The sequence below is a fragment of the Homarus americanus genome, unplaced genomic scaffold (assembly GCF_018991925.1).
Source record: "Homarus americanus isolate GMGI-L3 unplaced genomic scaffold, GMGI_Hamer_2.0 scaffold5773, whole genome shotgun sequence".
Taxonomy (NCBI): Eukaryota; Metazoa; Arthropoda; class Malacostraca; order Decapoda; family Nephropidae; genus Homarus; species Homarus americanus.
Window position 1 is genome coordinate 187,381 of NW_024717927.1, and position 67,620 is coordinate 255,000.

Sequence of the window (67,620 nt, forward strand, 5' to 3'; positions counted from 1 at the left end):
ACACATCTGGCGTCAAGAGCTACAGTACACACATCTGGCGTCAAGAGCTACAGTACACACACGGTCTGTAACATTCAAGTAGTAAAAAGAAACTTAACCAACCAACTGTACTAATGTATTTTAACTCCGTATTCTATTACCTCCAATCACCTGTTGTGGTTGTTAGTTACGGTTAATAACAACGAATATAACAAAATCCCAGGTATGAATTTTGTTCAGTGGTTAGCTAAGGACCTCGCTGTGGTACCCCCACAAAGTTGCCAGTCGGGGAACTCGACGACACAGCAGCAACGACACAGTGACAGCCATGCACACGGCTCATGGGGACGACTGCTACTACTACTATTGTTGCTACTTACTATTGTTTTAATACTATTACTGTTCCTACTAATACTACCACAACACTACTATTGATGCTACTACTACTACCGAACACACACACACACACACTTGTAAATAAACTGTTTATACTCCTCGTCGGTAAAACAATTCAGGAAAAAAATCCCAAATCTGCTGATCCATGATGAACGGATCATAACCAAACACTGCTACGATCTGTTAATGTCACCTCTACACACACCTCTCTCTCTCTCTCTCTCTCTCGCACCGTATCCTAACATAATCTATCCGAGACTAAAATAAACTTAATTTTATCTAAGAGTAAATTAGAATTCTTCAAAGCAACTTACGCTAGTGTGATTCTCCCCACATGGAGAGTTAGGGGCAAAATTAACCTCACCAAGAACCAGCAGTTAAGAGCTGTAATCCCCACCCCTACCCCTTCCTCCCTACCATCAATCTCCGCCCCCTTCCTCCCTCACCGTCATCAATCCGCCCCCCACCATCAATCACTATCAACGATCCCACAATCAATTTCGTACACACGCTGGTCACCCCCGTGGCTCACTGTGGCGCCTCACTCACCACACCGGCCTCTCCTGCACGTGTAAAAACTTCACTCCAGGAGCAACGGAGATAAACGGGTCCTCGCCTCCCCCACACAACGTACCCGACGTCACCACCACCAGGCTCCGGCAGGTTTAACGAGGACTCTTTCATCAAGGTCACTACAGGTGTAACAATAACAAGACCCTGTCAGCTGGATCCTACGCACAACCACCAAACCTGCTATACCTGTCAGCTGGCTACTACACACCTGTCAACCACCACACCTTGCATACCTGTCAGCTGGCTCCTACATACCTGTCAACCACCACACCTGTATCGTGATAGTACTCAGACCATCAATAACAGCAGGTGTACCCTAACAACAATACGACCGGTACTCTTATCGTGGGTTATAAGCGACTGTTAACTAACCATGACCTACACTTATACACGCACCCACCCACACACACACACACACACGTACACGTACACACACACACACGTACACGTACACACACACACACGTACACAAACTATAGCGTGTGAGTCCAGAACAAAGAGGCAGCACCTTCCCAGAGTTTCTATGTGTTATATAAGACGATAAATGCTAATCAGTGTCACTTCCGCAGCACACACTGGTGAAGAATATATCGTCTTAAAATAATACCAACATAAAAGAAGGTAGATACTCTCATAAGGTAAGCGCAGCCAAAACATTATACTCTGGTAGCCTCACAACAAGTACTGCAGGACAACTTCAGTGCTTGGAGCAGCAAGTTTGGGCGGCCTGTCTTATCACGCGAAGGTCAGTAGAGGACACCCAACCATCGTCACAGTACACTTATCCTCCCTTAACTACTTGTAACTTACTAACACCCGTAAACTGTAGTCAACTAAGGAAAGCATGAACTATGTAGCTTCCCTGTTGGGCGCTGTAATGCTGCTACACTTTATCTTACACGGGATACTGTATAAGGGGGGTGCCCAATAAACTAGCCCCGCGCTGGTGCAGGGGACTCGCTTAATGACAGTAAATATCATTACACCAAGCGTAGGTTAAGTGAGAGGCTTTCACATCTAGTAAATATATGGAAAAACCTCATTCTCACATCGACAACGATGTTGGACCAAGCACAGACTGATACCTTATCTTGTGTATTCTGTGATGGGAAGAGTATCAGTGGTAAACAAGATAGACTCCCCCCAGGAAGCTACGGAGAGAACAATGCAGCAATACAAGCAACTCTTATATTCTCTAGGGTCCTAAACCTTCCCACGGGTGCTAACCTCCCAAACAGTAGTAAATACAGTACTACGACTTTACTTTGTTGTCTCCATAAACCTCTTCAACATTTAACAATATTAATAGTATATTATTATAATAATATCCAAGCTCATGAAGATAGGATAGATAGAACAGGGATACGTTGCTTGGTGGAGCTGGGTGGGTCGCTATAAATACCGACCACCATCGCCCAGGGAGACGTTCCCAGCCCGGGCCACAGAGTGCGCCAACTTGCTGTTTGTTCACGCTGCCTGCACCACCGCTCACCAATATCCACAAAAAATACGACCACAACGATGCATTTAGTTTTACCCAATTCTTAACAGTAATTCAAAGAGTAGGCTCAAGTATAGTTATGAGTAAGTGTGTTAGTTTTTGAGTAAACCTGATGCCAGGTTTAAGTCACAATGACTAGCGCAGTGCAGAGCTGTTTGAATGGACGAAGCGGGAGTCAAACCTGTTAACTTCTGGTCATCCTGTAGAGTTGCAGAGCGAATACTTGGGGATCACATGAACATTGACCCTCACAGCTTATTTCAGCAAATGACCTAACGCTACCTGGCGTGGGTTAGGTTAGGTCGTCATTTTGGTTAATCGTCTGGTGAAAAAAAAATGGAGATAATCTTCAGCCATTTGACGAGTAACTTATGAAAGAGTCACCATCTCAGAATTGGTCACTGTGTGTGTTAAACTGCGCTTAAAATTCTTCCCTCGTTCGATAAGGACCTGCGTGAAAGGCGAGAGAGAGCATTACAACATACAGGCCCACAAAACTGACACGTTGTCCTTAGTGATGAACAGTGTATAAAAGTGATAACAGAGGACGCCAACCCAGGGTTAGGTTAGTTCAGGTGTGGAACTAAACCCACCTAACCACAGCTTATATTAGTAACATTACCTTCCTATATCTAACCCAACCCAACGATAACCTGAGCTGCTTAACCTAAACTAAACTAACCAAACCTAACCCACCCCAAAAGTAGCCATAGGACGTAAAACTTCAGACGGTGGTATGTTGTCCTGCATTGAAGAAGAGCCTAGTCCGAATTTGTTCATATGGACTGGCTACCACAGACCCACAAACACACAATTATACAGACACGTGCAATACACACTCTCAAAGGCTTGTACTCACTCACAAACACATATTAAATCTCAAACACATACTCACTCTGTCTTTAACACATACTCTCAAACATAACACAGTTTAAAATAAATACATGCACACTAAAACACAGCTACATACACACACCCAAACGCAAACAAATGCACACTCAAACACAGCCACATGCACACACTCAAACAACCACTTGCACGAAAATACACAGACACATTAGGGCCGGGGCTGGTGTCTACATCTCCCGTCCTGATGCCCCTGAGCCTATCAAACTGTCTCTCAGAGTTTCTGACGGGGCATCCTCCACTCAGGCTGAACTAATAGCCCTCCTTGCTGCCCTTCTCGCTGAGGAAGCGGATGGTTTCTGCCCCTTGCTTGTCTGCTGCGATTCCAGGTCTGCTCTCGACGGGATCGCATTTGGATCAGGGGAAAATAAGGACCTCATCCTCCGAATACGAGGGTTAACATCCACACTTCAGGATGCAGGCCGCCCTGTGACATTCCTATGGATACCCAGTCATGTCGGTATCTTGGGGAATGAGGCAGCAGATGGCCTTGCCAAGACTGGCTGCAACAAGGCCACACCTGACTTCGTTGTTCCTCGAACACTTTTACAGATTAGGACCCAAATTCGCCTACGGGAAAGGGTCGTGGAAAGGGGACGTGATTGCTGCCCGTATCATCATTGGGTATGACTTTGCTTGGGAGATTGGTATCCCCGCATCCCCTGAGCGACGCTCTTGTGCATTATGCAGAAGACCCGACAGCAGCACCCTTATCCACTACCTCCTAAGATGTCCCCACACAATTTCAGTGACAACACTAGGATCCCGCTTCCTCTATCAAGGAATAAACAATTGAAATTGAAATTGGCACATGCACACATACAACACATGCTTCCCGACACATATACATATTCAAAACATCACAAGCATGCATTCTCGCACACTTACACATGCAATCGTAAAAACGAACATAGAAATGTATATACAATATATACACACAAATACAAATTAAAAAGCATCCCCACCAAGAGTTTGAGAACTATATAGGCCTAACCTTTAGTTGCAACTGGTCACTAAAAACTGTCAAACTTTTCCCAATTCTGCAGCACGCGGAGACAACGATACTCTATCTGCCTTTTCCAAACTTAGTGCTCTTTTCCTCTCTCCTCTGGACACCGACTTTTCATTCTACGCATTGAAAAAAAAATTGTGAAGACATAATGAAAAATATACTACCATTAATTATACAATATCACTCTAATTTTGCTGTGTGTGTGTGTCCTGCTTTAGTAATACTGTACATTAGCCAAATGGGTAAAATTTTACTTTCGGACAAAACGGGAATCTTAGGAATTTTATCTTTGCAATCAATAGTTTATATTATTGTAAGACACTTTTCTTCTTTAACGTTTCCCTCGCAAACGACCAAACTAACCTCCTAATTGGGTGGTCCGACTCCCCCCAGCATATATAAGTTATTTGCTTGGGAAACGGTATAGAAGAAAAATGTCTTACAATTACCTAATACCGCCACCTGGGCCCACTGTTTATCATTGCTTGTATTCCTTCACTGCCAATACACATGAAATAAAATGAAGTTGTATGACGATTTTATCAACTAAATATTGTTGGTGGTACAGCGGTAACGGGCATAACTAGCACTAATATGTCAAGGGTTCGAGCCTCGGCCAGGACACAAGTGAGAAGGGTGTTATCTAGTGTGACCCTCCCAAACACCACACACTTCCTGGTCCCTGTACTTACACTGGATAGACCGACCAAACGGCTAGTAAGCACTGATCAGGACTTTGTTTTTGTTACGTTTATTTATTCAGATTTTACTGATTTGTAATTTTTCTATTAACCTAATAATAAACGTCACGTCGCAAAGCACACCACCAATTCCTTTGTAATGTTTAATTATTTTCACTGTATCATATGAACAGTCGTACTTCGATGATTCACTCAAATGTTTTGATTGACATTATTCCATGATTACATTCGTCTTTTAAGTAAGAATAATTTTTAAAGTTATACATTTATCTTACCTTCTGTTCCCTTCAGGTCCTTCCAAGCGAACTCGAAGAGATCAGTACTCTCCAATAATTCCTTTAGATTCATTCCCGCATATAATGGGTTTTCAATCACTTTGTTATTTCCACTCATGGTAGTTCAAAATACCGAAGGCACGCAAAATACACTTACTCAAGAAGACTCAGAATCAGACTAGTCTGTTTGCAAACTGGGGACCACTATCGGTGAGGAAAACGTACACGTAAAGGCGTTCAGTAGTCTTCTAAAACAAATCTCGAGCTGTCTACACCTTCCTCGATTGCTCAACACGCAGACTGCGATAGTCACTTGTTCACCCCGCAGGATCTTCATTCCTCTATAATTGTGTTCACAGTTAGCCTATTTTCTTATATATTATTTACCAGTTGTTTACGTATTTTTAATCATTACTACAGCTATTAATCATTAAATTTAATAACTTTTATAAGTTGGTTGACCACATAATATTGCAAACACTCCCTGAGGAAAGAATTGCAATAAGGAAGACAAGTATACCCAATGTGGCATCACTCCCCTGCTTACATAAGCAACATTAGGAAGTTATATAATATATATGAGTAAATTTAAGGCATATTTCATGTACATTATGATAACATATCATAAATATTATTATAGTTATACTGAAGAGAGTATTATAAGCAGAGATCTTGAATAACAGAATGTTTTCAATGAACCCTAAACTCGTACGTCTGGCATGAGGTATGGCAGAGAAGGCGAGTCATGTAACACAGTGCTCTAGCCGTACCCAACTGGGCTGCAAAATTACTTTACGGATTTGTGCTTTTACACAAATATCTTAGAAATTTACTAGATTAAAATTTCTTTGGCTAATGGAAATAAGATGAGAAAAATTACCATAAAAAGAATGTGTTCCACAGGATACCGAATGTGAAACATACAGTATGTATACATTGTAGCCTACACATTATGCAGTAAAAAAAAAAACAAAAAAAAAACACCTTGAATACCCAGCTCACACACATTATACAATACGAATAAAATTTGGTTTAATAGTTGAACAGCAATAACATTATAACGTCAAAATAACAAAATGTATGCCTCCTTTTCTTTAATTAATCCTGTCTAGGTTATTTTGTTTACCTTTATTGCTTTAGCTAATTACTCCTAAAACCCTTTATTATCAGTATGATCTGACCAGTTTATCATTCTCCTGCCTTATTTCTCTCTTCTGTTCATCCCTCGCTTATTTGTTCACCCTTCATCTCTTCTGATCATCCTTTGTTCTGTCTTCTTTTTTATCCTTGTTCATATACTTTTACCTTTATCCTCTTCACCACTGATCGGCTCGTTTGCAGCTTGGGCGATCGGTCACGTCTCTGTCACACACTGTTGGCAAGTACTGGGCATGCACCGGCTCCTGAATGTACCTGAACCTGCTCCAGTGTTGGTCAAGTCTGGTCTTGATAGAGCTCACACTCGGTGCCGCCACAACACTCTCTGGCAGATTGTTCCAAGAATTCACAACTCTTACTCTGAAAAAGTTATCCTTCACAGTTTCCTGGACTTATGGCTTCTTCAACCTTGAGCTGTGACCCCTTGTGGGGCGAGCGTCCGCCAGCTCCAAGTAAGGGCACTCGGCTGAGTTGTGCCCCCTGAGATGCTTATACACCTCAATTAGGTCCCCCCCCCCCCTTGCCCGTCTGTAGTATAAGCTAGGCAATGGTAGGCGCTCTAATCTCTCAGGGTAAGTGAGGTACCGAAGTGCTGGCACCTTCTTGTGTTTGTTATTTTACTTCTATTGATCATCCTTCTTCTCTTCTTTCCATTACAATCCATATATTATTTTCATCTGTTCATCCTGTGTCTTCATTTTAGTTCAATCCTCTACACCTGTTGATCCTTCTGCTCTTCTTTCATCATTTCTCTTTTTCGTAGGAGACAACTGACCAACTTTCCAGTAACCCTGAATGAGATTTTGCTTGAACTAAATACTTTACAGTGCACTATGGAGTTTCCCTCCTCTAGGCAAAGAAACGTTGAATATGGAACAATGTACAGTACGTACCATCTTCGGCTGCGCAGGACAACACAAAGTATACTATATGGGTTTTCTGGCATTGTAAAAATGTAATGTTCTTCACTACTGTTGGCCATATAGACAGATATTATTGTCTTTGGTGTTTTAAAGAAAATATTATTATTGTATACATGGGTGTGATAATGAATACAACCGCTGAATAATTTCACAAGTAAAATTTATTGTAATAACCACAAATATTTCATATATAAAATTTTTATTTTCAATGCACTTCCCTAATCAATCTATGTGGAAGTTCTGTGTTCTAGGAATGATTTTGAACATAAATATGTTTATAAATTCCATAAAGGAAAATCTAGATATATTTTTGTACTGTACAGTACCTGATAATTAGCTGCTCAGATTGTGGAGGCTGGAATACTGTACAGTACTGTTCTTACTCCTGAGTCTTGTTCGTGAGTAATAAAAGATAAGTGTTTCAGTTTACCATCAGTTACTGTGATGATCATTCAGGCAACACAACTTTCAAAGCACATCTGTCTGCTGAACTTCATCAAAGGACTACAAATACATGAATTATTTTGGGGAAAAATAAGTTTCACAAGTCGGGTGCAGAAGTGGGCTGCTATTAAAGACTTATAATATGTGTACAGTACTTGAACACACCAGAACTATTATGTGAAGTGTGTGTGTGTGTGTGTGTGTGTGTGTGTGTTCTTAGTTAATTTAAAACTTGGGAAGCTAATCAAATACACTTAATGATTCAAATCTCCCAACACAGTACAGTATTACCCTGATTTACGCGGTACCCTGCCAGACCCAGAATGCTCACTTTACGCGGTGCATGTACTCTTTTACGTGTATATTTGTTTAAATTATGAGGAAAATTTGATGTGAATATTTTGTGGCAGCTGTGGTTGTAGTTGAGTTACCAATTCATTAATATAATTTTCTTCATTTGGAAACTTCTCATGACCTTAAATAACAATGAATCATTTATTATTATAAAAATTTTACCTTTGGTTTCTTTAGTAATTATCCTGACAGTGATATAGCAAAAAACAAATCCACCAATCACAATCACCTTTACATACAGCCTTCCTTTACCAAGTATTGCCAGGTAAAATTGCGAGCACGAGACCCAGGGTGGGGTCGGTGCATCTTTGGCTGACTGTACCTGAACCTGCTCCAATGTTGGTCAAGTCTTGTATTCAAAGAGCTCACACTCGGTGACGTCACAACACTTTCTGGTAGATTGTTCCAAGAGTTCACAACTCTCACTGAACTGTACTGCGCTGAACTGAACTGTAGTGTAGTGTACTGTATTGCACTGTACTGTACTATACAGCACTGTACTGTACTGTACTGTACTATACTGCACTGAACTGTACTGTACTGTACTGTACTGTACAGTACTGTACTGTACTACACTGTACTGGATACTGTACTACACTGCACTGCACTGTACTGTACTGGCCACTAAAAAATGAGAAGCTGACACTGATGGTATTATTTAGTCATTTAATTGTACAAACTATGCAAGTAATAATCTCCTGCCACCAAGAATAAATACTGAAAGTTTTCATTGAGCAACAAGTTATTAAAGAATGAAGGACTGAAATATGAAATCCTATTTTAGGACTCTGGAGAAGAGACAAAGTGACTGGCAATATTCCTCCACCTTGGCTGGGTCTGTCTTCTCTACAGAGAAATTGGCATTATAGAAATAGGGACATTCTTCTGCCACATCCAATATAAATTACTATAAAGCAGCTACTCATCATATCTAACCATGGTTTATGGCACAAGCTCCAGCCACAATCTAATGGTTGCTTCAAAAGCCAGTGGCCCCGTGGCACATCTAACATGACATCAGACAACCACTCGGATCATGAGTTAAAAACAAACACTTGCATGGCAAAGCCAACACATGATAAACAAAGTGAAGAAATAATTATTCTTGGAAAAACCACAAGAAACACGATAAAGAACAGTAGGTCAGAGGCAAGGAAAGTCTGAAGCTTTAAAATGAGAAATTAATTTTTAAAAAATTTGGAGAGAACCAGTTTCAGGTTTAATACTTGTGTACAGTATTTCCCTCGGTTAACGAACTCAATCCGTTCCAGAAGGTCGTTCGTTAACCGAAACGTTCGTTAACCGAAACCATTGTTTCAATGGGTTTTTGGGTAATTGGTTCCAGCTCACCGAAAATTTCCTAACTTCAACAAAAATGGCGGAAAAATTTACTTACTTTGAGGTGTGTATGTAGAAGGCTCCTGGATGATGGTGATGATGTGCATTTGAAGTGGGAGGTGCAGGAGGAGAAGGGAGAAGAGAAGGAAGTGGAGGTGGAGGAGAAGCATTTTACTGCTTCTTGGAAGGTGAGTCACCTTCCATGAAAATGTCAGGAACCTCTGGACTGACAGATTCTCCACCATGAACATCCTCTCTCTTTCTTGAAGTGGAAGGCTGAGGGCTAGCATCTTGTTCCCTCTGCCTTTTACTGAAGAAAGTGTCAATTGTGGTCTGTGGGGCATCTGTCCTCCTCACCATTAACTTATGTTTAAAGAAGGAGACCACTGAGTCCTCAACATGACACAAAGTTAGTTCAGTTTTTTCCACTTCTGGGTGCTTTGAAGCCAGTTCCCTGAACTTCTCCCAGTGGTAAATCACATCTTTCAACTGTTTAGCTGACATATGGTCATCACTTTCAATTTCCTCCTCACCACTGTCAGCCTCTACCCGTAACATCTCATCCAGTTCCTTCAAGTCATTAGGAGTAAGTTCCTCCTCATGAGACATCACAAGCTCTTCCACATCCTTCTCCTCCACTTCAAGACCCAATGACTGACCAATGGACACAATCTCCTGGTCCAACTCTGTGTCATCCTCAAATCCCTCAAAATCATGGACTACTGATGGCCACAGTGCTTTCCATGAAGAATTGAGGGTTCTATTGGAGACTTCTTGCCATGATGACACAATCAATTTTACAGCCTCCAGGACGTTGAATTGTGTCTTCCAGAACTGTTTCAGTGTTAGTTCAGGATCAATGGAAGTTGCCTGATGACACCTCCTAAACATTTTCTTCATGTACAACTTCTTGAAGTTGCTGATCACATTCTGGTCCATTGGCTGTATGAGTGATGTAGTGTTTGGAGGCAAAAACAACACTTTCACAAAGTCAAATTTATACTCCAAATTTCTGGCAAGGTCAGGGTCATGACCAGGAGCATTATCCATGAGGAGAAGAGCCTTTAAAGGAAGTTTATTGGTGGTTAGGTAGCTCTTGACAGAGGGGCAAAACACATCAACAGCCCATTCATTAAAGAACTGTCTTGTCACCCATGCCTTACGGTTGGACTTCCAATAAACTCCAAGCATTGTTCTTACCACTTTCTGTTGCTTGAACACCCTGGGGTTTTCAGAGTGGTAGACAAGCATAGGCTTCAGTCGGAAATCCCCTGAAGCATTGGCACCAAGCAATAGAGTGAGACGGTCTTTCATGGGTTTATGCCCAGGTAAAGAGGCTTCATCCTTGGTGATGAATGTTCTTTTGGGCATCTTTTTCCAGAACAGCCCAGTTTCGTCAACATTGAACACTTGCTGTGGAAGATAATTTTCTTCTTCCATCAGTTTTTTAAATTCAATTAAAAACTTTGCTGCCCCTTCTTTATCAGCACTAGCAGCTTCACCATGCCTAACAACACTTAAAATGTCACTTCTTTTCTTAAATTTTTCGAACCAGCCTTTGCTAGCCCGAAAATCTTCAAATTCTGTTCCTGAAGAACTAGGTTGATCTGTCTTTAAATGTTCATAAATCTCCCTGGCTCTTTCACAAATGAAATCACCAGAAACTGAATCACCTTTCATCTGTTTTTCCCTAATCCAGATGATAAGTAACCTCTCAGTTTCTACGATTAGGGATCTACTTTTAAACACTCTTGTAGATTTGTCTCTCACGTTCACTTCCTTAAATTTGTCTTTTTGTGCAAGAATTGTCGACACAGTTGATGCCGACATGCCATATTCTTTGCATAGCGCATTTGATTTAATACCTTGTTCGTGTTTTTTTATTATTTCCTGCTTCATTTGGATTGAAATCACTTTTCTTGATCTCTTAGGCCCCATGCTGGATTCAAACAATGGCAACACGTATTTTTCAAAGTTAAACTAGCTGTAAATAAAGAATATTTTCTTTAAAATAACACTGCACTGCACTATATATTGTCAATATGTAAAATAATTTTCAAAATGACCAATAATTTGCTTGGAAACACAGAAAAAAAGCGTTTAGTTGAAGAGAGTCTCAAGCAAGATGTTACCTCCAGTGAAAACAGAGAGAGACTGACGCCTGTTTGCTGTGTTAAGAGGCTGGATGCCGCGCATTAAACTAGTCACTTTACCTTCAATTTTGTTCAATAATTGTTAAAATGACTAAAAAATTGAATATTAAACTTTTAAAATAATTGAATAGTATAAACTTCTTGATATTTACAAAAATAGTAAGGAATTTAAGCCCTAGAACCGATTAATGTATTGGCGGACTGATACTAAAGCTGGTTGCCCGGTCAGTGCAAGCGAAAACATGTTGAGGTCGGTTCGTAAGAAGTTCGTTAAGCGAAATTTTTTTCGTTAAACGAATTGAAGATCCTTATGGAAGGCAGTTCGTTAATCGAAATTACGTTAACCGAGGTGTTCGTTAAACGAGGGGTCACTGTATTGTACAGTTCTCTGGCTTTTAAAATAACCATCTGGGAAGTAGCTTATCTGACAAGGCAGCATCCATACCTCTAGAATACAGATATTGTACAGTAACTGCCTGGAGAGGCTAGGCTATGCTAGGGGTGTTGTAAACAAGGAATCTAGCATATCATTTGTCATATTAACTGGCGGCCATAAAAATGACATAATGAAGACTGTACCATAGTTAACAAATTAAAACATCAGATCATAATAAAAATTTTAACTTCAGTATTTAATTTTAAAAAGTACAGTAAATTACTGTTTTAAAACACTACACTGCGCTGTACAGTGAAGTTGTTGTATATACAGTAAATCCTCGTTAACGTTGCCCCCGATAAAGTTGTTTCATTATAACGGCGCTACTCTTTAGATACCCATGATTTGGACAACGTCCCGCCGATTCAGTATAACGCTGTCACGGACTACTTTACATGGAGCACGCCTTCTCACTAGTGTCAGGAGGAGGAGCAGTCACCCTCCTCCTCTCCACTACCCACCACACCTCCGCCATCAGTGAGTACAATACAAAATGATTTAGTTTATTTATCTTTTTGGATGTATAATATATATTATTTTCTATAAAGGTTCCATTGAATTTCTGTATATGTAATGTATTTTATGGGACAAAGGGAGGCTGGGGAACGTAACTCCCGTATTTTATTTATTTCTTATGGGGAAAATTGATTTCGTTGACGTTGTTTCCGTTAACGTTGCGGTTTTCAGGAACGGAACCACGACGTTAAGCGAGGACTTACTGTACATAAGTAGCACGTATGATATGTGTACACATACTGTGTATACAGTACTGTACATATGTATATAATCTGTAAAAAGTAATTCTAAAACCAGCACCATTCATTTACTGTTTCTGTGTTTCCCTTTTATCATTCTCACTAAAATATATCTAATTTATATACCGTACATAATGTTGACTCCTCATGATCCATCTCCCATCAACTCCACAGCACATTTATAGTACAGCTGAATTTATGTTTCTTATCTATGTATCTATATGCAGCATAAATTCCTATATAGTTTACTGCATAAGTATTATATTTAGTTTAATAATTACCATACAGTAGTTAGGTACAAAATTACAGTACCTGTACTACAGTACTTAGGTAGGTTTTTGCTGTTCAATCATTGAGTTCATATTTTTTTGGTACCTGTATAATATTCGGGTTTTCTTGTCATTGGGGAACTGGACCTTATTTTTCCCATTTGTTCTGTCATTTGCTATCTGAAAATTTGATCCAAATGGTTTTCAAGGAAGCTAATCCATTCCAATATTATGGATAACTGTATACACAAGGTGATTCTCAAATACAGGCAGTAAATTGCCGGGTGTATTCTTGGGACAGTTCTAAAGCACAATGTGATACAGTTGCATTATTACAGTAAATTTTGAACAGTTACTGTAATAATGCAACTGTATAACACTGTAGAGTCATGTTGATAAAATGACACAACCACCTACAGCTGTCTCACTCTGTCCTCATTACCTCAACCTCTTTCAAGAGCAGTAGTGACCAAACTACGCAGATTCCGACATTTTGTTATATCGATATCGACATTGTACTTTAGAACTGTCCCAGGAATACACCAAGCAATTTACTGCATGTAATTGAGAATCACCTTGTGTGTATATACTGTACTACTGTATATATATAGTATTTATTTTCTTCCTATTGCACTACAAATTGTGTTCAACTCAAATCAATGAATCTTCTTTATATTCTTATTAATTTATCAGACAAACATATTTTCTTCTCTTGTAATGATTAATTTTTTCTTCATTTTCAGTTCCTTTTTGTAGATTTAAAAGCCAACATGAGAGGCATTTCTATGATACCATAAGGTTATACTCTGGTGCTTTACCAGTCATTCTGTAGGTCAGCCATAGAATCATGTAGACTCTGCCAGTCTTTTGTACTTAACATGTCAGGTGTTCCTGGAGATTGCTTTTATAATGTCAAGTGCAGTACAAGGAAACCACTATAAACACAGGCATCAAAATTTGAAGAAAATGTAAATTCTGGCAAATTTGGTCGTTGATTAAAATTACCGGTAATTAAATAATTATAAAACACAAATGCTAAATTTAAAGCACCGTTCACATTTCTGTCAATAAAGAACATTATGACGTCAAGAGCAGCTACATCCAATATTTTCTGTTGCTAGATAATTGCACTTGTTACCCTTATATACTGTACAGTATCCCTATGGTACACTCGCTGTTTCTGGGAAAAATTCTTTCAAAATGTTCTTCTTGTTAACTTTTCCCATGTTGTTTCGTGGTAGAGGATTTGTTACACTAACTATTACAGATGGAACTTGGTAGTGAGGCATTCGTTCTTGTCCCCACTTTCTCAACTCCAACGGGTCTAAATTTTCATCACCGGACACTTCAACTACAGCTGCTACCTGTTATGAAGATAGACAATACAGTACGGTATATATACGGCAATATCTCCATTAGCCGGAATCAGTCTTGACCAGAACTCTCCGATAACCAGAAATAAAATTCTCCTCAGAATTTTCCGGAATATTATGGCTTTGGGAAAGATTTTTCGAGGGGGGCATTTAATGGAAAATTCCAAGGACATTTTCCCGGTACCCGGAAAAATCCGAGGATGGGGGAATTATTTTCCCAGGTTTGATAGATGAAAATCGGGCTCATTTTCCGGAAATCCAGAGAAAAATTTCCTGTTACCCGGAAAAATTCCAAGGACGGGGGATTTTTTCCCGGGTTTGAGAGGCGTCTAGTTACCCGGAAATCCCTCATTTTTTAAATGCTCTGCATCAATTATTCCAGCTTATGGAGATATCACTTATATAATTATAATAATAATACACTAGAGTGAGTGTGGTGAAGCAACAAGGAAGAATATCTTAGGGCCTTGGTTTAGAATGAGAAAACCAGAGCAAATCACATCTAATAAAGCAGTTAAAGATGAAGTTAATGAGGAAGAGGGTCTGTGTTGCATTAGATTCAGGTCACATTGAGGCAAGGTGGGAAAAACTTGCAAAACCAAAAAAATTGTAAATAAAAATGAAGAAAAGAAACAATGATTTTTTAAGACATCTACATCAGAGATACAATACATTTATGTTTGATATGGTTGAATGATAAACAGTACAGTACAGCTAGACCCCGACTTACGAAGTTAGGGACCCAAATCCAGGTCGTAAGTCCGAATGGTCGTAAGTCCGACATAGATAAAAAAAAAACAAAAAAACAATCTACAATGAAATACAGTACAGTGAAAGTAATAAATAATGAGGAATGGATACAGTGTGACTGAGCACTTACCTTTAATGTAGTCAGCTGAATGCACATGGGGCCCCCATAATTTTCTAATTATACATGGAGACTACATTAACTGGAAACGTTTCGGTATAGAAAATGCGTGTGTCATTTTGGAAAAAAAAAAAAAAAATTGTCACAACTGCGGCGGTTGTAAGTCCTGACGGTCGTAAGTCGGGGTCTAGCTGTATATATCAGGCGCTCGGGGGAATAGTTACAAAAACGCCCAAATAATTTTTTAGAGATACGTACAGTAATTACGGTTAAAGTCGGCATAACCTAATTTCCATGTATTTCCGTAACACATTACACAATTATGATCAAACTGGTGTCAAATGATAGAAAATTTAGTCTAGTTTAAGGAAATGTCATTAAATCTTAAACTGCAATTATCCCAAAACTATTTTGACATATGTTCCTGTTCCTCCTGAGTGCCTCAGTACAATCCATCTTCTAAAATGCCTACAATAATTTTTCTTGTTGAGAAGAATAACAAAGGTCTTACTTTTTGGCCCCAGGTGATGTCTGGGATGCCTACAACAGCAACATCCACAATATTAGGGTGGGCCAGAAGGTGACGCTCTACATCAAGAGCAGAAATCTTAAAACCTCCGCTCTTTATTATGTCAACACTAGTACGTCCAAGAATCTTGTATGCTCCATCAGTGTACTGTGCTGTGTCACCTATAATGTTTAACAGGAGTAAATAATGTTAATATTAACAACTTGAATATAAATTTTTCAAGTTTCTCAAATATTGTACAATATTACTTATATATACCGAACCTTCTACTAAACTCTTCTTCAAATATTGTAAGTACTGTATTAAAATATTATACTGGTAGTACTATAATAATAATGACTTTACTTTACCTTCTTATGTAAGGGAAATCTTAGTTTTCATTCCCACAGAGAATAAATACAATGTTCTTTATTTTTTATAGTCTTATATGATATATTCTTATTTCTAAATCACATTAGAGTAACAATGTAACAATGGCAACATGTGATATTTTCTTATTTCTAAATCACATTAGAGTAACAATGTAACAATGGCAACATGTGAAGCCATCTCACAGGACACAGCGGACTGGTGATGTACCGTGTTTTGAGTTACGCACTTGTTCTGATTGACTGAAATCAAAACAAACAACAATGGCGATGCATTCTTGAAGAATTCCATTAACTTTATTTGTCCATTGTTTTTTATATTTAAGCTTAGGTCAGACTGGGACTCATTCCCTATCTCAGATATATAGAAATTAACATAAAACTATTTACCTTAACTCACACAAGATAAAATCATACAGATACTGTATGATGTTTCTGTCTTGTGTTAATAAACTATACTTTATATAATACAAAAATCCCATATTGTGACTTTTTATCTGAACTAAAAATACAGAACTTTTTCATGTTTTCTGAATAAAGTTTGGTATTGGATGAATTTGTTTTAATAATTTTATACCAAAAACCTGCCTATGCCAAGCTGTCTGGTCACCAATTATTTTGGTATAGAGAGGTAATACTGTACACCATGTGTGATATTTATCAAACTTGGAGCACATGGTCACATGCAAAATTTAAAAAAAAAATTGGAGTTCTCATTTTTTTTACACATTTGTGTTGACAACAAAACCAGTTCATCAATCAAAGAAATAATGGTAGTTGTCCTCTGCTGGAACTAATGAATAAATAAATAAGAGTGGATGCAGAGAAAGGCTATGTCAGTCAGAATGATCTATATTTTCCCCTACAGCTTAGGCATTATTAAATGACAGACAAGCACCTGTTCTTACCTGTTTTAAACCAACCGTCCTGAGTAAACTCCTTCAACGTTGCCTGAGAATTCTTCCAGTATTCCTTGAAAACATTTGGTCCACGTACTAATAACTCTCCAGACTGCAAGATAAGTTGGTCAATATCTGAACCTATATTAGACATATACTAATACCGGATATGTCTACAATGGTCGCTTTACTTAAAATTTAACTATGTACAGTCACCTACAAAACTTGGTCCCCCTGTGGTAAGATTGAGTGACAGATATGAGTCTTTGGACTAACTTGCCTTGACTGACGTCTGGTGCAAGTGTGCTATTTTATCTCCTGATGCTGCTTCAGTCTGGGAGGGAATGAACTTCTGTTTGCAACTTTACATATTGGAAACAAGAAGTTACAAACATTTTCAATTGTGCATTCAAAATTTAAAACCTAATGAAGCACCGTGACACAGCCTGAAGTACGAAAACCTGCAAGAACCGACATTGTTTACCCCATCAATCCAGTGTGACCCTCACTACGAAACATCACAGGTCTCCTCCAGGTACAGACTTCAGTTTCCTCCTGTACTGATACTGGACAATAAACTTCATAAAAAAATAACAGAACAGACCAACCGCCTGAACGGCTAGTAAGCTGATAAGTGGTGAAATGATGAATTAAAAAAATAACAATACAGTATTATCATATTAATATATACCTCTGTATCTCCTTCAGACATAACCTCAGTTCCCTGGCTATTTCCATGACACAACACCTCATATTTGTCATTGCCTGGTACAAATTTAGCAATACACACTTCAACACCTGGAAGTGGGCTCCCAACAAATCCTGGAAAATACAAACACAGTCAATCCCATTAGTTTCCATAAGTGTTTAATATTATTCTGTACTGTGCAGTATTGGGTGTTAGCAGAATAACATCAAGGTGTGAGAAAGGTCCTATTAATATTCTGTACAGCCGTATGAGCAGCTGGTACAGTGCATTCTATGGCAAGAGGCAACAATATTTTCTTATTAAAAAAAAGGGCTATAATCTAACTTGAAATTAATTATAATGTGCACTGGTTAAACCAAAGACATTTCTTCAAATCATAGATAAAAAAAAATTTGGTTAGAATATTTGAGAATACAGATAACTATACCAGTTAGAGTGCTGAGGAAGGGAGTGAGTGAAGTAGTAATGAAGGAAAGGATATAGGATGTCGTGGCTCTGAGTGAAACAAGGTTGAAGGGCAAGAAAGATATGAGCTGGGGACAGATGAAAAGAGTAAAATAAGGAATGTCTCCACCAGTGCTTCTTCCTCTTAAGGTTTCTGTACCTCTGATCCATCCCTCAAAAGAAAAGGAGTAAAAGAGGAATTGAGATAACAGGTAGATAGAGGTCATACCTGGTTTACGAGTACCCTTCAAGGGATTAGAAAGTGCCATGCCAATCTCAGTCATGCCGTAACGTTCCAGGAGAGTGTGCCCGGTGATCTGCTGCCACTGCTCAAAGATTGGCTCCGGTAAGGCAGCTGAACCACTAACCATAAGTCTGCCATAAATGATCACCAATGAGACAAAGGACAGTAGTAACTAATAAGAACAAACCATCATCATGAGGCACGATGAAATAACCTGTTGAAGTCTCGGTGTATTGGAGAATGTTAGGGGGCATTTTAGGGAAGTTTATGAGTAGATTATGCTAAAGAAGTACTGTACTGTACTGTACTGTACTGTACTACCAATGTTAATGGAGAATGTTTGAGGACTGATTAGAGATGGGGTACAGTTTTGTGGAAGAAACCTGCAGATTCACAGTAAAGGCCCAAATAATGTCTAATAAAAAGGATATCATTAAAATAAAGTCTGTCTGTAGTGAGATACGTAGATAGGTGATTTATTTTTGTTTACACTAAAAATAACAAAGATTCTCACACAGTCATGAAAATAAACTCCACCTTAAGAGACTAACCTTATATTTTGCGTACAGACAGATTTTACGTATTCCTGCATTCGAGCATTTTTTATTAATTTATTCTTGTGTTCTTCAATTAGTTTGACATACATCGTTGGCACTGCCATAAAGAGGTTGACACGTGAATGGACGGGAGTGTCAAGCGAGAGCAGCTGACTCCATACAGCAGGTGCCGAGAACTGTGGCAACATCACTACCCTGAAATATATTTACAAACTTTACAAAAGGTACATAACAAAACATCCACAATCACACCAGAATTATACATTAGAATTTTCCTGAAAGAGAAAAATCACACTGGACTTTAAAACCTTCCTTTTATATGTGTCAACCTTTCAACAGCACTGTACAGTACAGCTCCTCCCAGACTTACGACGGGGTTAGGGACTCAAATCCAGGTCGTAAGTCGAAATGGTCGTAAGTCGAAAATGCTTAAATAATACATAGAAAATCTAAAATAGGTGTCTCTTTTTCTTCTCAGCACCGCAAAACTCTCACTTTTAAGCTTCCCAGCCATTTTAAAGTAAATACAAACGAAAATTTTGTCTGTGTACTGACGTTGGGGCTTGAAAATACGTAATTTGACAAATTTTGGTACGACTGAGGCAGGTCGTAAGTCGAGTAGGTCGTAAGTCGGGGAGGAGCTGTATTTAGAAAATCTGCCATAAAATATAAAACATTAGTCTAATTATTAAGTAAATGAAGTGGATACATTTTCCACATTAGAAAAAATATTTAAAGCATATGCAGTACCGTACTGTACTGTATACTGTTCCGTCTATATAAAAAACAACAAATGGTTCCCCATTTATAACATAACACAACACTAAATAAGATACAGAGAAAGTATAACACATAAGTAATAAAAACACCACATATATACATTTTTCTAACACTTGTAACTTCTTTCTCACTACAGTACAGAAGACTGTAAATGGAACTAAGACTAATACTGACTCACATTTCACTCACTGAAACTTGTGCACCAATGTATCTTACTACAGTGCTCACCATTCACTACTTCCCTCACTCTATTTTATCCTACTTATATTTTCATCAGTTCTGTGGAATGACTAACTAGTGTTCAGGATAGTTATGATGCCATGGTACTAAAACTCCAGTATGATGTACTGATGTGATCATAATTTATTAAGACATTTTTCTGATGTGTAAAATGGTAGTCTAACAGCTGAGTAAAAACAAGAACTTTAAATAATTAAATTCAATATCAGTTGTTACATGTATCAAACTAAGATACTGTACTTAAAAAAAAAACTTGAAAAAATATGTGAATTCTCCAAATGCAACTTGTATTACCATGCCTTATTTTATACAGTAAAGTACGAGCAACTATTACCGCCACTATAAAGTCAATTCCTTAATCAAGATATATCAAGCTTAGGGTAGGCAGGTAGTCTCTGATTACCCCAGGGAGTTACAATCCGGCCTTACCAGAAGCTCCCACACTGTGTTGGCTTTAGGACGGTCATCCAGCCATAAAACTTTACTTCAAGCGTGTGCGTAATTACTGGTTCTTTCTTATCACTTTCTATACTTGTCTTACACCACTGTCCCTCACACACAAATGGATGAGAAATAAAGATAATATTATTTTTGTCAGCACTCAGAAAGAAGGATGGGTGGAGATGATAGGGTAGCACACACAGGGGAGAAAGCTGAAGGAAATACAATAAAATATAAGAGGGAAGACATCAGTCACTACTGTATAAGGGCAACGTAACCTTTGAGAACTGTGACGGGGAACCAAGTGATATTAAAGTGTAGCTAATATTAACTTCCCCCAATCCCCTAGTGTGTGTGTGTGTGTGTGTGTGAGAGAGAGAATAACAATTTACTCACATGTAATTTGTATATTCTAGTAAAGTAACATTACAACTCTTGACCACAAAATAGAATAATATGCTTGACTTATAAATTAAATCTACCATCTCAAAGTACACATGACTGCCCAAGCTAATGTAATGAAAAGCTTCTATTTACAGCATAAGCTAAGGTTTACACACAAACAGTAACACAAACACACCAACAGTAACACAACATACACCAACAGTAACAACACACACCAACAGTAACACAACACACCATACCTGGCACCAACATAGAGAGGACAAAGGAGTGCGTTAATAATGCCGTGAACGTGGTGGAGAGGGAGGCAGTGGAGGATGGCATCTCCAGAGGTCCAGCCCCAAGCTTGACGAAGGCAACTCATTTGGGATAACACATTCTTGTGACTCAGAACCACACCTGTGCAGAGACATATTAAACCTTCATCACATCTGCTCCTAAACCAAGCCCCCCCCTCCTCGTTAGTGTTCGTTATTAGGTATACTTTATAGGACATCGTTCAGCAACAGGAGATAATCATGCATAGAAATATTGCTCTGTGATTGAATGTATAAGGTATCTATATTTAACAACGCTAATTCAATTTTGTTTAACGTACTGTACCTGACACAATCATACACACAAATGTTTCAAATCTGACACCGACATACGCATAAACATTCCAAATCTGACACCAAAATATACAACATTAAATCTGACACCAACATACTGTACATACATGCAAACATTCCAAACGTGATCAAACTTATTTCTTTGATAAATTTTCATTCTTTACATCATACATTCTTATCCTCTCTCTCATCAATCCTCTTCCTTTCCTTTCTTTTCTTATCCCTACATCTTCATCTTCCACAGACCTCCTCTTAATCTTCTTACTTTCTATAATACAACACTGCTTTATTTATTATTAATTATCTTTACTTGGGAGTCACAATTATTCTTTTTACTACGTTCAACATTAATTCCCCCTCATGTTATTTTTGTTTATGAAAATCTCGTCTTTACAACTATTTACAGAGATAAAATTCCAGGGTTACCTTTGGGACGACCAGTAGTGCCACTTGTGTAGATAATTAAGGCATCACTGGCTGAGTAAAATTCGTTATCTCGGCCATACTTCAACCGAGTAGTATTATCACCTGAGGAGCTGCCTAAATCTACCAGTGGAGTATCTTGATCTTCACCAGAGGTTGATGGTTTGAAAAAGAAATCTTCTAGTACTATCACCTGAAGAAAAGAACTTTAGTTATCACGCACGCACGCACGCACGCACGCACGCACGCACGCACGCACGCACACACACACACACACACACACACACACACACACACGTCTCATAACATCACCCAGAGAAGGTGCAAACACAGATGGCAGACACTGGAATGATGATTATAGGAGGGCTAGTACAGGGGTACAAGGTCATGTGGGAATCAGTACTGTATGTCAGAAGAAAATTATATATGCTGTATTAAGCAAGAGTCAGTGTAGAATTTACTGTATATATCCCAGTGTGTCAGAAATGAAAATATATTGATGTCAATTTATATTTCTAACACTGTGATTAAGTATTTCTTGAAAGTTTAATCACATATTGATGCATAAGATAGTATGAGTACCAACATTTTGACATTTTAATGCAGTATTTGTATTATTTTTGGTAATGTATATTTTGTATGAATAAAACAAATACTTTAATTCCAGTATTTACTTCCCTCTGTCCAACACAAAATGTAGGTACTGTACTGTACTGTATGCCACAAATAAAGTATGTGTGTAAAATACTGTACAGTGCAGTTAAGTTGCTTTGATGGAGTATTTTGATGGTTATAAATCAGGTAGGAAACAATATTAATCTGACAATGCCACACACAACAGCACTGACTGTAATGTTTGCCCTGCTGTACTAAAATCAAATCACTTGCAGCCAGAAAAAGGGGAGGTCAAGTTTTGTTGTATCATAGGACAATGGTGTAATAGCATCATTTGTATTGTATAAAGATGCACCATAGATACTCTGTCCTGGGCCTGGTGGAACAGAAGGTTGGGTAGGCCACTGATACACAGGATATTAATAAAACAATGTTTACAAAAAATAACAAGAGCATATTTCAACATCTTTCTAAGAGGTTAATAATTATGTACAGTATATGTTTAATGTCAAAATCCTCAGAAATAAGATCCTCCTATCTTACCTGTTGACCAGAGAGAATGGGTTTGATCTTATTTGTTAAGTCTGATGTGGTGACAATGATGGAGGCCTCACTGTCTCGCACAAAATACTCCAGTTCTGATGATGGATGTTTAGGGCAGAGAGGCACAGCTGAGGAGTTAAGAGTTTATATATCTTAATCATTACTGTGTATTACCTGAAAGTGTGTCCCATAGGCCTTATAACTTATTAGGGGCAGTGTGAATACAGCACACATAAAACTTGTGCTTTTTACTTGTATATCTGTACAAGTAGGCAGTGTGGCCAGCATTACACTCAACTGTCTTCACACCCCCAGCTGAGAAATGAGGTACAGGTATCCATTCAAAACTGGGTGAACTGTAGATGCCTTGAGCCAGCGAGCCTATGGACAGGAGGCAAGTGCTGCGTATCGTTACTATTAAAACTATTCCTAGAAATGAGAAGATATAAAGTAATGACTTTTTTTTTCAAAGTTCAATCCTCTTGCCTCAGGAAGCTCCCAGCCACCACCCTAGAGAGGAGCCTTACATGGAGTCCTCCCAAACATATTACCCACTTACTTATGCTTCTAATGTTCACTTTGAATGAAGGCATCAGTCTTATCATAATAAATGTTTGTCCTTTTAACACTAACTTATACTAAAATGAGCAGGTTAATGGCCTTACAGTACTATTAATATTCAGAGCTCTGTTACTGTACATCTCCAAGTTTCATGCACTCTTGAGGAATCACTGAAGAATTCTACTTGCTGGTTTGGCTCACATGAAGTATAAGCAGAGGCCACTTTCTTGCACTGGCAATCAATTTACGACAAACTCTAACTGCTCAAGGAACCTTCAATTTAGACAAACTTTGAAACAAAACTTCAAATTGTTTAACAAGATAATGAAGATTATTGTACGTACGTATACTGTATGTAAGTTCAACCTACCAATGTGACCAGCCATCCATGTAGCCCACTGTGTGATGACATATGAAACATCATTTGGACAGAGAAAAGCAATACGCTGTTGCACTGAGTCTTCACCAAGTACATTCTGCATCAGCCATGCCAAGTGACCACTGCCAAAGAGAAAAGATGATGGATCAGACAAAACTTATGTAATTCTTAATATTATTATTTATCCTCATAAAAACTGATTCTCTACTTGATAATTCATTCAGGAAAATAATTATCATAATTATATAAAATTAATCATGACACAGATTTTCCTTTTTTATTTACATTAATAAAATTCAAGCGATGGTATTGAAAGAAGAAGAGAATTAACACACAGTCCAACCTTAACTTATGAATGTGTCCATAAGTGTGTTCTCCGTGCTCATCAGTCAGGGCTACATTATCTTGGTACTGTAATGCTTTTCTAAACACTGGCAGTACAGATGTTCCTGATGTTGAAGATGTATATACCCAGTGTTTGGATATGTATTGCCATTGGGTAGAAAATGTCTGGGGGGAGCGAAAGAGCTGCACTCCTCTGGTAGCTATCCGCAACATTGCTGGTCTACCCTGGAAGGCCAGTATACATGAGATTTCACATATGAGAGATTGATCCTGAAATGCCTCTTTATAGTCCAGCATGGATTGGGTGACTCAAGTATAATAAAAATAGTCTCTGAGTTGAAACCCAAGGAGCCCAGGACCCCAGACATTTGGCCAATAGCCACTTCCCTGAAGGTCTGACTCAAGAGACATAAAACAAAAGAAGACCAATATTCCTGAGGTCAAGTGCCAGCATAAAGCAACACTTGGACTTGTTTAATCAAACTTGAGTTGTTCAAACCAGGCATCATGGTGTACTTTAATACTAATTATTCATGAAGTAAAAATATGATAAAAAACTTAATAATCGATATGGTTAGAGGTGTTCTACACAAGAAAATACAACATTTCCTAACAGTAATGGACATTAACAATGTAGCACTGTATAATTCTACATTTTTCTAAACACACTATGAGCTTAATGCAAGTGACATACTGCATTTGATGCTTCTTTTGCCCCCATTCTATATGCCTACCAAACAATACCAAACCTGAGACAAAGACTATGCCAAGTACATTCATGTAACCATCAAATATATGTGACATATTAAAACACACACACACCAACTCAGCTTCTAGTGTACACAGATAAAAAAAAAAAGTCTAAAACATAGTAAACAGAGTTCAGCTAAAGGTACAATACAAATGACTGAAACAGAGTCTCCATACTACTAGCAGCCAAATAATAAGATATTGTACTATACTGTGGTCAATCTCTAACCTAACCTAACCTTGCTTCCTGGGATTCTGATTTCTGAAAATGGTTAAGACCTTCCAACTCCCAGCCTTGTTGCTATACTGTAACATTAAAGGAATATACAATTTACTCGACAATACCATCCTACAATGTCTACACCTGCCATATTTCTACCTGATCACTGTCAAATGTATTAATTATATGAATTATTTACCATTTGTCTAGTACGGTGTATGTAGGTCACTGAACCCATTCAAGTGTCCCTTATAGGAAGTGTTGAGAATAAGATTAACACCAACACATATTGCCCACGACCTTACCGACCACTGTATCAACTATCACGTAAAATGCTGACAATATATAGTTAAGGAGACACAAGATATAGAAGCCAAAAAAGATTTACTCACCCACAGGTTATCTCATAGTGGCAGCCAAGTTTACATTGATCAGCTGTTAACTTAGCAACAGTAGTCTATTCAATTCTTTTTCTCTTTGACTTTTTCCTCATTAAAAATTAAATAATATAAATGGATAGACATAACAAGTAACCAATTGTAGTATTTCGAGATATATCTTTGGGTATTTTGGGTGCTGAAGATAAATTTTCTCTCAGTGTGTGTTACATAACGTGCTCGCCATTACCATCACAGAGGTTGTATGTAGGTAAGAGAAAAGACTCACCTCCTACACCTCCACTGGGGCTAAATAGAGAGAATAACATTAAATACAAGTTAAATAAAAAAATACGAAGCTGATAGGTGATGAAACGATAAATAAATAAAACCATAGCTGTCTAAAAACACAAAATTGTTTGCATGGATAAATTATATTAAATTAACGAAATAAACTCTTAAAATGTAAGTTCTGGAAAATGAAACAATGATTATGAACTTTAGTCTAATAAATAAGAAAGGTTATCGAGGGGTAATTCTTCCGGCGGCTGTATCATCAGTACATTAATAATCCTTAAACATGGCATAAATACTACAATACCCGGAGCACTATATCTTAGTTTTCCATAAATTTTATTGTCTCCCTCTCAGGTTAGTTTTCATTGATGGCCTCAACACACACTGGTCCTCCTCCCCGTGGTGCAGTAAGCGACCACAACTGAGGCCGAGGCAGGGCAGCCACATGTTACTCACCAAATAGAACACATTAATATATTGCAAAAATGCGCATTGAGAGGTGTTATTTCTGCTCCAGCAAAGTCTACCCAGGCCACGGGATTCAATTTGTGAGGAATGATTCGAAGGTTAGTGACTATAAAATATTTATACAGTATGTACAGGTAGTGTAGGGAGCCTCATGGCCGTCGTGACCAGAACAACATGTACAGGAGAGGAAGCTATATATATTTTATTTTAGAGTGATACTAACACTGCAACAAACAAATAAAGTAGCTTCAAACACAGGTTGGATGGATATATGAGCAATATGGGTTGGGGGTGAACGGGACTGCCCAGTATGGACCAACAGGTTTGCTGTAGTTTTCTCCATTCTTATGTTCTAATGTTACTTTATACGTTTATTCTATTGCATTTTTGGCAGAATTGTTTTAGTTTTTAAGTTAATTGGGATTCGCCTTATGCCCAGCCGTGAATTGTTACTTAAATAATGTCTGCTTATTGTTTCATTGAGATTTGAATGAATGACCTTTATTTTTAGGGTTTATATATATATATATATATATATATATATATATATATATATATATATATATATATATATATATATATATATATATATATATATATATATAATTTATATTTATACAGTATATATGAACATGATTTGCACATAGTGGGCATGACTTTGAAGAGGGAATATGTTGGGTAAATTTAACTTTAATGACAACACGGCAATCTTAGGAATTTTATCTGTATTTCATTTGTTGCTGCTAAGCGAATCTCTGGAATTTTATCTTTGCAATCAATAGTTTAGACAATTCTAAGATACTTTTCTTCTATAATGTTTCCCTTGCAAATGACCGAACCTAACGTCCTGTAGTAGTGTACAGTGCTCTTAGTTTTAAAAACAAACAAACATGAACTTGGTATAGTATTACAGACAGGTTACATATATCCGGTGGCAAATTATACATTTCATATTACTTTCAGATCTTCAAATTTTGCCGCCCAAGATGCCACAAGAATTTCAAGAGGAAGCGAAACCCACGCTCAGTCCGCTGGACAAAATCCTTCAGGAAGGCAGCAGGCAAAGAGCTGACTGTGGACCCTTCCTTTGAGTTTGAGAAGAAGAGAAACATACCTGTAAAATATAACAGAGAATTGTGGCAAAAGACAGGTGGGTACCAGCAATATTTTTGTGACATATACAGTATAGTACAGTGCTCCAGTTTAGTAAAGTTCAGTACAGTGCAGTATAGTACAGTACAGTGCAGTATAGTATAGTATAGTACAGTGCAGTAAAGTACAGTGCAGTAGAGTACAGTACAGTACAGTACAGTATAGTACAGTGCAGTATAGTATAGTACAGTGCAGTAAAGTACAGTGCAGTAAAGTACAGTTCAGTACAGTAAAGTATAGTACAGTACAGTATAGTACAGTATAGTCTGGATTTACGCGGATTTTGTTTACGTGTTTGGTCATTTACGCGGCACCTTGCCAGAATGAAATGTTTTAATTACGCGGTAAATTTCATCATTTACGCGGGAAGCGGCGCGGGTAGGGTGCGCACAAGGTTGCCCAGTCATCAAAACATTCCCGAGTTCTTCACCCGCCACCCACCACAGCCGGCCCAAGTCAGTGATAGTGAGGATATGGACTTTGAGGGGTTTGACAAAGAGGCCCTGCAAGCCTCTGTGGTGGATAGTGATACAATTGATACAAGTGATACAGGTAAGGGCCAATAATCTGCCCTCTGCCTCGGAACCAACCCCCCATCCCCGTGTGCCCAGCCATCTTTTCTACTCACGCAAGTGTTAAAAACCTAATATTATTGATATTTCTCTTAAATATTAATTGTGTGTGCATACCATCATAAAATTAAGATGTTATTTTGACTACAACGTAGGTATTGTGTCTGAAAAAGTGGAATTTGGTGGTCGGCCCAGTCTCTATTTCAATTAATCCCATATATTCTCTTATTTCGTTTACGCGTTTCTCGTTTTATGCGGACCTCAACGGGTTCAATTGACCGCGTAAATGCAGGCTATACTGTACAGTGTAGTATAGTACAGTGTGGTAGAGTATAGTCGGGTGCAGTATAGTACAGTTCAGTATAGTATAGTACAGTTCAGTACAGTGTAGTATAGTACAGTTCAGTAGACACTCAATATAATGCAAGAATGGAACTGAGAATTGTCTTCGTACTGTCAGACAGGTTTCCCTCATTTAACCTTAATTCACTTAACGTTATTTCGGTTTAGCGATAAAATAATTTTGATGGCATTTATCTCTTAACGTTAAGTAAAAATTTGGTTTTAGCGATAGCTTGAGGGTGGGAAGGGAGAATAACTGGGGATGAGGTGGCCAGTGAGATGTCATGTTGCTATTGTTACAAGTAATGAAGCTAAAACAGTCATGTTGCTATTGTTATAAGTAATGAAGCTAAAACAGTAGTGGAAAAATTATTACAATATTGTACTGTACTCTATTGTGGTCTAGAAATATAAAAATAATTTAAAACTATAAAATAAGAAAATGAAGAGCATGGGTGTTGTTGCCTTTGATGTGATGTCCTGGTATACACACAGCACAGCACAGCAGTAGCCATACGTCTGAGTCAGTTGGGCGACTGCCTGGTTGAATTGTGTTGTGTCGTCCAGAGGAAGGTTTTAGTGTGGAACTATTTTTTGTACAAAAAATAAGTGCTATTGTGTTTTATGATAGACCCCGTTGTGCGTGTTATTCAAACTTATGTTTCTAGCTGATTTTAGAGGAATATTAATTTTTATTATTTCATTTTTATGCCGGTTAGTTGAATCTGGTGGTTACCCAGACTCCAGATAACTGGGGTTATACTGTATTAATAATATTCTGATAAGCATAGCTACATAATTGATCATAATCAGAACATGCTTTATCTTGTCAAGGGTAGAACTATTATATAAAATTATGGAGGACTTTTTATCTGGTGGGAGAATAATGTCTGGGTTCATTAAAATGAGTGCAGTGTGAAATATATCCATGTTTACCTGATAAATATGTTCATCTGTCAACAGTGGAAGTAATGAAGAAGGTGGCAAAGATCAAAACAAAGCGTGAGGGCAAGTTTGTGATGGACCGCCTCCTGAAGAGTGTAGAAATCCAACGTGTTGCTGACATTGTTGAGGTCAAGAAGGGTATGAGCCTTATCCGATCTCCCGCTGCAGGCCTTAGGGTAAGTTTTATGAACTTGCTATTTCCAGATATAGATCTAACCTTCTTCACTTATTTCTGTACACCCACCCAAGATCACTAACAGGTGAAGGTGTACAGTACATGTGGTCAAGGAATTTTACTTTGATTCCTCCAGTGTGATGTAACAACTAATTATATGAATAAATAATTATGTGACTCTACAGTTATTCATGAAACTAAGAATCTTATATTTCCGATACTGTATACAAATACATTACAGGACTTCAACCATACATTCAGGGAAAGATTATTAATTGCTTTTTTGTGTGACAAAGAGTTACTGTGTTTTCAATAGTATTATGTTTCTTGATTAGTAAGTTGTGGGTTTAGGTTAGTGACACATTCCTGGAAAAACACACGAGGTGAAGCAATGTGAATTAACCCAAATTTTATCATTATTTAAAGACAAAAATATATATTTTCAGGTAGATCCTCACTCAGACTTAACAAAAACTGTGAAGATGTATTGGTAGGCATAAAACTTTCCTTGTAGAGATATAGACTAATGAAATTCTTAATTTTATATTTGTCTCTATTAAATATTTTCTTTACTCAGAGAGGAAACAAAGTGATAGATGAAGAAGAGATGGAAATGGAGGATGATGAGGTGGCAAAAAGGCTGGAAGCAGGACCTTCTAAAGTCACAAAGGAGACCAAGAAAAAGATTGCAACAGAGGAACAGATGTCAGAAGATGATGATAAGATTGAAGAGGAGGATGATGATGACAGTGAAGAGGGTGGTGATGATGATGATGACAGTGATAATGTAGAAGAGGGTGGTGATGATGATGATGGCAGTGATAATGTAGAAGAGGATGACAATGAAGGTGAAGATGAAAACAATCTTGAAGAGAGTGATGATGAGTAATGGATGCATAACAAAGTGTACACAGATTAGTTTTGTACAAGGTGTTATGAATGAATTTATCTGGATTGAATTAAAGTGCACTTGTATGTTGTTCTATTATATTTTGTTGAAGCTGTTGGATATGTTCACCTCATGGATGGCACTGTGCCTCTAATCCCTGAAATTTTGGCAGGAGAAATAAACTTGTTGTAAGTGGCACTAATCCAAGCCAACAAAACTTAGACTCTGCAGCCAGGTAAGGTGGGAGGCATGTTACAGTCTTGTGTACAAAGACAGTCATTCTTTTGTCATGTCAAGCCAATAGACTACGGTAACCTTGTGTGCATGGAAGTTGCAGCCTTTTAAAACTGTAGGAGCCTACTTAACTTGTATCTATCTGTTAAGAGAGACTACAGGAAAAGTTAAGACTGCAATCGGTGTCAGTTCAACACTTTAGTGCAGAATAAATGATGATTTATGAAGACAAACTTTTCTTAAGTACCTAAGAAATGTTGTCGTGGATGTTGTCAGCTCTACAGAAGAAGAATATATATAATTCCAGCAATACCACTAATGTGATTATGCCACATAGAAGCATGTTGTGTAAATGTATGTACAGTTGCCCTAAAGAGTTCCTTTACCTGTGGTGACGTACATGTGGCAGCGTTGCAATACTAAACTTGTAACAATGGAGCTGATTGGTGGGAAAGATTCATAGATGTAATTTTGGTTAACAATAATGATAAATAGATATACAGTATAAATATAATATAAACAATATAATTAAATACACAAATGCTTCTTATAAGGAAGAATACCAATATGAGTGATTAGACTTTAAAAATAAAACATGAGGAAATTTGTGTAATTCATGATTATCATACACCAAGAATGTTCACACATGGACACTGGCACCGCTACATATGTCCTTGGTAAATCACAATAGTTAAAAGGTTTGTAACCCTCAGGAATCATACTATGTGGAGGTCTATACGTGCATTGTTTTTTAATATTTTATTTTATTTTATTGTTAGTTTTCCATTACAACTTTATCTACTAGAGGACATTATCCAAATTTATCTTCAAAATAATATTGATAACTGTCAGTCATAATGGCACTGACCTCAAGGTATTATGTTGTGATCTATATACTGTACTGTAGTACTAAACTTCACCAGTTATCATGATACATAAAGGTGTGCTACTACTGTTGACCATCACAGGCTGTACCTCACTATAATACTGTATTTACTAAAGGTGTATTACATACTGTACTGTATATATCACAGTAATTCCTATATTTACCTTGGATTTCAAGTTATGTTTGTATGTGTGTGTATGTATGTTTATCAGAGTGATGTATCAAGTATACGTGTGTAGGGGCGTGCACCTCTGAATAACTGTTGTCTGTCTGCCCAGTTTTCCAAAAACATAATATGGAGCGGGTACAACACTCACTTCTTGTCCTAAGGGTCACTGGTTCACGACCGGGGCTCACTCAGCCGTGAATGGGTACCTAACTTTACAGTTGGGGAAGCGAAAGGCGGATGAGGGCAGTGCCGACCATACTGCCCCCTTACTGTATGTAGTGAAGGCCCAAACATACAATGTGTTTAATCCACAATGTCCATAACAGGTTGGTTGGGCTATGGGATCCACCTTAACATACACCTATATACAGTTGACCTTTCATCAATTTTCTGCTCCATGAAACACAACGACGTGGAGGAGACAATGCGAGGTCACTGATGGTCATTACAGTAGGGTATACTTTACTGTTACGACCACCGTCCAAAATTAACATTTCTCAGCTGATCATTTATTCAGTTAATTAAAAAATATGATAATAAAGTATTTAAGTCAGTTTTATCCATGGCATTCCATTACCTACAAACTGAGCTGATGACACCTGAGAGTTATTTAGTTATGCAGTACATATATGTTGAGTTATGTTACTTATTTATACATTCATGCCAACACCTGACACCTGCTGCTATCTTACCACCATGGCATCTACCACCACCCTGCCACAGCTACAAGTAAAACAAAAAGTGTCACACCAACATGACTCGGGAATAAAGGCAGCTACCTTTTACGCTACTCTTACCTCGGTATTGTAGTCCGCCAGCTCGGGGTGAGGCGGCAGGAAGACCTATTACAACTCGGCCCCGCCCACCAACTGTTATTTCCAAATTCTAAGTACAGTACACACCACTACCATCACCACCAAACAACCTCTGAATATATGTTTGTCTAAATTAATTTATATGCGACATTTTAAACTCTATAAATTATCAAGAGAATGTATTTTGTGAGTGTTATACCTCATGGAAACGCTTTTAATAGTAATAGTCACCTTGGGGGTGCAAAAAATCTGGCCCACACCCCACCCTCCTGCCCGTGGTAACCTCGCCTCCCACACGTCACAATAGAGAACAAGTAGAGGCAATTTTCGGAAGGTCATGTTGTTCTTTTCTACTCCTGAGCAGTTTAGAGGACACCGTGACTCTTTGAGGACGAATCAAACGTTATTTAACCACATTCAGCCTCATACAATGTATATACTGTACTGTACATATATTGTAATTATTTATCATTACAGGGGGTAAGTGAAAATCAAAGATAGTTTTATATCATCCTTTATATACGGTAATTAAGACAACTCATATAGGATGGTAGAACGGTCAACAAGCAAAATGTTTAAAAGGAAATACTGATATCGAGGAAGTGGGAGGTTACAACACAACACTTCCCGGGAGGACAAGGCACCGCCCCTCGCGCCATGTTATTAATATGAAGCCAGCACTGAAGGTGTTGGCTAACTGCCAGTGACGATAAATAACTGATGTATACCAGTATGGACAAATTCATCTATTTGTTCCTTAACAGCGTGCATTATAAAAAGAAGCACTCACGAACCCTGAACTGACAAGTGATGCCAAACCTTCAAAATCCCTGGAGTTATCGAAGCCGTTGATCTAATTTATGAACCTTATTTTTCTTAATTTATAGTACTTGTATTAATTAGGACTATTATTGTCCACATACCAGAAGCTACAAAAATTCAGCTGAACTTGGAAGATGTGTGAGCTGTAATGCATAGAGGAATTACTCACTAATATCTCCCAAAGAAAAGAATATCAGTCGCTCTTTTTAAATCCAACCTAATCTATCGTCACATATGTATGATCACTGAATTATTTTCTTTATTTAACTTTACCATGTTAGGTCTGGTGGCCAGTCACGATTATAAGAGATCGATAAATAAAAAGACGTGACCGAAGAGTGAACATGACGTCATCAACAGGCTATCCGCTCCAACAACAGATTTCCGTTATTTTCATTAATAATAATAATAATATAAATAAAAGTTGAAAGACATGACCTTGCTCTAACTCGTGGGTGTGTTTGTCATTCGCCATTCACTGCGGGTATACAGTATGTGTAGATAAGAGTGGCCGTGACACCGTGGGCTTGTGTCTGCAAGAACCAGACCGGAACACTCCTTCTGGGGCCTGTGGCGGCATCTTCACTGGCTATTTCTTCATGGAGAGAGAGAGGGGGGAGAGAAATAGAGGAAGGCGGGAGGGAGGGGGGGGGAGAAGAAGGGGGAGAGAAGGGAAAGATGGAAAGGAGGGAGAGAGGCTGGTGTTAATGGCATGGTAAATACGTCACCGACTGCAATACCACGTCCCCTGGCACCCACTACAGAACCCGACCTTCAGTAACACTTGACGTCTCCTTCAGTGCTGTAAACGCCCCAACACCTGACGCAGAAGACGACACATAAGGGAGACTTTTTATACTGCCTTTGGTACACTGTTAACCTCCATACTCGGGGAAGATAACAGTGTGTTCCTCAGTGTTGACTTCTGACGGGGACAGTGTGGGAGAATGTCAAGCCAACAACATATACTTATCATCAACAAGTATATCGAACACTAGCCTAACCTAACCTAACCTAAACCTAACCCAAACTAACGTAACCTTAACTAATTTAACCTAAAGTAAACTAACCTAACTCAGGTAGCGTTAAGTGATTAGTGTACAGGTAAAATTATAACAATTACCCCCAGTCTTCCTTACATATTCTGTACATAAATTAAAATATTTATAAAGTTTATAAAATATAGTGCCGAAAAATATGCAAATCTTGGCACAGATGGGAGAGGAAAGGAAGTGAAAGTTGTCTTCTTAATAATTGGTGACTATATTCGTGCATCAAGGACCTGAGGGGTAATAATAACAGGTATAATGCATCTTATTCATCACTATAAAACACGACATTCAGCTCACAAACGTCTGCATAAAACACAAAACTCTTCTTGGATGTTTCTTCTTCAGAACGTTAAATAGCTCAACTTTCTCTTCTTCAGAACGTTAAATAGCTCAACTTTCTCTCCTAATTGAGAATAAATAACAAGAAATGAAAGCTAAGAACACCTGGACTCAGTTACCAAGACGAGGAGAAGAATTAGTGGTTCTTCAAGGGGTAAATTATATCACCAACACCAGTGAGAGGAAACACTGCGAGTCTCAGCATGCAGCCTTGAGGTACACCACACAGCGACACACACACACACACACACACTACTACATATTTATCACCATCACACTGGTACTTATTACTGTGTCTTAGTGTGATGATGGTGTTAGTGGTGCCGTGAATCTCAGTTTTCACCTCCTGAATGGCACACCTGTACACTGTAAATAATACCTTTTTTTGTACTACCTAACTTCATCTCATCTTCATATCGTCTCATTGGCGACACTATCCTCTCTCTCAGATCACGTTCTTCTGGTGACTACATGAGAACTACTGTACGACTCAGCTCAACACCGTGTCCCAGTAACTCAATGGTGTCACAATAACAAGAACAAATTATAATACAAAGCAAAATCTAGGTAAATTGTTGTTAATATTCCAATCATTATTATTATTATTATTATTATTATTATTATTATTATTATTGTTGTTGTTGTTGTTGTTGTTATTATTATTATTATTATATAAATTATAAGGAAACCGTATGCATGGATTTTACTAATGGCTTAAATCGTTATTCTATTTATTAATATGCCCCATACAAACTGCCACCATTACCACAATTCACATCACAGTCACTACCACCATCCATCACTAGTACTACCACTATTACTAGCACTTTTTCTACAAATATCATCAACCACGGCTACCACTACCACAACCACCCATTCCTCAATTATACAGTACAGTATACAGTCAGTTCCAAGTTGATTATAAATGCAGCAGTGTTTTAGTGCCGGGTAATACTTCAACAAGACATATCACTGTACCTAGCTGCTCGAGTCAGAAAAATGGTATTAACTCTGTTGGATCTGTCGGCGAGGATGAGGTGTTCCCGCTCCTTGAAGAACCTTGCCCGTGTTGGTATAGTGTGGTTCTGTTTACAGGTGGGGGTGATGTAGAACTGCTTCAATAGTTACGATAAAGGTTTACAAGTATTTGATTTATTGTTATTCGATAAGGAAAATGATCAATACAGGACGTTTGTTATACGTTACTTTTTCTTGATTGTTTCTCTTTCGTTTGCCGTCATCACTCTCATCCTGTAGCTGGTGCTGTTGTGTCTCGCCCGCAAGTACACGAGTTTAAACCCGGACAATTGGGTGGACCTCAACAAGAAGGTTACTCCAAGCATCAGAATAATGATGACGGTGTTGTTTGTGGTGGCGACGATGCAAATGGTGTTAGGATTCACAGTGCCAGTCTTATACCGTAATGCCGTCAGCTCTGTCTTCCCTTACTCCATGAAACTGTACGGCAATAACTCCTACGCCAGGCATCTGGTGGACAGCATCCAGAGTAAGGAACACTGCTGTGGGCTATTTAAGCACTCAGACTGGTTCAAACTGGACTGGATGCCCGACGAATTAAAGAATATTACGGGTGTGGACCCAAAGGGCACTCTGCCCTGGTCCTGCTGTCAATACCTGAGGCCCTGTAGTGTTCTAAATATTTACACGTTCCCATACAAACCCAAGAACAGGGAAAACTACGTGCGTGTCGGTTGTCACAAACGACTTATGAAAAACTCCCCACATACATATTGGCCTTTGTTATTCGACATAATTCAGACCATCTTATTAATCAACGGGTTGTATCAGTTGAGACTTTACATCACGAGCAGCAGCTTCGCTGTGGAGGCGATACGGATGGAAAGTCGATACATGGTGTGGGACGCCAGCGACCCCTGCCCGGGCTGGGTCACCTCAAAACCCACACAGAGGACGCTGGACAAGTGGCAGCACCAGTACCTGATCAACCACTATTTCTGCCTGGTTGACAGAAAAGAAATTAATCCTCTGCCGAACCACAACCGCATCTTCAGTGATCATCGTATCATAAAATGATGAGGAGTATGACAACACTACAGTAAAGATTCCATTTTACTTAAGTCTACAATATATAAGAACACAAGAATGGAGGAAACTGCAGCGGGCCTATTGCACCCCCCTCCCCCCCCCGTCTTTTAAGGTTAAGGTGGGGAAAGGATGGAAGGCATGCTGGGGCTCAAGGCACAGCCAGACATGAGAGATGGAGAAGTCACAACATATAGTCGTGGGGGGAAAGGTTGGAAAAGAAGTTTAATGAGTTAAACAGAGGGGGACGACACCCCTTTTTTTACACATTACAGAGTTTGTTGGCTAACTAAGCTAACCTAGGATTTAGGATGAGGTTGCACAATGGTTACTTTGGTAGACAATGACTAGATTGATTTTACAATTACATGTTTATTATAATCATATACTGTAATACGTTATGGACTCACTTGTTAAATGTGATCTTACATCATCTAAGTTTTAATCTAAGGTGGATCACTGTGGCGGACATAGATGGGTCGCGGGTTGGGTTGTTGTAGTGCGGGCAGACTCCAGGGCCACCAGGCGTGGGGTCGTCCAGGAGCTTGTCCCAAACGTTGAGGGCCTCTGTTTTATTTCTCAGGTGGATGGTTTTCACTGACTGGCCACGTCGGGTATACTGACTTTTGCCTAAGTCGGGGAGGTCATGGTCCATTTCAGGCGAGGGTTGAGGTCGTCGATAAGTCGTTGAGTGGGTTACTGCCTTCAGGATTTGTTTTGAAGGGACTTTGTCGCTTATTTCAACAGGTACAATGTTGTTCCTGGTTAGTGTCTCGTTGAGGTGTTTCGAGAATGAACCTGGATGACCCATGTTCATGTGATGGCCATGCAGGTAAGACAAGTATATAGTGGTGGCCTTGGACTCGCCCAGCTGTGGAGAGGAGACGCTCCCGATGCTCCTCGCCACTGCGTCCCTCATGGCGCCCAGTGACTCAGTAACTGCCTGTTTTATTGAGTCCTTAATGGTTCTTATCTCTTATTGCAGGACTTCCATGGTCTCGCTGACATTGTTGAGTTTTTGTGAGTCTGCTTGAGTTTCTTTAAGAGAGTCTTTAAGGGTTTGGCTGTAAGCTACGACCATCGACTCAGTGGTCGTTTTTATGGTGTTAGAAATTTTCCAGGTTTCTGTTTGCTCGGTTATTCCGGTCTGTTTCTGTCTCAGGTGATATTGGCCTCAATAAAATACCTGAACACAACATTACGCCTTAACCCCTTGAGGACGGTGATTTAATCTTTAAGTGTTAATCTGTCTGTCTGTCTGTCTGTCTATTTGTCTGTCTGTCTGTATCTATCCATCTGTCTCATATATTTCTATATAATAATTTATCCATCTATCCACCTGTCCATTTATCACATCCGTCTATTCCTGTACAGACTAAAGTATAATCCATCTACCAGTTGAGTGTGTGTGTGTGTGTGTGTGTGTGTGTGTGTGTGTGTGTGTGTGTGTGTGTGTGTCAGTTTGAACACACAGATCAGACAGCAGAAATTGTCTTACCTGAAGGAGTCTCTCTCTCTCTCTCTCTCTCTCTCTCTCTCTCTCTCTCTCTCTCTCTCTCTCTCTGCCACATATACATTCACACTGCAATATTACACAATTACACACATCTGCAAAGAGAAAACGCACACACACACGCACACACACACACTCATGGTCGTGTGGGTGAGTCATCTTTGCAGGTGTTACCGAGGCGTGTAGTGATGGTGGTGGTGGGTATCATGGGGTGGAAGACGAGTCCCTGCACCACCTCCACCTCCTCCTCCTGCTCCCCCGTGGCTTGGTGTAATGTGTGCCTGACTGGTGATCGAGCCTCGTGCATCATCATCGGTCCATCTGTTCTCTTGATCGACCGATTTTACAAGGACGGGAGGAGGGCGGGAAGCGGCGGGAGGAGGTCGGGAGGACTCACGCTCATGCTTATTCAACTAGACAACGAAGAGGAAAAACTAGTGATCTTGACCCAGTTTAGATTAGATTAACCTAACCTAACCCAACCCAACCTAACCTAACCAAACCTAACCTAACCTACCCCAACCTAACCTAACCAAACCCAACATAACCTAACCTACCCCAACCTAACCTAACCAAACACAAACATCAAAGGATTTCTTAAACAAACAAAACAAGCAAGAAACACTGTCCAATCACCTCGTTTATAAACTACATACACACACACGTACAATACACGGTACTTAGGTATGCATAGAGAAACTTGTATTGTGAGTCAGTACAGGAGTCAGACATGTCCAGGGAGAATACAGTGTCATACTTATTACTGTCAGGAGGAGAGGGTTAGGTTAGGTTAGGGTAGGTTAGGTTAGGTTAGGTTTGTTTGGTTAGGTTAGGTTAGGTTAGGTTAGGTTAGGTTAGGGTAGGTTAGGTTGGGGTAGAACCAGGTTGGGAGTGGGATGGGATTTGGTGAGGACAGGATGGGGTGGAGACCAGGTTGGGAGTAGGTTAGGTTGGGGTAGGTTAGGTTAGGTTAGGTTAGGTTAGGTTTACGTTGTCTGACGCCTTAATAAGATGATGACGACAAACACACAGACAGCAGAGAGATTGCCACTGTGTATTGCTGTGATCGGCTGTGATGCTGTGATTGGCTGTGATTTTTTAATGCTGTTTATCTCGTGTCACACACACACACACACACACACACACACACACACACTCACTCACACACACACACACACACACACACATACACACACACACAAGGGTAAACGGACATTGAACTGAGTAATAGAGAAGACTTCATAGCGGTGACAACAGTTGGTGTAATTGCGGTGACATGCATGATGATACAGTATGGCATGATACAGTGCGCCATGATACATGTTATTTACTTAGACTTTAGCAAAGCATTTGACAGAGTACCGCATCAGAGGCTTCTGAGAAAAATTAAGGCTCATGGTATCGAGGGGAAAGTTTTAAATTGGATAAAATCATGGCTCACCGATAGAACGCAGAGGGTCAGCGTAGATGGTGTTAAATCTGAGTGTGGCCGTGTAACCAGTGGGGTTCCCCAGGGGTCAGTACTAGGCCCACTCTTGTTCATAATCTACATAAACGATTTAGATACTGGGATCAGCAGTGACATAAGCAAGTTTGCGGATGACACCAAAATAGAACCCAGGAAAAGAATTAATTCAAGGGCAGGATGCAAATGCATTACAGGAGGATCTACAAATAAACTGCAGGGGGTGGTCTGAAAAAATGGCAAATGAGAATTCAACACCAGCAAGTGCAGCGTACTAAATATTGGAAGAACAAATACTTATAATGTATACAGCCTTAACAACATCAACCTAGAAGTCGACTTGTGAAAGAGACCTAGAGGTACTTATAGCCGGACCTACCGGCCCTATAAAACGGTGTTAATGTTCGAAATAAGGCAAACAGAGTATTGGGTTTTATATCTAGAAATGTAAGTAACAAGAGTGCAGAGGTCTTATTGCAACTATATCTTGCGCTAGTCAGGCCGCACCTCGATTATGCAGTTCAGTTCTGGTGCCCCTATTATAGAATGGATATAAATTCACTAGAGTCGGTGCAGCGAAGAATGACAAAAATGATTCCGGGACTTAGAAACCTTCCATATCAGGATAGGTTAAAGAAACTTAACTTGCATTCCCTAGAAAGACGAAGAGTGCGGGGAGATATGATAGAAGTATTTAAGTGGGTGAAAGGAATCAATAAAGGGGATATAGATAAAGTTCTTATAATATCCGAGCAGGATAGGACTCGGAACAACGGATTCAAGTTGGATAAGTTTAGGTTTAGGAGGGAGATAGGAAGAAACTGGTTCACAAATAGGGTGGTGGACGAGTGGAACAAGCTTTGCAACTTTGTAGTAAGTGCGGGAACTCTGGAAAGTTTCAAAAGGAGGCTAGATAGATTCATGGATGATAGAGAGTGGTAGTAACTCTCGACAGGAGCTGCCATGCACAGGCCAACCGGCCTATTGCAGACTCCTTATTTTCTTATGTTCTTATGATACAGTGCGGCATGATACAGTGTTTCCTCATAACGTCTGAGTTCTCTTCTTCCCCTGCCGCCACACACGCACGCCCCTACGGCAGGCAGGTCCTCAGGTTTGCATGATATCTTCTGCAACATTTCAAGATAAGTTTTGATGGATTATTAAGGAAATACCACAATGGTGAAGAAATGTGGTGAAGTGTGTGGTGATGGAGGAGGGTAGGTGGGGGGAGGTGTAGGTGGGGGTGTGGGTGGGGGGTGTAGGTGGGGGAGGTGGGGTGGGGGGGGAGGTGTGGGTGGGGGGAGGGAGGTGTGGTGGTAGGTGTGGGTGGGGAGGTGTGGTGGGGGGTGTGGGTGGGGGGGTGTGGGAGGAAGGTTTAGAGGTAGAAGGTAAGTGTAGATGACCTACAGGAGAGATGCACTTCCTTGTTGACAGCTTCTCCTCAGCCTAGAGACCCACTACTGAAGGTGCAGGAGGTGTGAGACGCCACAATGGGTACACACGAGAGGCCACAATGGGTACACACGAGAGGTCACACACGTGAGGTCACAATGGGTACACACGAGAGGTTACAATGGGTACACACGAGAGGTTACAATGGGTACACACGAGAGGTTACACACGAGAGGTTACAATGGGTACAGAGGTCACGGGTACACACGAGAGGTACCGGTACACGCCCCTCCCCTCCCACCAGTACACGCCCTCACCAGTACACGCCCCTCCCCCACCAGTGCAGGCCCCTCCCCCACTAGTACACGCCCCTTCCACCAGCACACGCCCTCCCCACCCACCAGTACACACCGCCCCCTCCCACCCACCAGTACGCCCCCTACCCCCCACCCACTTTATAGATCAGACTAAGAACAGACCAAAATAAAACCAGTAGAGTAGAGTGTGTGAGGTAAGTGAGGTATGAGGAGTAATGAGGGTGAGGTAGTGAGGTAAGTGAGGTAATGAGGTAGGTGAGGTGAGTGAGGTAAGTGAGGTAATAAGGTAAGTGAGGTAAGTGAGGTATGAGGAGTAATGAGGGTGAGGTAGTGAGGTAAGTGAGGTAATGAGGTAGTGAGGTAAGTGGTAATGAATCGAGGTGAGCTAGGGTGTGTTTAAGGCCACCTGCCAGCCTCACTATCCACCTGTCTCCTCCCGCTAATGAACACCCCAGACCATGTACACCTTACACAATGTTCCTTCAATGCAACACACACACACACACACACACACACACACACACACACACCTCAGCATACACATACACGCGCACACTCCTCCACATACACATACACGCGCACACACCTCCACACACACACACATACACATACACAGCGAACACACACACCTCCACATACACACACACACACCTCACATACACATACACGCGCGCACACACACCTCCACACATACACATACACACACACGCAGGCACACATTCCTTTAAACGCACATTATTGGTAGAATTACCTTATTGTTTACCATTGTTTGTTTACCCATACAACTGTCTGGTCCATCAAGAGATTATATACCTGTATGGTCTAGGTACAGTCCCTTCACTAGTGCGTTTACAGAGGCCCTGTAAACGCACTAGTGAAACGACGAGCCCCTGTAAACACTAGTGAAGGGACTGTACCTAGGCTATATGACGCCTGTAAACGCACTAGTGAAGGGACTGTACCTAGGCTATATGACGATCCCTGTAAACGCACTAGTGTACCTATACTAAACTACTAGGCTGTACCTAGGCTATATGACCCCCTGTAAACGCACTAGTGAAGGGGACTGTACCTAGGCTATATGACGAACCCCTGTAAACGCACTAGTGAAGGGGACTGTACCTAGGCTATATGATGAGCCCCTGTAAACGCACTAGTGAAGGGGACTGTACCTAGGCTATATGACGAACCCCTGTAAACGCACTAGTGAAGGGGACTGTACCTAGGCTATATGATGAGCCCCTGTAAACGCACTAGTGAAGGGGACTGTACCTAGGCTATATGACGAGCCCCTGTAAACGCACTAGTGAAGGGGACTTTACCTAGGCTATATGACGAGCCCTGTAAATGCACTAGTGAAGGGGACTTTACCTAGGCTATATGACGAGCCCTGTAAATGCACTAGTGAAGGGGACTTTACCTAGGCTATATGACGAGCCCTGTAAATGCACTAGTGAAGGGGACTTTACCTAGGCTATATGACGATCCCTGTAAACGCACTAGTGAAGGGGACTGTACCTAGGCTATATGATGAGCCCCTGTAAACGCACTAGTGAAGGGGACTGTACCTAGGCTATATGACGAGCCCCTGTAAACGCACTAGTGAAGGGGACTGTACCTAGGCTATATGACGAGCCCCTGTAAACGCACTAGTGAAGGGGACTGTACATTGTATACCTGCGTTGTCCATATACAGTCCAATACATCTTAAATCAATTGTAAATGTGTAAGACGATTTAACCATATAAAGCTCCCGGCCAGCACTAACCAGCCTCCAACACACTTTTTACACAGATCCTGAAGCTGTGTGACGCCTTCAGGTTCACTAGATATAACTTGTGCAATTAAGAGGAAGAAGCTCTGACTGGTCGAACCTCTTACTTGACACACACGGCCATTATGAGGTGAGAGGTGAGAGGTGAGAGGGGGGTGAGATGGGGGGTGAGAGGGGGTGAGGAGGGTACATAGGGGGGCGTCTACTAGTTAATATAGGGGTGAAGATGGGTAATGGGGGGGGTGATAGTAGATTAGGGGAGGAAAAGAGTAACTAGATCGAGTATTGAACATTAGACAGAGGTAGTATAGCTGACTGACCGACCAAGCTAAGGTGATACATTAGACAGAGGTAGTATAGCTGACTGACCGACTAAGCTAAGGTGATACATTAGACAGAGGTAGTATAGATGACTGACCGACTAAGCTAAGGTGATAGTACTGGTTGTGGTAGTTATCTTGGGTGAGAGTAGTTTATCCGGTTGGTTGCCCGTGTTGGTGGTGCTGACATTAAACAACCTAAATTATATATCAACTCCGGGTGATTGGTTGTTGAGCCCGGGAGAGAGGCTGGTGTGGTTACCGTCTCTTACTCACCCCTGTTCTGGCTTACATAATTAGTGGACAGGTAAAGGTAAAATGAAAGGAATGACAAAAAATGGTACTTGAATATGTGTGTGTGTGTCTGTGTGTGTATGTAAATTTCTCCATACGCACATGTATACCACAACATGTCCATTACTCCACCCCCCCCCACAACTATGATGCTAGTTGATGGATAATTACCATAACTGGTCGACCAACACCCGCGTGACAAACAGCCTTATGACAGGAGGTAATAAGGTACTGTTGAGTCTATTGTAATTATGTTAATGAGGTTTGGTTTGTTGAGGAGTAAAATTATCGGTGATGGTGACAACATGGTGCAAGTGTTGCATATTGGACACACACACACACACACACACACACACACACACACACACACTTACACACACACACACACACACACACACACACACACTACACACACTAACATACACATGACTAACACACCAACACACACACACACACACACACACACACACACACACACACACACACACACACACACACCAAAGTTCTACAGAGGAGACTGCCAAAATTAGACCCTAAATGGAAGTAATTTTCACCTGAGAATTATGAGATAAAAATAATCGTCTGTAATGATAGCCTGAATAACTGTAGGGTCCGAAGTTAGGTTAGGTTAGGTTAGGTTAGGTAAGTTTAAGTTTGGTTGGGTTAGGTAAGTTTAAGTTAGGTTTTGTGACTTTTTTCCTGGATTCGACAGGACAAGGTTCATAGTCCACACGTAATTAATATAACCAGGAATATTATTAAGGGAGTTCCATTGTATAAGTTGTATTCCCAGAAGGAATCAATAAAGGGGATATAGATAAAGTTCTTATAATATCCCAGCAGGATAGGACCCGGAGCAACGGATTTAAGATGGATAAGTTTAGGTTTAGGAGGGAGATAGGAAGGAACTGGTTCACAAATAGGGTGGTGGACGAGTGGAACAAGCTTAGCAGCTTTGTAGTAAGTGCTGGAACGCTGGAAAGTTTTAAAGGAGGCTGGATAAATTCACGGATGATAGAGAGTGGTAGTAACTCCCGACAGGAGCTGCCATGCACAGGCCAACCGGCCTATTGCAGATTCCTTATTTTCTTATGTTCTTATGTAAGAACAAAAGCATATAAAAAGTGATTTCTATTCCTGATATGACCTTAACCACTTATCACTTGTCCCCGCCGGAATACCTGAGCTCATTAGAGAATCTTTGTTCACCTCTCGCTGGGTCAACGAATGATAACTTTTATTATTATTATTATTATTATTATTATTATTATTATTATTATTATTATTATTATTATTATTTATATATTTTGACTTTCTGAATATATTGATGGAAAACAAGGTCTTTTAACTGTTAACGAGAAGAACAAAGAACATTAGTGTTGTTAAAGAAGTTATACAGTACAGTTCTATGTGAGTTTTTGTTCTCTCTCTCTCTCTCTCTCTCTCTCTCTCTCTCTCTCTCTCTCTCTCTCTCTCAATCTCTCTCTCTCTCTCTCTATACTTTGCATCAGGAATATTTCGTCTCTAGGAAGCAGAAGAGGAACGTTTCTGGTACCCTTCTATGACTCAGTACCTGTGTTTGCGTCTGTGTCTGATGATGATGATAATGATAATGATGATGATGATAATGATGTAAAACCTTCCACCAAGTGTCAACCACCCACACATACCCACATCAATCCACACACATACACACACACCCGTTAATGCCGTCTTTCACCATGTCCCCTGTACACACACACTGGGACTTTCTACACTGGATGTCACTGGTCGGATGGTACAGCCCGTGAGGTGACCATCCTCACCAGACTCACCAGGATGTGAGTTCTAATATAATTTCTAATTCAGAGGTTAAATACAAAATTAATTACAGATGGGTCAGTACATGGCCAGGTGAACAGGTGGGGTGAACAGGTGAACAGGTGGCCAGGTGAACAGGTACAAATACAGATGCAGGAGAAAGTACAAGGTGTAGATACAAGTACAGGGTGTAGATACAAGTACAAGGACAAGTACTACAGGGGGAGGTACAAGTACAGGGTGTAAGGGCAGGTGGTCTACACATGAAGACACAGGTATAAATACATGTTTAGTACAAGAATAGTCAGAGATGTAGGTACAAATATTGGTACAGGTAAATTACGTTGTTTAGGTGGTTAGGTTATGTTCGGCTAGGTTAGGTTATGTTATGTTCGGTTAGGCTAGGTTAGGTTATGTTAGGCAAGGTTATGTTATGTTAGGCTTATGTATGTTATGTTAGGCTAGGTTGGGTTATGTTATGTTATGTTATGTTTGTTATGTTAGGCTAGGTTATTTATGTTAGGCTAGGTTAGGTTATGTTATGTTATGTTTGTTATGTTAGGCTAGGTTATGTTATGTTATGTTATGTTATGTTTGTTATGTTAGGCTAGGTTATTATGTTATGTTATGTTATGTTTGTTATGTTAGGCTAGGTTATATATTTATATTTATGTTATGTTATGTTATGCTATGTTATGCTATTTTATGTTGTTATGTTATGTTATGTTAAGATTAGTTATGTTATGTTTATGTTATGTTATGTTATGCTATTTTATGTTGTTATGTTATGTTATGTTATGTTAAGGGTAAGTTATGTTATGTTTATGTTATGTTATGTTATGCTATTTTATGTTGTTATGTTATATGTTATGTTAAGTAAGTTATGTTATGTTATGTTGGAAAAAGGTTATGTTATGTTATGTTATGTTTGTTATGTTAGGCTAGGTTGGTTATGTTATGTTATGTTATGTTATGTTATGTTATGCTATTTTATGTTGTTATGTTTATGTTATGTTAAGGTAAGTTATGTTGTGTTATGTTTATGTTATGTTATGCTATTTTATGTTGTTATGTTATGTTATGTTAAGGTGGGTTATGTTATGTTATGTTAGGCAGGTTATGTTATGTTATGTTATGTTTGTTATGTTAGGCTAGGTTAGGTTATGTTATGTTATGTTATGTTATGCTATTTTATGTTGTTATGTTATGTTATGTTATGTTAGGCTAGGTTATGTTATGTTATGTTATGTTATGTATGTTGCTATGTTATGCTATTTTATGTTGTTATGTTATGTTATGTTAAGGTAAGTTATGTTATGTTATGTTATGTTATGTTATGCTATTTTATTTGTTATGTTATGTTAGGGTAAGTTATGTTATGTTATGTTATGTTATGTTATGCTATATTTATGCTATTTATGTTGTTATGTTATGTTATGTTATGTTATGTTATGTTATATTGGCAAGGTTATGTTATGTTAGGCTATGTTATGTTATGTTAGGCTAGGTTAGGTTATGTTATGTTATGTTATGTTTTGTTATGTTAGGCTAGGTTATGTTATGTTATGTTATGTTATGTTTGTTATGTTGAGCTAGGTTATGTTATGTTATGTTATGTTATGTTATGTTATGCTATGTTATGCTATTTTATGTTGTTATGTTATGTTATGTTAAGGTAAGTTATATTTATGTTATGTTATGTTATGTTATGCTATTTATGTTGTTATGTTATGTTATGTTAAGGTAAGTTATGTTTATGTTATGTTATGTTAGGCTAGGTTATGTTATGTTATGTTATGTTATGTTTGTTGCTGTATTTATGCTATTTTATGTTGTTATGTTATGTTATGTTATGTTAGGCTAGGTTATGTTATGTTATATTATGTATGTTTGTTATGTTAGGCTAGGTTATGTTATGTTATGTTATGTTATGTTTGTTATGTTAGGCTAGGTTATGTTATGTTATGTTTATGTTATGTTATGTTATGCTATATTTATGCTATTTTATGTTGTTATGTTATGTTATGTTAAGGTAAGTTATGTTATGTTTATGTTTATGTTATGTTATGCTATTTTATGTTGTTATGTTATGTTATGTTAAGGTAAGTTATGTTATGTTATGTTATGTTAGGCTAGGTTATGTTATGTTATGTTTATGTTATGTTATGCTATGTTATGCTATTTTATGTTGTTATGTTATGTTTATGTTAAGGTAAGTTATGTTTATGTTATGTTATGTTAGGCTAGGTTATGTTATGTTATATTTATGTTATGTTATGTTATGCTATGTTATGCTATTTTTATGTTGTTATGTTATGTTATGTTAGGTAAGTTATGTTATGTTATGTTATGTTAGGCGCGGTTTATGTTATGTTATGTTATATTATGTTTATGCTATGTTATGCTATTTTATGTTGTTATGTTATGTTTATGTTATGTTAGGCTAGGTTATGTTATGTTATGTTATGTTATGTTATGTATGCTATGTTATGCTATTTTATGTTGTTATGTTATGTTATGTTAAGGTAAGTTATGTTATGTTATGTTATGCTATGTTATGCTATTTTATGTTGTTAGGTTATGTTATGTTCAGGTAAGTTATGTTTATGTTATGTTATGTTATGTTATGCTATTTTATGTTGTTAGGTTATGTTAGGCTAGGTTTAGGTTATGTTATGTTATGTTATGTTATGCTATGTTATGCTATTTTATGTTGTTAGGTTATGTTATGTTAAGGTAGGTTATGTTATGTTATGTTATGTTATGTTATGCTATTTTATGTTGTTAGGTTATGTTAGGCTAGGTTAGGTTATGTTATGTTATGTTGTTATGCTTTATGTTATGCTATTTTTTATTTGTTAGGTTATGTTATGTTAGGTGAGTTATGTTATGTTATGTTATGTTATGTTATGCTATTTTATGTTGTTAGGTTATGTTAGGCTAGGTTAGGTTATGTTATGTTATGTTATGCTATGTTATGTGCTATTTTTATGTTGTTAGGTTATGTTCATGTTATGGTAAGTTATGTTATGTTATGTTAGTGCTATGTTATGCTATTTTATGTTGTTAGGTTATGTTATGTTAAGTTTAAGTTTATGTTATGTTATGTTATGTTATGCTTGGTTAGGTTAGGTTATATTTGGTTTGGGGTACATTAAATTAGGTTAGGTGAGCTTAAGAACTGTTAATCTCGGTGGAGCTGTTGGTCAGGTTATGTTTTACAAAGGTGAAACCAAGAAGACAAACAAAAAAGGCGACAAGAAGTTTCCTTGCAGCACCTCGAGAGACGACCTTTCACAAGGGGCAACTTTAGGTAAGCCCGATGAACTTTCTCACGTTGTGGTGGTGGTGGATGGTGGTGGTTATGGTGGTGGTGGTGATGGTGGTTATGGTGGTGGTAGTGGTGTTGGTGGGTGATGGTGGTGGTGGTGAGGTGATGGTGATGATGATGGTGGTGGTTATGGTGGAGATGAGGGTGATGGTGATGATGGTGGAGGTGGTGATGGTAGTGGTTGTGTTGGTGGTGGTGAGGAGGGTGATGGTGATGATGGTGGAGGTGGTGATGGTAGTGGTAGTTGTGTTGGTGGTGGTGATGAGGTGATGGTGATGATGGTGGAGGTGGTGGTGGTAGTTGTGTTGGTGTTGGTGTTGGTGGTGATGATGATAATTAGACTTACTGTGTATGTATGTATGTATGTATGTATGTATGTATGTATGTATGCGTTATATATGTGTGTGTATGTATGAATATGTATGTGTACCTGTATATGGTGCGTCCGTGAATGTGTGTCTCAGTAAACATCCCAGTCGGTAGTTGGGAGTGTGGAGGCCACAATGAGAGCGGGCCAATAATGAGAAAGGGCCAATAATGAGAGCGGGCCAATAATGAGAGCGGCCAATAATGAGAACGGGCTAATATGAGAGCGGCCAATAATGAGAACGGGCTAATAAGGAGAGCGGGCTAATAATGAGCGGCTAATAATGAGAGCGCCAATAATGAGAGCCAATAATGAGAACGGGCCAATAATGAGTGGGCCAATAATGAGAGCGGGCCAATAATGAGAACGGGCTAATAAGGAGAGCGGGCCAATAATGAGAGCGGGCTATTAAGAGAGCGGGCCAATAATGAGAGCGGGCTAATAAGGAGAGTGCAATAAGGAGAGCGGGCCAATAATGAGTGGGCCAATAATGAAAGCGGGCCAATAATGAGGGCCAATAATGAGAACGGCTAATATGAGAGCGGCCAATAATGAGAGCGGGCTATTAATGAGAGCGGCGCTTGATGAGAGCGGGCTATTGATGAGAGCGGGCTATTGATGAGAGCGGGCTATTGATGAGAGCGGCCAACCGCGAGAGCGGGCTAATGAGGAGAGCGGGCTAATAATGAGAGCGGCTATTGCTGAGAGCGGGCTATTGATGAGAGCGGCTATTGATGAGAGCGGCCAATAATGAGAGCGGCTATTGATGAGCGGGCTAAAATGAGAGCGGGCCAATAATGAGAGTGGGCCAATAATGAGAGCGGGCCAAAATGGAGAAATAATAATGAGAGCGGGCCAATAATGAGAGTGGGCCAATAATGAGAGTGGGCCAATAATGAGAGCGGCCAATAATGAGAGCGGGCCAATAATGAGAGCGGGCCAATAATGAGAGCGGGCCAATAATGAGAGCGGGCCAATAATGAGAGCGGCCAATGAGAGCGCGGGCCAATAATGAGAGCGGGCTAATAAGGAGAGCGGGCCAATAATGAGAGCGGGGCTATTAATGAGAGCGGGCCAATAATGAGAGCGGGCCAATAATGAGAGCGGAATGAGAGCGGGCCAATAATGAGAGCGCCAATGAGAGCGGGCTAATAATGAGCGGGCCAATAATGAGAATGGGCTAATAATGAGAACGGGCCAATAATGAGTGGGGCCAATAATGAGAACGGGCTAATAATGAGAGCGGGCCAATAAGAGAGCGGGCTAATAAGAGAGCGCTAATAATGAGAGCGGGCCAATAATGAAAACAGGCCAATAAAAAGACGGGCCAATAATAAGAACGGGACTGACTCATAGAAAGTTGTTTATAAGAGATAGGTAGACGGGATGTGTTTTTACCTGTCTGAAATAAATCTGTCAGTTGATTACCTGTTAGTTTTTGTCAGAAGTTTAACCTGATCCTCTGCCATATTGATAAAGTCTTTCTTAAGTTATAATATAGTAATAAAAACAAAATTTTATCCACTATTTGGCTAACACACACACACACCAAGAATATCCACCCTTAACCTAACCTAACCTAACCTAACCCCAACTTAACCTAACCTAACCTAACCTAACCTAACTCAACCTAACCTTAACCTAACCTAACCCCCAAGATAGATAACATAGGTTGTTTTAATATCCAAGTGATCCAATAAGGTGACAGACGGCAGTATTGGGGACACACAATTAATTACTACAAATGATAATAATTACAAGAGACAAATTTTTTTTACAGAGTCGGAAAAATATGTACAAAAAGAGAGAGAGAGAGAGAGTTACAGTGTGGTGAAGGACATGTGTGGATGGATGGTGGATGGTGGGTGGATGGTGGATGGTGGATGGGTGGTGAGTGGATGGTGGATGAGAGACATTAAGAAACAAGAGAGAAGAAGAGATTAGACACAGAAATTGAAACCAGTGGCCATACATATCCAAGAGAGAGAGAGAGAGAGAGAGAGAGAGAGAGAGAGAGAGAGAGACGTACGTAAGGAGGAAAGGGTCGCTGGAGGAGAGATTCGAACCAGAGACCTTTAGACCAGAAGGTGAGTGTTATATATACTGACCATCACGTCTCTACCACGACTCTTACCACGACCCCTTACCACGCCCCTCACTACCCCCTTCCTCACTATGCCCCCTCACTACGCCCCCTTACCACACCCGTTCCCAGGCGGAGGAAGACGAGAAGGAGGTGGAGTGAGAAAAGGGGTGAGGAAACCTAGATGTATGTATGTATGTATGTATGTATGTATGTATGTATGTATGTATGTATGTATGTATGACGCGGTGGATAAAGATATATGGAGAGGCGTGGGAGCCGAGTGCTGAGTCACTGGTCAGCTAAGACGCGTGACGAGTGTTGTAACAGAGAGAGAGAGAGAGAGAGAGAGAGAGAGAGAGAGAGAGAGAGAGAGAGAGAGAGAGAGAGAGAGAGAGAGAGAGAGAGAGAGAGAGAGAGAGAGAGAGACTCCAACATCACTTTTTATCCTAACATGTATACCTACACTTGCCACTGTATACCGCACCTGCCTTTAGACGCACACACACACACACACACACACACACACACACACACACACACACACACCTGTATAAAGAGGAGTATGACTGGCGTTTGTCTGTTTGTCTGGCTAACACTTGAGTTGATTTGGTTAAGAATACGAGAGGTTAAGTGTGGTTGATGTAAGGTTGGTAACACTGTCAGTAATCACGGTTGGCAACAGTGTGATAATATTATCCACTAAAGCATAAACAAGATTGATGGGTAATATGGTATCAAGATATTTCGTCCCTTCGTCAGTTGTCCCTTCGTCAGCTCATCCTTCGTCAGTACTCCCCTTCGTCAGCTCGTCATTACTAGTTCATCCCTTCGTCAGTCCGCCCCTTCGTCAGTCCTCCCCTTCGTCAGTCCACCCCTTCGTCAGTCCTCCCCTTAGTCAGTCCTCCCCTTCGTCAGTCCGCCCCTTCGTCAGCTCGTCCTTCACCATTTCGTCCATCACAATCGTCAGTCAGTATCTCATAAAGTGCCCAACACAGAGGAGGAATCTCTTGGTGATGAGTGGTCAATAGAGTTTGGTCTACTCACTGAAGGAGAACCTGATCATGAGGGGTTAGGAAAAACAAATTCTTGATCAATATTGTAATTATTGATCATAGAGTTTGATCTAAGTGATTAAAAAAGAGGTTTATATTTAATTTGGTTAGGTTAGGTTCTAATTACTTTCACTCGCTAAGTGGTAACTGCTCAGGGAATACGGTCTGGTACAAGAACTTTTAGACAACCACCTGACCCCGTGTTATATTAGGTCACACCCCAGTAGCTTAAGGTTTAGCAGATGACCCATATTAGGTTGTGGTAGGATAGACAGTCATGGAGCTGCTGGCTCACCTTGAGAGGAAATATTGTGTGTTGGAGTTAAGGTGTTTTATACAGTGGGTCTAGCTGTGTGTGTGTGTGTGTGTGTGTGTGTGTGTGTGTGTGTGTGTGTGTGTGTGTGTGTGTGTGTGTGTGTGTGTGTGTAATGTAATATACACTCATTTAGAACCATACACACACACACATGCAGAGCGAGTAACGTATATCTCCGTCATAATCACTGAACCAACGCCAGGCAAACTCCAGAGTTACGCCAGACGAACAAAAACACTTAGCATCTATCTATGTGTTAAAACAAATCGTAAGTAATGATTTATTCTCACTTAACCTCAGAATTAAGAAGCCACATAACTGCTTCACTTCATAATCTCCCAAGTTCCTCAGTATCTGTTATCAATATTATCAGTATTCATTTGACTCTTATCTTAACAGGAGGGAAATATATGACAGTAGGTGATGCAAAGTTTCCCTCGACGGGCCGGGGAAGAGGTGTACAGTGTTAATGAGGGGAATATCCAGGTGTTGGGAGGAGGGGAGGGGGAGACTAGAACACCTGAGTGGGAATTTCAATGACCAAGAAGTAATGATCTTGGTCCTGTGAGGCGGTACATACACACACACACACACACACACACACACACACACACACACACACACACACACACACCTGTCAAAACATAGAAGCAGTTAGATCTTTGTGTGGGGCTCTGAACGTGTAAGTTTAGGGGCAAGTGTTGACTGTATATGTTTTGTGTAACATGACCACCCACCCTCCACACAACCACACCCTCCCACACAACCACACCCTCCCCTCCACACAACCACACCCTCCCTCCACACTACCACACCTCCACACAACCACACCTCCACACTACCACACCTTCTCTCTCCACACTACCACACCTTCCCTCCACACTACCACACCTCCTCCTCCATTGACTACCACACCCTCCACACTACCAGACCTTCCCTCCACACTACCACACCCTCCCCTCCACACCACCACACCCTCCCCTCCACACTACGCCAGACCTTCCCTCCACACTACCACACCTTCCCTCCACACAACCACACCTCCCCTCCACACTACCACCTCCCTCCACAATATCACACCCTCCCTCCACACTACCACCCTCCTCCACACTATCACACTCTACCTCCACACCACCACACCCTCCCTCCACACTACCACACCCTACCTCCACACTACCACACCCTCCCTCCACACTACCACACCTTCCCTCCACACTACCACACCTTCCCTCCACGCGACCACACCTTCCCTCCACACTACCACACATGTCTTCCACATCAACACAGTACCCACACACACACACACACACACACCCACATAAGAACATAAGAATGGAGGAAACTGCAGCGGGCCTATTGGCCCATACTGGGCAGTCCCGTTTACACCCAACCCCTATTGCTCATATAAGCATCCAACCTATGTTTGAAGCTATTCAGCGTAAACGAGTTAATGATGATATTTGGTAACTTGTTCCATTCATCCACTACTCTGTTACCAAACCAGTGTTTACCTATTTCACGCCTAAATCTAAATTTATCTAATTTAAAACCATTGTTACGAGTTCGCTCCTGGTTGGATAGTTTGAGTACCTTTGTAATGTCCCCTTTGTTTAGCCCTGACTTCCATTTATACACCTCTATCATATCGCCCCTCGCTCTACGTCTCTCGAGGGAGTGCAAATTAAGATGCTTTAACCTGTCTCTGTACTCAAGGTTCCAAATGCCTGGGATTAGTCTTGTCATTCTCCTCTGAATTCTTTCCAAGGATTCTATATCCATTCTGTAATACGGTGACCAGAACTGAACTGCGTAATCCAGGTGAGGTCTCACAAGGGCAAGATACAGTTTTAGGATGACCTCGCTAGTCTTGCAACTAACACTCCTTTGTATGAACCCAAGTACTTTATTAGCCTTGTTTCGAGCAAATACACATTGTTTACTTGGCCACACACACACACACAAACACGGGTACCTTTCTATTGCGGTCACCTCTATATTAAGAGTCCTATAGCAATGACCTCGATATAACAATATAAATATAGCAGCACCTTTTACTAAGAACAACCTAACTACAGCGTCAACCTCTCTCTACCGACCTTCCACTGGCCGCTGTAGGCAGGTCTCCGCTAAACGAACCATCCCTCACCAGTGCCTCGTTAAACAACACTGTCGGTATGGTTAACGAGATCCCTGTTCTCGGTCTCGTAATCTTAAACGTCCCTACGATATTTTTTTTCTCGTGGGAGATGAGATAAAATTTTTTTTGTTATTGTTGAAGGAAGAACAGATTAACTTCTCCACTAAATAATTAACTACGACAACATAACTAATCCATAATATTTCTCAAACAACCAAGACCTTAATGGAATCGTTAATAATCTAAGGAAATATATTATGTTAAGCTACAAGATCATTATGTGACCCTTTCCGTGATGACCTCTGACCTGTGACCTCGTTCCTGGGTTAGTAATTTACCTGTGTGTGTCATGAAGGTTTATGGGCCCGCAGTATATAGTGGTGGGGAGGGGGGATGACGCTTAAGGAGTATGGTGAGTAGTGGGGTGGTGAGGTTAGGTTAGGTTAGGGGTGGTGGTGAGGGAGATAGGGGTGGTGTGGTGGTGAGGGAGATAGGGGTGGTGGTGAGGGAGATACGTGTGGTGGTGAGGGAGACATCGTTTAAAATAATGGTGGTGAAGAAGACAAAGAGAATGGTGGTGAAGACGGAGTGTGGTGGTGAGGAGATAGAGGTGGTGGTGGGGGAGACCTGGGGAGGTGGTGGTGAGAGACAGGCCACGAGTGCAGTGAGTGGAGGAGATAGAGGTGGTGGTGAAGAGACTCAGAGGAGGCAGGTGTGGTGGTGAGAGACAGAACTTGGAGGTGTGGTGGTGAGAGACAAGGCAGGTGTGGTGGTGAGACTCAGGGCAGAATGGTGGTGAGGAGATAGGGCTGGGTGTGGTGGTGGGAGATGGGGCAGAGTGTGGTGGTGGGGAGATGGGGCAGGTGTGGGTGGGGTCGTGTATTAAGGGGAGCGGTGTAAGGAGACATATACTGCTTATCTTTAACTTTCTTGTGCCTCCTCCTCCACCTCCTAGCACCCCCTCCCACCTCCCCTCAACACCTCCCTCCTTTCCCTCATGCCCCCTCCCTCCCTCCTCCCTCAACACCCCACCCTCCCTCAACACCCCTCCCTCCCTCCCTCCCTCCAACACCCCTCCCTCTCTCCCTCCTCCTTGTAGGTGTCTGCGGTCAGTTCATAATGTGTCAATAACCATAACGAGACGAAATAAAGTGTTGGAGAACGTGTTGCTTTTTTACGGGTAACAAGAGTCCACCCGGGCGGAGGTCAACGGGGCCTGGGGGTCGAAATTAAGAGTAAAAAGAAATTAAAAATAGAAAAGAAAAAGGTTATATTAATCTACATTACGAAGATGCCGGAAAACCAGCTTTTTAAGGTGAGACAAATTGTAAGAGCATGGAAAAACAGTAGGCAGAACATGCCACAGTTTGGCTGTGTGAGGAAAGAAGGAGGTACTAGAACGGGTTATTCTAGTGTGACTGACATCCACAGAGAAACGGTGGGCATCGCGGTCAAGACGCGTGTTACGAGTCCACGGCCTTGCCGGCGGTACACAGGATGCCAAATCCACCGAACATTGCCCGTTAAAGTAGCTGTAAAAGAGAGAGAGTGAAGCAACATTGTGGTGAAGAGAAAGGGAAGAAAGATTATCAACTAAAGGAGGAGAGTCAATAAGACGAAATTCCTTTAATTCCACCCCATCTAATAGTTGGACAGAAGAAGAGCCACCCCAGATATGAGAGCAGTACTCCAAGTTAGGACGAATGAATCTCTTATATACTTGAAGCACCTGCTCAGGAGTGAAGTAGCTACGGCATCTGTACAGCATTCCCAACTTCCGGGAGGCAGCTTTAGCAATGTTGTGGATGTGTGGCTTCCATGACATATTAGAGGAAATGGTGAGGCCTAGCATAACTATTTTAGAATTTGACAGAATGATAGCGTCGTGAAATGTGATTGGTGGGAGATCATCTAATTTGGAAAGTGTAATTGGTAAATACTGAGTTTTATTACTATTGAATTTAACCAAGTTTCTACCTCCCCATTCGGAGATGCTGCACAGATCCGCATTGATTGATGAAATGATGTCAGCTCTAGAAACAGATCTAGTTTGAGAGTTAGTGGGAAGGGGAAAATGTGAAGAAGAGTGAAGTGTAGAATCATCAGCGTAAGAATGGATAGAATTAGTCGTAGTGTGAAATCTCTCTCTCTCTCTCCCTCACCTGACACACCTCAGCGGTAACCAGCACACTGTTCGACCGTCACACTTACCACATCCTTCCCCAGGTGTTGAAAACATCTTCTAATGTATGCTAATAGTACACGTCCACAGTGACCTCCCTGTGTGTGTGTGTGTGTGTGTGTGTGTGTGTGTGTGTGTGTGTGTGTGTGTGTGTGAATATGGTGTTTCCGCGCACAAGAATGTTAAATAACTCACTTTCTATACCAGTCACAGCTTAAACCAAGGATGTCCACATAATGTTGGGTTAATGAGCAGGTTGGTGGGTGTTGTTGTTGTTGTTGTTGTTGTTGTTGTTGTTGTTGTTGTTGGTGGTGGTGGTGGTGGTGGTGCCTTACCTTGATTTAACGTGAGCTGTGTAAACACATGGTGTGTGTGTGTGTGTGTGTGTGTGTGTGTGTGTGTGTGTGTGTGTGTGTGTGTGTGTGTGTGTGTGTTACTGGCGAAGAGAAAATATGATAGGAAAATAGAGTGAGGGGATGGTGAGGGAGGGGAGGGGTGAAGGAGGAGGAGGGAGGGGAGGGAGGGAGAGGGAGGGAGGGAGGGAGGGAGGGAGGAGAGGGAGAATGAAGGAGGGAGGAAGGGAGAGAGGGTGGAGGGGAGGGAGGGTGAAGGAGGGGTGGAGAGAGGGGGGGGAGGGGAGGGGAGGGGAGGGGAGGGAGGGAGGGAGGGAAGGGATGGTGAGGGAGGGAGGAGGGAGGGTGGAGAAGGGAGGGTGAGGGAGGGAGGGTGAGGGGAGGGGAGGGATGGTGAGAAGGAGGGTGGGAGAGAGAGGGAGAGGTGGAGGGAGGAGGGTGGAGTGGAGGGGTGAGGGAGGGAAGGGAGAGAGGGAGGGAGGGAGGGAGGGAGGGGAGGGAGGGTGAGGGAAGGCGGGAGGAGGGAGGGAGGGGAGGGGAGAAATGAAGGAGGGAGGAAGGGAGAGAGGGCAGGAGGGGGTAAGGGGGGAGGGAGGGAGGGAGGACTTAGGCGTGGTCATATACAGATCATTAAGTATGTCTGTCTGTTATTGCTACCTGTTTCCTCATTAGGGTTACAGGTACCTTCCTTGTACAGGTAAGTGGAGTACAGGAGGGTAGGAGTACAGGTAGGTGGAGCACAGGTGGGTGGAGTATAGGTGGTTGGAGCACAGGTGAGTGGAATACAGGTGGGTAGAGTACAGGTGGGTGGAGCACAGGTGGGTGGAGTACAGGTAATTAATTAGGTACACAAATACTGCTTTGCTAATTAGTGGAGGTTACAGGTGTGGTAATTAAGACAGGTAGAAACAGGTGTATTGATATATAATTACAGGTACGATAATATATTGATATAGGTATACTAATAGGTATATAATTGAGAGAGAGAGAGAGAGAGAGAGAGAGAGAGAGAGAGAGAGAGAGAGAGAGAGAGAGAGAGAGAGAGAGAGAGAGATAACGAATACAAATGAAGAAAAAAAAACTTCGGTTGAATACAGAGGACGACGGACGCAGACGACGACACAGACGAAGACGCAGACGAAGACGCAGACGACGATGCAGATGAAGGGATACAACATTTACCGGATGTACTTGACCCAGAGGAGAAAGAGACCAGGAACATGATCTAAACCACAAAAAATTGATGATCATCTGATGTAACTTTCTCCTCCGTAGTGAACAGGTAAGACACAGTAGGTGACACAGGTAAGACACAGCAGGTGATACAGGTAAGACACAGCAGGTGACACAGGTAAGACACAGCAGGTGACACAGGTAAGACACAGCAGGTGACACAGGTAAGACACAGCAGGTGATACAGGTACACACAGCAGGTGACACAGGTAAGACACAGCAGGTGATACAGGTAAGACACAGCAGGTGATACAGGTAAGACACAGCAGGTGATACAGGTAAGACACAGCAGGTGACACAGGTAAGACACAGTAGGTGATACAGGTAAGACACAGCAGGTGATAAGCAGGTAAGACACAGCAGGTGACACAGGTAAGACACAGCAGGTGACACAGGTAAGACACAGCAGGTGACACAGGCAAGACACAGTAGGTGATACAGGTAAGACACAGCAGGTGATACAGGTAAGACACAGCAGGTGATACAGGTAAGACACAGCAGGTGATACAGGTAAGCACACAGCAGGCATAAGCAGGTAAGACACAGCAGGTGACACAGGTAAGACACAGTAGGTGACACAGGTAAGACACAGCAGGTGACACAGGTAAGACACAGCAGGTGATACAGGTAAGACACAGCAGGTGACACAGGTAAGACACAGCAGGTGACACAGGTAAGACACAGCAGGTGACACAGGTAAGACACAGCAGGTGATACAGGTAAGACACAGCAGGTGACACAGGTAAGACACAGCAGGTGACACAGGTAAGACACAGCAGGTGACACAGGTAAGACACAGCAGGTGACACAGGTAAGACACAGCAGGTGATACAGGTAAGACACAGCAGGTGATACAGGTAAGACACAGCAGGTGACACAGGTAAGACACAGCAGGTGATACAGGTAAGACACAGCAGGTGACACAGGTAAGACACAGCAGGTGACACAGGTAAGACACAGCAGGTGACACAGGTAAGACACAGCAGGTGATACAGGTAAGCAGACAGCAGGTGACACAGGTAAGACACAGCAGGTGACACAGGTAAGACACAGCAGGTGACACAGGTAAGACACAGCAGGTGACACAGGTAAGACACAGCAGGTGACACAGGTAAGACACAGCAGGTGATACAGGTAAGACACAGCAGGTGACACAGGTAAGACACAGTAGGTGACACAGGTAAGACACAGCACACAGGTAGACAGGAGGTGGAGAGGTGACATGGTAAGACACAGCAGACACAGGAAGACACAGCAGTGATACAGGTAAGACACAGCAGGTGATACAGGTAAGACACAGCAGGTGACACAGGTAAGACACAGCATGATACAGGTAAGACACAGCAGGTGACACAGGTAAGACACAGCAGGTGACAGGTAAGACACAGCAGGTGACACAGGTAAGACACAGTGATACAGGTAAGACACAGCAGGTGATACAGGTAAGACAGCAGGTGACACAGGTAAGACAGCAGTGCAGCACAGTAAGACATAGTGAAAGCAGGTAAGACACAGCAGGTGATACAGGTAAGACACAGCAGGTGAAGAAGACTAAGGTGATACAGAAGACACAGTGACCAGGACCAGCAGGTGATACAGTAAGACACGCAGGTGATGGAAGACATGGCAGGTGACACAGAAGTGACGCAGGAGTAAGACACAGCAGGTACACAGGAGACAAGCAGGTGACACAGGTAAGACAGCAGGTGACACAGGTAAGACACAGCAGGTGACACAGGAAGATACAGTAGGTGACAATAAGACACAGTGAAGGTGACACAGGACACGGTAAGACACAGGTGACATTGGGTAAGACACAGCAGATCAGGAGACACAGCAGGTGACACAGGTAAGACACAGCAGGTGACATAGGTAAAGACACAGCAGGTGATACAGGTAAGACACAGCAGGTGACACATAACACAAGCGGTGACACAGGTAAGATACAGCAGGTGACACAGGAAGCAGCAGGAGGCAGGTGACACAGATAATCCGTAGAAAACAAAACAACAAATTATATTCTCAACTCTTCTTTAAAGCTTCCCTGAATTTACATAACTCATTATAACTCATTCTTATAAGTATAGCACATCATAACTCACTAATTACTATGTCCTGCACAGCTAATTACACAGCCAATTATGCATACGTAGAGGCGCTTGGTCGGGGAACACGTTATATCCCGGATAATTATATTCCTGAGAACCTACTGGAAGGGAGGGGAGGAGGAGGAAGGTGAAGGGGGAGGAAGGGGTGAGGAAGGAGAGGAAGGAAGGTGGTTAATTTTTTTTAATTTGTCACTTACAGCGGCTAGTTTATTGTGCACCCCATATTCATCCTGTGAGCTGTAGCGCAAAAGGATTACAGAGTAGAGTTCACAAAGGGTCAGTATAACTAACCCCGTGGTCAGGATATTATGGCATTGAATGTTACACAGTGTTTCAAATCAATAACTTATTCACAAATGCGTGAGTACAGGCGTGTGAGGCAGTATGTCTGGCCTCACACTTTGTTATCACATTTACGTGAGAGGTATTCGCCATTTGTGTATTTGGTTCTGTACATGAGAACTATATACCTATTGGAAGAGAGGGAGGGAAGGAAGGAAGGAGGACGGGGGATAGGAGAGAACGAGGCCTGATGGTGGTATTGTATTATAACCGACGTAAACAGACGCTATACCCCCGCTGTTACCTGCTGATATAACCTACCCTACCCTAACCTAACCTACCTACCTAACCTAACCTACCTAACCTACCCTACTACCCTAACCTACCCTCTAACTTCATCCCTCTACGATTTTCGAAACTATCTTTAACTCCCATTTTCTCCGTCACCTTGAAGGCTCTTTTGTCGGATCACCAGGCTTTCGCCAGGCGAGATCTACTGGTGATCTGCTCTCCTACTGCACCCATCTTTGGTCATCTCTTGAGATTATGGGGAAACTGTCGTGGCCCCGACATCTCCAAAGCACTTGACAGAATGGCACAAGTCTTGCTTCTAAACTTCCTCTTATGGTTTCTCTTCCCACTTTGTTCTCTAATCCCTATTTTGAGAACCGATCCATGGCAGTTGTTGTCAAGGATCGATCTCGCTCCTTTCTACCAATCGTGGTAGTCCCACAGGTTTTGTTCTTTCACCTACTTCTCCTCTTTTTTTTATCAATGATTTATTTCACACTACGACTAATTCTATCCATTCTTACGCTGATGATTCTACACTTCACTCTTCTTCACATTTTCCCTTCCCACTAACTCTCAAACTAGATCTGTTTCTAGAGCTGACATCATTACATCAATCAATGCGGATCTGCAGCATCTGAAATGGGGAGGTAGAAACTTGGTTAAATTCAATAGTAATAAAACTCAGTATTTACCAATTACACTTTCCAAATTAGATGATTCCACCAATCACATTTCACGACGCTATCATCCTGCCAAATTCTAAAAATAGTTATGCAAGGCCTCACCATTTCCTCTAATATGTCATGGAAGCCACACATCCTCAACATTGCTAAAGCTGCCTCCTTGGGAATGCTGTACAGATGCCGTAGCTATTTCACTCCTGAGCAGGTGCCTCAAGTATATAAGAGATTCATTCGTCCTAACTTGAGTACGTTTCATATCTGGGATGGCTCTTCTTCTGTCCAACTATTAGGGTGAATTAGCGAATTTCGTCTTATTGACTCTCCTCCTTTAGTTGATAATCTTTTCCCTCTTCGCCACAATGTTGCTTCACTCTCTCTCTTTACAGCTACTTTAACGGGCAATGTTCGGTGGATTTGGCATCCTGTGTACCGCCGGCAAGGCCGTGGACTCGTAACACGCGTCTTGACCGCGATGCCCACCGTTTCTCTGTGGATGTCAGTCACACTAGAATAACCCGTTATAGTACCTCCTTCTTTCCTCACACAGCCAAACTGTGGAATGCTCTGCCTTCTTCTGTGTTTCCAAACTCATACAATTTGTCTCACGATTAAAAAACTGGTTTTCCGGCATCTTCGTGGTGTACATTAATATAACCTTTTTCTTTTGTAATTTAATTTCTTTCTATTCTACTTTTTCGCCCCCCAGGCCCCGTTGTGGGTCGATGACCTGTGCCCGGGTGGGCTATTACCCATAAGAAAAAACCTTACTTAGCCTCACTTAACTTTCATGTGAATCATACAAACAACACTCATCAGTTAACACAAAAATTGAGAGGAGAGAGAGGCAACAGGTGTAGCTTCTAACAGTACCTGAGTGTGATCAACAAAATCTGAAGGTTGATGCCTCCTGTGACAACACCCACCCACCAACAGCAACACCACCACCACCACTACCAGCACAACCACCACCAACAACAACACCACCACCAAACAACACCACCACCACCAACAGCAACACCACCACCACCACCACCACCACCAACAACAACACCACCACCACTACCAGCACCACCACCACCAACAAAACACCACCACCACCACCAACAACACCACCACCACCAACAACAAAACCCACTACCAACAGCAACACCACCACCAACAACAACACCACCACCACCAACAACACCACCACCAACAACAACACCACCACCACCACCAGCAACACCACACTCAACAACAACACCACCACCAACAACATCCACCACCAACAACAACACCAACACCAACAGCAACACCACCATAACACCACCACCACCACCAACAACACACCACCACCACTACCAGCACCACCACCACCAACAACAACACCACCACCACCAACAACACCACCACCACCAACAACACCACCACCACCAACACACCACCACTCACCACCAACAACACCACCACCAACAACAACACCACCACCACCAACAACACCCACCACCAACAACACCACCACACCACCACCACCACCACCACCACCACCACCACCACCACCACCAACACCACCACCACCAACAACACCACCACCACCACCAACCCCACACCAGAACCATAACACTAAAACTCTTACACAAACCTGAAATAATAATAAATAAAACCCCTATAAAAATAGCTAACAAAGTGCCTATTTCTCATCACATATCTATATTACCTGAGCCTGAGAACTATATCAGGATTACACATCATCATAAGAAACCAGAATGACTTTTGAACAATCACTCGCTGGTACTGAGAATCCCCCAGGGCAACACGCATTATACGTCAGGTCAGGAGAGGCACATAGACAACTGAATGTAACACTCCCTCCCACCCCCCTTCCCCCCCACCCCCAGAAAAAAAAAATGTACTATCATGAGAGAAGGTATGTGGGGAGGGGTGGAAGAAGGGTGGGTGGGGAGAGGTAGGGGAGGGGGAGGAAAAGGAGGGAGGGAAAGGAGGGGAGGTGTGTGTGTGTGTGTATCGTGACTCTTGTTCTGCCCCTGCTGCCCTAACTTCCCCCCTCCCTCCTCCCCCTCCCTCTTTCAAGTGTACAACATACTCTTCTCTCTCCCTCTTACGCTCCCCATCCCTCCCCACCCCTCCCACACCTGCTTCCACCCCTTCCCTCCTCCCCCTCCTGCCCCTCCCACACCCCCCTCCATACACAGCAAGAAACTCACATTAGAGAAACATCCGAGTCCACGCGTAAAACTGGCGAGGTTAAGCTCACATGTCCCCTATTGTGTGGTGATAGTGGTGATGGTGATAGTGGTAGTGATGGTGGTGACAGTGGTAGTGATGATGGCGATAGTGGTGTGATGATGGTACTAGTGGTGATGGTGATGGTGGTGGATGGTGGTGATAGTGTTAGTGATGGTAGTGATGGTGGTAGTGATGATGCAGATGGTGGTAGTGATGATGGTACTAGTGGTGATGGTGATAGTGGTAGTGTTGGTGGTGATAGTGGTGGTGATGATGGCGATAGTGGTAGTGATGATGGTACTAGGTGGTGATGGTGATGGTGGAAGTGATGGTGAGGTGTTAGTGATGGTGGTGATAGTGTAGTGGTAGTGAAGATAGAACCTTTTGGGGACAGGTCCACACTGTGTGTGAAATGGCACAACACTTCATCTCTAAGAAAAGACAACGACATATTAAGATTGTATCCACTTTTTTGCACTTAGTAACTATATCGGTTCTTGTATAGAACCAAATACACAATGTGCTTGGAATACTTCTCACGCAAATGTGAATAAATAAAGTGTGAGGCACATACTGCCTCACACGCCTGTACTCACGCAGTTGTGAATAAGTTACCCTTTATGTATAGAACTAAACAAATAATGTAATTGAAATACTGTGTAACATTCAGTGCCATAATATCCTGACAACGGGGGTTAATTATTATACCTGTTAAACTGTACTCTGTAACTTTGCCGATGTAAGCGGCAAAATCAAATCACACACACACACACACACACTCTCACACCCACACACACACACACACACACACACACACACACACACACACACACACACACACACACACTCTCACACCCACCCACACACACACACCCACCAGCCCACACACACCCTGCCCACACACACACACACACACACATCCACACACACACCCACACACACCAACCATCCCACCCACACACACACACACACACACACACACACACACATATTTCTGCCATGCTGCTTTTGATATTGGCAGTAATGTTTGTGTTTGAAGTCATATTTTTTTTTTTTATTATAAGTCAGTGTCATCCAAGATGAAAATTGTCTATAACATTTTAACCCAAAAGCACTAAAGTATAGGACTCCTATAGTAGATAAACCCCTACAGTAGTAGAATCCCAGCTTAGTGTCTACACCTATGTTTATAACATGTTGGGGTTGTATAGGATGTACTGTACTCTTGAGCTTATTTAGGCCTCACGGAGCTTGGCCGGTGGTGACAGAGCGATGTAATGGCCTCTGTCGCATCAACAGAAAGTATTATATAAATGGGTTATTTACATCTGATTTATATTCAGATTAATCCTGTAACTTCTCCACTGGCTATGAGGTGATCATAGCAAAGTATGACGTAACTTCCTGTGGCACACTTTATCACGTGCACCTAATAGATATAAGAACAGCACCATCCATCTATTGTTAAAATAATAAACAACTCCTGATTTATGTATTGTACAGCCCTGTAAATGTATTCAATGCATATTATATCATTATGTCTAAATAAAATGAAAGTCTGTATATTTTCAGCCATCGGCTGCAACTCTAATAATAAACCGTTTATTATTATTATTATTAATCATATTATTATTATTATTATTATTATTATTATTATTAATATTACCCCCGCCTCAAAATAATTTCACCTTCTCATTTCAACAGGTAACAAGACGACGAATGAAATAACGATTCTCTCAGCGCAATTGAAGCCAGTTTTTGTGTCGCAGGTCAAGCATAGAAATATTTTACTTTTTCCGCGTCTATACGGTAGCCAGGGTAACGTAGGTAGCCAGGGTAAGGTAGGTGAGCCAGTGTAAGGTAGGTAGCCAGTGTAAGGTGGGTAGCCAGGGTATGTGGGTAGCCAGTGTAAGGTGGGTAGCCAGTGTAGGTGTGGTAGCCAGTGTAAGGTAGGCAGCTGTGTGGTAGGTAGCCAGGGTGGGTGGGTAGCTGTGGGTGGTGGGTAGCGTGTGTAGGTGGGTAGCCAGTGTAGGTGGGTAGCCAGGGTGAGGGAGGTGGCCAGTGTGGGTGGGTAGCCAGTGTAAGGTGGGTAGCCAGGTGAGGTAGGTGGGAGCCAGGGTAAGGTGGGTAGCCAGGGTAAGGTGGGTAGCCAGTGTGGGTGGGAAAGGGCCAGTGTGGGTGGTCAGGTAAGGTGGGTAGCCAGGGTGGGTAGCCAGTGTGGGTGGTAGCCAGTGTGTAGGTAGCCAGTGTAAGGTAGGTAGCCAGTGTAAGGTGGGTAGCCAGTGTAGGTGGGTAGCCAGTGAGGTAGCCAGTGTAACGTAGGTAGCCGGTGTAGGTAGGTAGCCATGTGGTGGTAGGCCAGTGTGGCAGGTAGCTGTAAGGTAGGTGCCAGGGTAGGTGGGTAGCCAGTGTAAGGTGGGTGGCCAGTGTATGTGGGTAGCCAGTGTAGGTGGGTAGCCGTGTGTAGGTGAGTAGCCAGTGTAAGGTGGGTAGCTGTGTAAGGTGGATAGCCAGTGTAAGGTGGGTAGCCAGGGGTAAGGTGGGTGGCCAGTGTAAGGTAGGTAGCCAGTGTAAGGTAGGTAGCCAGTGTAAGTGGGTAGCCAGTGTAAGGTGGGTAGCCAGTGTAGGTAGTAGCCAGGGTAAGGTAAGTAGCCGTGTGGTGGGTACGTGTAAGGTGGGTAGCCAGTGTAAGGTAGGCAGTGTGTGTGAGTGGGTAGCCATGTGGTGTAGGTAGCCAGGGTGGGTAAGTAGCCAGTGTAAGGTAGGTAGCCAGTGTAAGGTGGTCAGTGTGGGTGGGTAGCCAGTGTGGGTAGGTTGCCAGTGTGGGTGTAGGTGGCCAGTGTAAGGTGGGTAGCCAGTGTAAGGTGGGTAGCCAGTGTAAGGTAGGTGTCGTGTGTATGTAGGTAGCTGGTGTATGGTAGGTAGCAAGAAGGAAAATGACACGGACGTAACACCCAACCCTCCCACCCACTTTGGTCAGGGTTCAGCAGTTGTCACCTTTCGTCTCCACCAAATGACAA

The 67,620-nt window shown here is 41.3% G+C and overlaps 2 protein-coding genes and 1 long non-coding RNA gene across 3 annotated transcripts; 2 read left to right on the plus strand and 1 right to left on the minus strand.

Moving 5' to 3' along the window:
* Positions 1-6,780: 6,780 nt before the first annotated feature.
* LOC121859065 lies at positions 6,781-16,693 on the plus strand. The gene is made up of 2 exons (XR_006087603.1): positions 6,781-6,953; positions 15,939-16,693. It is a non-coding gene; the product is annotated as an uncharacterized LOC121859065 (long non-coding RNA).
* On the minus strand, positions 12,679-26,111 carry LOC121859064 (malonate--CoA ligase ACSF3, mitochondrial-like). The gene is made up of 12 exons (XM_042355726.1): positions 25,867-26,111; positions 24,503-24,729; positions 24,151-24,281; positions 23,220-23,347; positions 22,065-22,254; positions 21,270-21,426; positions 19,159-19,359; positions 18,593-18,738; positions 17,902-18,032; positions 17,220-17,322; positions 15,926-16,104; positions 12,679-14,537 (listed from the first exon to the last, which is right to left on the minus strand). Exons 2-12 carry the CDS (start codon positions 24,715-24,717, stop codon positions 14,334-14,336), a joined length of 1,785 nt encoding a protein of 594 aa, XP_042211660.1. The 5' UTR covers positions 24,718-24,729; positions 25,867-26,111; the 3' UTR covers positions 12,679-14,333.
* A 432-nt stretch (positions 26,112-26,543) lies between these two features.
* Positions 26,544-31,152, plus strand: LOC121859066 (probable ribosome biogenesis protein RLP24). Its single transcript, XM_042355728.1, has 4 exons — positions 26,544-26,714; positions 27,580-27,766; positions 29,646-29,803; positions 30,380-31,152. Exons 1-4 carry the CDS (start codon positions 26,634-26,636, stop codon positions 30,689-30,691), a joined length of 738 nt encoding a protein of 245 aa, XP_042211662.1. The 5' UTR covers positions 26,544-26,633; the 3' UTR covers positions 30,692-31,152.
* Positions 31,153-67,620: the final 36,468 nt, after the last annotated feature.

Bases quoted from the DNA above. Each gene is read 5' to 3' on its own strand.
- LOC121859066 (XM_042355728.1), top strand. From the start codon at position 26,634: ATGCGCATTGAGAGGTGTTATTTCTGCTCCAGCAAAGTCTACCCAGGC. The intron at 27,767-29,645 runs GTGGGTACCAGC...ATCTGTCAACAG, and splicing joins AGAATTGTGGCAAAAGACAG to TGGAAGTAATGAAGAAGGTG. The intron at 29,804-30,379 runs GTAAGTTTTATG...TTCTTTACTCAG, and splicing joins CTCCCGCTGCAGGCCTTAGG to AGAGGAAACAAAGTGATAGA.
- LOC121859064 (XM_042355726.1), bottom strand. From the start codon at position 24,717: ATGTTGCGGATAGCTACCAGAGGAGTGCAGCTCTTTCGCTCCCCCCAG. The intron at 22,255-23,219 runs GTAAGATAGGAG...TCTTTTCTTCAG, and splicing joins CCATTCTCTCTGGTCAACAG to GTGATAGTACTAGAAGATTT. The intron at 18,033-18,592 runs GTATGACCTCTA...TGTATTTTCCAG, and splicing joins GAAGGGTACTCGTAAACCAG to GATTTGTTGGGAGCCCACTT.